Source organism: Pleurodeles waltl, chromosome 3_1, assembly GCF_031143425.1.
Source record: "Pleurodeles waltl isolate 20211129_DDA chromosome 3_1, aPleWal1.hap1.20221129, whole genome shotgun sequence".
Lineage (NCBI taxonomy): Eukaryota > Metazoa > Chordata > Amphibia > Caudata > Salamandridae > Pleurodeles > Pleurodeles waltl.
This window is the reverse complement of record NC_090440.1, coordinates 869,182,928-869,255,016: the sequence shown is the minus strand read 5'-3', so window position 1 is coordinate 869,255,016 and position 72,089 is coordinate 869,182,928.

The following is a 72,089-nucleotide window of genomic DNA, read 5'->3' as shown; positions in this document are numbered from 1 at the left end:
ACTGCATTAGAACATTCTGCCCCTGAGTAGCAGAATGTTCTAATAGCCTTAGAACCCGCCGTAGCGGGCTCTACCAGCCATTAAAGTCCCTCTCCCTTGTTAAAGGCCCTCGCCTTCAGCTTTCAGGCTATATTCTTTTCTCAAGACTGACTCCGAACCCTTGGGCAAAATTAAAACAAACTGTTGACGTACAATTTGGTGGCTACATTACATGAAGGGCCACCATCCTCAGGACCCACTGATAATAAAAAGATTTCTTCTAGCTCTGCATGGAGGGCTTGTGTTATCATTCCATTTCCCACTTGCATACATAAATCAAGGCAGGATGCTGATAAGTAGCTTACATTTCATTACTGTGTTCTCATTCACGGATTTGTAAATTGACCTTTCAAAGATCAAAGGGTGTTCATACCTCCGTGCAATGATGGACTCCGGAAGGCATCCTTGCAGTAACCGGCGTGCGGTCCTTCCCGCTCAGTATCTTTTCAGGACTTGCCACACCCTGGCCCTTGGTGATAATCCCTTTGCCTTTCATAAGGAAACTCCGAATATCTACTAGAATCCCCCCACAAGATAAACAGCGGTTGAGTGTCAATATGAAATAGCCCTTGATCATTAGGAGGTCCACTTATCACAGCAGAGAAACACAAGTCCTTCCAAAATGAGTCCTCTAACAGAAAGCAGGTTCTGGAATATGGATGTGGCCTTAAATAGCAGTCACGCCCAAGATGGCTGCATGTTCTCACAAGAGATGTAAATCTGGAGAGAGTTTGAGTGTGATTTTAAATTCCATGATAATCATTATCATTCTCGAGCCTCAAAGTAATGCTCGTTAATTCTGGTTGGCTGGATATTCTTGTGGGCATTTTGTCAGTATATTGTGCATAGTTTGTTTTGTCTTCCTGTTGGGCTGTGGGGGCACCTTGGCACTGCCTTGGAGGAATTCATGCAGGAACGCATACTGGGCTTGAAGGCTTGACAAGAATAGCATCTGCATTTCCGAAACCGGAGAGAAAACTGTTTGGCAGGGGTCAAACACCCACAGAAATGCCATGTCCTTAATCTTCCTAAAATGTTCCTTTTTTGCTAAACGGCATATTCATCAGGGAGGTCTGCGCATCACCAGAAAAATCCAGTGGAGTGCATCTACGAATGGCGTTGGAGCACCCCACTAGGGCCAACCACCCTTCCCAGTCAATCAGTAGTATTAAGGCAAGCACAAATTGGGTATTGGGCTGCATCGTGACCGTCCTGAATGGTCTGAACCAGTGATGCCCTAAGGTCTTCTGAGACCACAAGCAAGATCTTGCTGGCCATGTCCCAGAGGCCATTAGTATATTAGCCCAACAAACTGATCTCAATGCTAGCAAGGCTAGCCAAAGAGAACATTATTTTCTGAATGTCTCAATCCTCTTAGACTCACTACCCGGGGGAGTCATGGGGAATGAGCTGGGGGTTCACTTTGGTAGTTGAAGCGTGCACCACTAGACTTTCAGGAGTAGGGTGTTCAGTGGGGGAATCAGAGGAGCTACTTGCCTATTCACAGGTGGGAAAAAGCAGGGCTTTGGCCAAGTTCCTATTAAAGTGTCAGTGAGGGCTTCATCGAATTGGAGCAAAGACGCAGGTCTGGCTGGCCCAGGATGTAAGATTTCCATATGGATTTTTGTCTTAATCTCAATAGAGAGTAGCTGTAGGTCCAGGACCCAAGCTGCATGTCGAATTACCATTATAAATGGAGTGCTCTCTTCTGTTGGATGTCCAGCCCTTTATCAGGGGAAGTATTAAGCCCTCTTTCCTCTTGTAAGTCCATGTGAAAATTACCATTATCTTAATGAGGAGGTATTTTGTACAAATAAGGGTGGATTTATGTACATTCTGGTGTTTATGTGCTGGGCGTGGGAGGCGTGCCAGGTACCTAGGCGTATGGTTTACTGGTTGATAAATGTTTTGCTATCTTGTTGCTACACATTTCCTGTTTAGAAAACATGAAACTGTTATTCCAGTTATATTGTCACCTCTCAGACAAGCCAATGTGCAGACCTCTTACCGTTCCTTGCAGAGTGATGCTGAGACATGTGGGACAATCAGGGACTGATACCTAGGAGTATTACTTTTCTTATATGCCCTTTACACTTATTTTGTCCCACTCTGTGGTCTATGTCTTTCGTTCATAACTGGACCCGCTGTCGATTATGTGATACCATGCCTGTAACTGTAAATTAGCCTTCTGTTACCTGCGCTATTGCTGTACTGTAAAATGAAAATCAATAAACAGATTCCAACAAACAAAATTATAATGAGGGGGTAAATCATCCCCATCCCCACTGTCATCATCACTGGAGTTTAATCAGAATAAGAGCTGCATTATGATGGAGCCTCTGACGGCACGCTCACTCTAGTAGTGGTGTATGTTTCGAATTAGGCTGTATGGTGACCGGTTGTGCTTTAATAGTTTTGTAGAGCAACATCAGTCAGGATTGTGCTGAAGTCGGTTCCAGTACTGGATCCTCCACCACCATCAGTGGCATTGGGAGCGGCATCAATTAGGGTGGGACCGACGCAGGTCATGAATCCATGATGGAAGTCTGTGCCTAAGCTGGCACAGAGCCCATGGCCGATCCATTGGTGTAGGAAAGCGCTGAGGAGCAATCCACTGACAGTAACCTGACTGACCGCCCATGCAGATTCTTGGGGCCTGAAGGTCCACCACGGGGAGCCGGAGGAGTGCCAAATTTCCACAACATGGCCTCTTTTTACTTTGTTGAAATTTTTTGTATTGATTTTTTATAATAAAACAACACAATAAGAACAACAATCAGTGCATATTGGCATTTCAAAAGGAGGAACCTTTCAAGTTTGAACTCATGGCAGTAGATATATCTGGGTCGAGGTGTCAACCGAGCATGACTCCCAGAGGTCCAGGGCACCTGAGGCCAAGTCTACTAGTTGGGCACACGATAGGCATCATAAAGTTACACAGTTGGCCGTCATAATCTCATTGTCGGTATATAGAGGGTTCCACATCACCACTCATCACTAGATCCCTCCTTTTAATCATTTTCATCCTCATCTGTAAAACTATTAAGGAGAGACCCTCACAACATGATCACATCCGAGGCACCCCTACGAGTAGTAGGCATATGTACCTCTTCCGCCACCCCCTACTCAAGTAGGTCCTGCTGTCATGAAGACATTAGGGCTGCTCGGGTACTCATCCAGCAAATGGCCACTTTTCTCTTGGCCAGCAACAGAGCCAGCTGGCCCATCTTGTAATACATCATTTGTCCTCTGGGCTGCACCATTACTCCCAAGAGGCAGCCTAACAGGGTCAAAGGAATCTCAGTGCCTGTTGCCTCTGTTATTTTTGGCACCACTGCCCCCCAGAATCCCTGAACCCCTACACATGTCCAGTCCAGATGCAAAAAGCTGGCACCCACTCCTGGGAGTTATTCTCTTTAAGTGTTTGGGAGTCACAAAGGCAGGATGTAAAAAATGAAATGGAGCAACTTGAATCTATGATTGCAGGACACTTTCCTCACTAATGTGCATGCACATGCCCAATCGACATCTGTGACAGGCTCCCCCAGCTCCCTCACTCAGGCATCCCTCGAAGCGCACGGGGACAATACCATATAATTTCTAATCACCTTCTAGAATAATGAGATGAGGTGCCTCCTCTACCCGCACCGGAGCACGTCGTCCAACACCTGGGAGGGCTGCAGGGCAGCAGGAAACCCAGCACAGACCTCCCGCGTAATGCTTTCCAGTTTAGCATAATATAGGAATTGACCCAGTCCCACCTCAAAGGTTTCCCAAGCCTCCTGGAACATGATAAATACCTCCCCTGGGGACAGGTCCCCCACGTCTGGAAGCCCCCTGCCCTCCAACGTTCCATGGACATGTCAGCATCGATTGCCCTGAATGGGGCGAAGTCCCAAATGCATAGCTCTCTATCGAATGGTGCCCTGCGTATCATCTTTCCCTCAGTTGCCTCACAGATTGCCGCGGTCTGTTTCACCAGATATGGGACCTCCTCCCCAGATTGACCTCCCCGCATCAGTAAATGCACCAGCGTGTCATTCCACAGCATGCCTAGGAACAGCCTTTTCTCCCAGTTGTCCGTTTCTGTCAGCCACCTCGCAGCATGTTGTAAATTGGCTGTGTAATAGTAATGTTGTATGTCAGGTATAGCAAGACCGCCATCTTTCAAATTACGTTTGAGAACTGATAAGGCCACTCTACTTCAACGTCCTGCCCAGACAATAGAGATAAACAAACTATCCAGCTTGCAAAAAAATGGGGAATGGAGCGGAAACATGGTGTTCTGAACCAGGTAAGGGCAATGTGAAAGGAAGATCATCTTGGCACTGCTACCCTACCTATCACAGGCAGGCAGAAGGGGGAGTCACAGGCAGGCAGAAGGGGGAGTCTACTCCAAAATGCCAGGGAGCTCTCAAGATTTGTCATGACTCTATCCTCATTTAAGTGGAGATTCTTGTCCTCGTTGTGAGCCACCCATATACCCAAGCGTCTAAAGCCCTTTGTTTCCCAACAGACGCCAAGTTAAGGCAATCAGTCAGCAGACATTCCCACCAGGCTGCCAAGCGGGAACAGGACTGATTTCCCAAGGTTGACCCAAAGGCCAGAGACCCTGCCCAAGGCATCAAGGAGCTCCATCAAGATCATCACCACCCAGCCCGGGATTTGAACATATACCAGTGCGTCATCCGCATAGACAGAAACAACAAATATGGAGTTCCCGACTCAAATCCCCCATGGCCCAATTCCCTACGCAGGAGAATCGCCAAGGGCTCAATGATGAGGGAAAAAAGTAGTGGTGAGAGGGGACAGCCCTGCCTCGTACCCCTCTCTGCTTCCCATTCCTCAGAGAGGTCACCCCCAATCCTAGCACCAACTGTGGGGCTAGTGTACAGGAGTCGCACCCAACCACAAAAGATGGGACTGAACCCCATTCCCCGCAACACAGCCATAAGGAATGGCCACTCCACCGTATTGTATTCCTTTTCCAGGTTGAGTGAGACCAAGGCCAACTCATGGTCACTATCCATTGTTTCATGCAATACCTGTGAGTCTCCAGGGATTGACTACGTTGGTCATCATGTACCAGTTTGCAGATCACTGTCGCCAAACGCGATGCCAACAGTTTACATAGTATTGTGATATCCGTATTGAGCATTGTGAGAGGCCTGTTCTAAAAGGGGTCAGTAGTATCCCTCCCAGGTTTTGGCAGAAGCCAAATGATACCCTCCCTTATAGTGCATGGTAGTATCCCACTGTCCAGGGCCTCCCGAAGGACCTCCAACAATTTTTCCCTCAGTGTAACTGAGTAAGCCTGATAAAATTCTGCAGGGAATCCATCCCCGCCTGGAGCTTTAGATCTACTGAGGGCCTGAATAACTGCTCCCAATTCCTTCGTGTCAATCTCACTCTCCAACTCCTGCATAAGTACTGGGTCCAGCGTAGGCAAACCCACACCCTCCAGATATGCCCCAATCCACCCCGGAGGACCAGCATCTCCGGCATGGTGTACTCCCTGGAGATGCTCCACAAATGCCCCCAAGATATCCTGGAGAATGGTCGCCAGTGCCCCACGAGGCGTACAAACACGCAGTATGCAAGGAAGTTCCTGCTCCCGTCGTAATATCCATGCTAGGAGTCTCCCCGATTTGTCCCCCTCCCTATGAAGTCACTGGCAATACGCCTTAAGTGTTCACTTATCTTGGGAGTCCCAAGTCGACAGTACCTCCCTTTGAATTTGAAGCAACTCCTGCCACACCCCCTGTGATGTCACCTCAGAACCCTGTAGAACAGCCAATCTGCGTTCCTTCGCCCCCAGAGTGTCCTATAACTGACGTCGCACTCCATATGTTGTACCCATACAGGCTCCATGCATGACTGCCTTAAGGGCCTCCCAATCTAGTGCCCTAGTAGTAGCAGGCCCCCAATTGACAGCCAGATGGTCCGTAAGAGTTGTCACCAATGTATCACAACACCCAGAATCCATTAATAGATCAAGAGGCATGCGCCAGCTGCGCATACCTTCCACAATCGGATGACATTTTAGTCTAAGTAACACTGGCACATGATCAGAGAGGAACCGCCCCAAATGTGTCACCCAAACCAGATGCTGCACGTCCATGCTACTCACTAGTATGTGATCCAGGCGACTATGCGTGTTGTGAGTCAGCGAATGGCATGTGTATTTGCGACCATCTAGATGTAGACCCTGCCAGCTATCACGGAACCCCAGATTACGCATGACCACCGCAAGAGAGGACAAAATCAGCAGTTTAGTACCCCGCCAGGGCGGATGGCAGTCCATCTCTCCATCTAGGATACAATTGTAATCCCCCGCCCAGATCACCGGTGTTCCAAGACTGTCCTCCAAAAGATCCTAGATCCCTGAACAAGTATATATCATCCTTCTATAGCTGCCTCGCTATATATGTCTGAAGGGTACCCCAGGTGCGATCCAATTGGCAACCCTCTGCACATATGAAGAGTAAGTGGCTGAAAACAATTGTCCCTTCTTTTTCTTCCACAGCCACTGAGCCTCAACCCCCAGGAGGTTGGTTTTTTGCAGATAGGTTATCTGTATCCTATGGTGGCAAAGGAATTAATGAACCCTATACCATTTGGAGTAACCCTTTAAACACTGGGCATTCCAGGTCAAGTTATTTGTATGTTCAGCCATGACAAGTTACAATACTTCTCCAACCATAACAAGCCGTGCCTCCCCTCCGACCATCTGCCCACATAGGCCCTCCCATCCATCAGAGAGGTGTAGTGGAACATCACCTATGCACTGCACTTATCTAACCGCCCTCCAAAACAAGGAGTGGTGATGAACAGTTCAAAGACCCCAACTCCCCTCACCCCAGACAGGCAGTATAACAACAGTAACAACACACTTTGCAATCTTGTGTTTATATTTGGACTTTGACTTTTTAGAGTACTTTGACTGCAAAGTTGGCCCTCGTAGGAGTGACGTTGGTAGTGATTTCGAGTCCTTGATTTGGAACAGAAGCAGGACTTAAGAGAGGCCCACAATTTCGTCTTGTGCTTGGTGGCACAGAGCTTCGCTTCCTTGTCCATGACTTTAAGTTGTACCACAGCCCAAACACCAGAGACACACCTTGTGCTGGTCTATGATCAACATCTGTTTCCTACAGTTGTGGCATAGTTTGAAACCTGTAGCTTTAGGAGACAACATTGTCCCTAGAAGACTGGAGCCCCAGATCCGTGCTGGAAGGTCCAGAAAGAAAGAAACTGAGGTCAGTGTGGAAGGATGGTGCTTATATGCAGATCTGCTCTGTCATTTGTGGGTGGTACCAAGCCAATGCTGAGCCACATGGTGCCAGCTAATGGTGCTTATAAGCATTGTCGAAAAGTTTCCGGATCCAGTCTAATGCCTGAGGAGTAATATAAAAGTGAGGAATGGGGCATGGCTTAGCCAGCAATCAAGATGGCTGCTCGGCTCTGAAGCTCCAGCACCAGCAGCTCGATCTGCTGCTGCTCAGGCCGCCCAACCCCATCGGAGACCTTGGGGCTAACACCCTGCACTAATTGAACCCCCTGGAGGGGCAAAGGAGTCCCAAACCCCACACCCCAACTACTCTCAGATACCGGCTGCCCTTGTGGCCCCCGGAGGCCTTGTGGCAATAGGGGGCACAGGTGAGCCTGGGGACCGGGCCGTGGTGCTGCATTGAGAAGGAGACACTCCCAGAGACTCACCTGCCTATGACTTGCGGGACCACGCTGGGGAACCTGCCTGCGGCCGGCGTCACCATTGGCACCCCACCGCCCAGAGCCATCTTTGCCCTGAATTGAGCAGTGGCCGCATGGTCTGTCCCAGTGCCTTGCTGCCTTGGGCCGAGCAGGGGGGCCGTGCTGCAGACACCACAGCCTTACTGAATCTGCCAGTGAGCTTGCAGCTGCATACTGCTCTGGGACCACCTGCTGCACCTCCTGGGCATGTATCACTGTGCCTCACTGATCAAACAGTGCATTTGCACTTCTGCAGCTTTCACTGCCTCCTCTGCAGTTCCATTCCTGGGCTTGCATGCCGTGAGGGACCCTTCCCTGCACTAGGCCACCTAACCCATTCAACCTGCTGTTTGCTTCCTCTGTCCTGGCAACTCAGGCATCATGGCCACACTGATCCTAAACAAAAGAGGCTCACGTTTGACCCCTCTACTGGGCCCAGGAAATCTTTTTCCCAGCCTGAGGCATCCAGCCTCACACCCACAGAGGTCAGAGACACATCCTTGGAGGGAACCGCAGCCACTAGCAGACGTGCGTACTAGCTTTAGGTCCATAGATGCTTGACTGGACATCTTGGACACGCGCTTGGAGTGCATGCACAAGAGCCTGGACCGTCAACATGCCCGAACTGAGGCGGCCGAGGGTAGAATCTCCAGCATTGAAGACGAATCTGCAGATACAAAGGGATGTCTCTAAAAAGTGGATCATATGCCCAAATCCGCCATCACTAAGAATGGAGATTTGGAGGCGTGATCACGTTGAAATAATGTATGGATTGTGGGAGTGGCTGAAACCATGATTTGGGCCAATATGACAAATTTGTGGAATGATTACTTACCAACTTGTTTGGCATCCATGTCCCCCCAGAGCACTATCTCGGCCCATCATTGCGTGCCTCCTGAACTTCAGGGACACAGCGACTGTAGTCACCTCCAGTACCAAGGATCAGCACTCTCCCTTTACCCAGATTTTACCCTAGTGGTTCAAGAGGCCTGTCGCCAATATGCGAACATCAAGAACATTTTGCGGAAACTGGGCCCCAAATACAACAAGCTCTCCTCCGGGTGGAAGTGAAAGGTAAACTCTTTGTCTTCAATACACCTGCTGATGCGGCCAAGTTCTGCAAGCGACAGAGGGGTGAGCGTGGTACCCCTCCTCTGGCCTCCCAGAATGCTTCTTCCACTCCCACAGCATCTCCTCATCAGGAAAGCCAGCTCACTTGATGCCGTGCAGACTTGGAGCTGCACTCATGCTCATTCTGCAGACACTTGCATTACATCGAACCATCTCGCCTCACAACTTCCCCATGTTCTGCCACATGTGGTGCAGATCGCTGACTCGCACACTTTGTATTGCATACCCTGCGATCATAATGGGCACTGACCCCAATGGCGTTGCCTCTCCCCCGAGGTGTACACCACCTGTTTTTATGTTTTATTTGTGTTTAAGGGATTCACCGACCACCTATGGCACCGGTGTGAGGGGAGGGATTTGTTTTGAAATGTTAATGTTTTATTAGTTTTATTAGTTTCTTTCACTATGACTACGCACCGTTGCCTTCCAGATGTGACACATGCACCATGCCACTGATTGTTCTATCACAGCACGTGCCTACTGCACAGATGAAGAGGGGTAGTGTAGATATCTCTGACATCACTTGGAATATCCATGAGTGGAACAACCCCGGGTAGGTAAAGCAAGTTCTCTCTTACCTCATTAGGCACAACATTAAATTTGCCTTTCTTCAAGAACAGCACCTATCCCCCGAGACAATTGTACCTATGCCTCAACATGGGGACCGAACCGTTTTTTTGCTCACTATAGCTCCTACTCATGTGGGGTATGCATCCTGACCCACAAAAGTGTCCCCTTTCAATGTCATAGCCAAATCACAGAAACTGAGGGGCACAATCGGCCCTTTTAGCCAATCTATACGCATCCAACATAGATGCCCCTGATTTTTACCGTGACTTGCACGCCCTCCTGGGTCGCACTCAGGCAGACATCATACTCCTAAGGGGAGATTTCAACATAGCATGCTACCAGCAGGTAGACTCCACTGGCACGCCTGTGATTTTCAATCCATGTGAGTGTGGGATTGAGGCAAATTCTGGACAGGCCTGTAAAAAATTCAGGACAAAGGGTCAAAATTCAGGACAAAAATTCAGGACAAAGGGTCAAAATTCAGGACAAAAATTCAAGAACAAACGTCAGTTTTACAGACACACGCAAGAGAGGCCATGCCTCACTATTTTGTCAGTGCATTTATTTACTCTTTTTTAACATAGCACTTTTTATTCACTGTGGTCTTTTTGTGATTGCCTCCTGGTATGCTACATTCAGGTGTCACATTACGTCCTTGTTCAGTAGTAAATTAATGCCCTTCTGTACTGTGGAAAGCCCATCCGCCCCTACCCAAATCTACCCGATCTTTCTTGAAGAGAAAGTAACAGCAACATTTTGATTATGTTTCTGAACATTTTAAAACCCCTGGCAAACAGTATGGGAAACATTAAGGTAAATAACCTTAAGCTAATTTAAACAAATTAAACAAAAACATCTGGCTTACCCCAACCGCCCATGGACTTTAAACCTACATTTTTTTTAAAGAGGCTGGGCAGATGGTGTGGACGACAGTCTCACACCTAATGTCAGGATGTGAGGCACCCATAATTTGTCTGTAGTCTCACTGCACTAGAGTGTATGTCTGGGACTCTACATTTATCTCAGAAATGGGAGCCTGGACTACCAATCAAAGATAATAAAAGAGGAGGATGAAATTGAGATCAAATGGGAGATCCTCAGCAAGTAATTCAAAGCGTTGTTGATAAAAACTGGATAAATAAAGAAGAGAAGAACAAGGTGGGACAATTCCTAAAATCAGACAAGGTGGGTCCACCAAGACTATTCGAAGGTATTGGGTACCTGGGGAGTTGTCTCTGCACACAGGAGCGAAACAGAAGAGGCACTGTCAAGTGGTCGAACAAGCAACACCCATCCACCTTGGCAAACTCTTCTGGTGCAATGGTTCGCTGTTAGTGCTTGTGAAGGGTGAGCAGGGGGCAGACCCCTTGCAAGGTTGTGCAAGGCAATTGCCTGCTTTGTCCATGTTTTTAAATGGTTTTGAAATTGAGCAAAAGCCAAACTAGAGATCTGGGTTATCCTTAAGTGTCAAGTACACATAGAATCTTCTAAATATTTGGGATGTAAATTTTACAAACAAAATGTACAAATTTTAAAATGTAATTAGTGTTTCTTAAACATATGGCACTGTTTTCCCCTTTATATACAATTAGATCTCAGATTGAACTAGGAACCAGTTACCTTTTGATATCTAGTGATTAAGATCTACCATTCTTACACTAATTTCCAGGATGAAAATCTCGGCAGAGCGAATGGTCCCTCCAAGCCCAGTTTGCTTTTTGGTCTTCTCTTCTGCTTTCTTTAGTGGGCCGTGTGGCACTAGCGAAGATGGTGTGCTACCCCAATGATAGTATTATTTAGCAAACCATCCCCTGCTCGTCCTTCATTTCTTCTTCAGACAGGCCACACATCTGATTTGGTTGTTGCAGTGCCATCGGGTAGCTCTTTCCACTCTAAAGTTACCTGTTACTGCGGGTGGATTAGGTCTTCTGGGCTTAGAATGCTATTATTCAGCTGCAAAGGTCCAATGGGTGGCTCGCTGCCCACCTCCCTGCATTAGATGGGGTTTACCAGTAAATACTTTTAAGGAAGGCTTAATACACTGCTCATTGTTTCCTACTGACCATTCCATGGATCACCATCTGGGGTTATCATGCACAGCTTTCTCTTGCCCTGCCAGAACCTGTAAACTCACTGACCCGAAGAAACCCCATGCTCCTGCACTACCTTTGCTAAGCCTTCCCCCCCCGCACACTGCACTGGTCGCCACTATACTCTACACCACTCTGCTCTGTACTAGTGCATTCTGCACCAATACACTCTATTCTACTGCACTCTATGCCACTCTACCCTGCCCAATGCCACTCTATGCAACTGCACTCTACACCAGTGCACTCTAAACAACTGCACTGTGTGCCACTGCCCTTTACTCTGAACCACTGTACTCTATGCCACTGTTCTCTGTACCACTCTACACCACTGCACTGACACTCTACTCTGCAGCTCTGCACTCTACACCACTCTACTCTATGCCACTGAACTCTAGGCACTATACTCTACTCTGCACCACTCTACAATACTCCTCTGTGCACCACTCTACACCACTGCACTCTATGCCACATGAGTCTACTCTGCACTCTGACACTGCACCACTCTACACCACTGCACTCTATGCCACATGAGTCTACTCTGCACTCTGACACTGCACCACTCTGCATTGCTGCAGTCTCTGCTACTCCACTGCACTCTATGTAACTCTACCCCATGCCACTCTATGCCACTGCACTCTGTGCCAATGCACTCTAAACAACTGCACTGTACTCCACTGCCCTCTACTCTGTACCACTGTACTCTACGCCACTGCTCTCTGTGCCACTCTACATCACTGCATTGACACTCTACTCCACAGCGTTGCACTATCCACCACTGTACTATACACCAATCTGCTATGTACTACTGCATTCTATGCCACTGCATTCTATGCCACTCTACTCTGCATCACTCCACTCTACAGCACTATACTCTACTCTGCACCACTCTACACTACGCCACTGCACTCCCGGCAACGCAAGTCTACTCTGCAATCTATGCCACTGTACCACTCTACACTACTGCTCTCTCTGCCACTCTATTGTATGTCACTCTACTCCACTGCACTCTATGCCACTCTACTCTGTCCCACGCTACTCCATGCCACTGCACTCTAAACCACTGCACTCTACGCTAACGCACTCTAAACAACTGCACTGTACCCCACTGCACTGTACTTTGCACCACTGGGCTCTACGCCACTGCTCCTATGCTACTCTACTCCACTCCACACCACTATGCCACTAACTTTAAACCATGCTGAACAGCAGGTACTCTGGTGTATAAAATGGCTAATGGCTAAAACACATTAGCAAAGACAATAACTCTTTCGTAGGCGAGACCTGTTGGCTTTGCCAATGTTTGTTAGTACTATGAGGTACCGAGGTCGCTGAAAGAACTGTGAAAAATACAATTACATCATAATAAAAGGTGCTACAAAATGCGCAAATACATTTCGGTTAAATAAAAAAAAGCGCTTCTCAAATGCAGATTTGAATAATATACAGTTTATACCTAGTACTAAAAAATGGTATAACAATTCATTAAAACCACACACTCCACAGCTCACCTTGGAACACCATTACAACACCTCTCTAAAAGAAATATCTTTGCCACCAGAAAACTTCAAGTGACTCCCTTTAGCAAAGTCAATGCAGGTTTTCAAGCCCCTTTGCATTTGCAGATTTACCAGTTGCCCACATTTGCATGTCTTTAGGTAAGGAGACCCCCTGGCAAGAGGGTCTGATTCTTATCTGTCTGCCCCTCCCTCCCTCAGAGCACAGGAGACTCCCTGCCTTTGAAAGCTGCTGGGGAAACTAATCGCCCGTAATTTCGCACTACCTTCCCTTGTCCATTTGGTGAAAGGCTAAAATTACGGACAAATGCCGTCCGTTAAGCCTTTCATCACGGACAACGGACGGCAGGGCGAAATTACGAACAGTCCGTGAAATTTACGGACGGGTGGTCACCCTACACACTGAGCTATTGTCAATCTGACCGTGACATATCATTTGACTGATGCTTAGAAGACGAACCATCCCTTGCCAGGGACTTCACTTTTTACTCAACTCTGCATAATGTCTGGACACGCATAGACTACTTGTTCCTGTCCCGCATCCTCCTTTTATGGCAGATGGACATTGCTCACTTTTTCTGTGCCCTCTCAGACTATGTTCCCGTTAAGCTGACCCTGCATGTCCCCTTTCCTGACTATTCCGCTCGCAGTGGCGTTTCCCCGAAAAAGCTCTCTGTGATACAGCTTTTATATCTGAATTCCAAGATGTTAATAACAAGTACTTTGTGATCAATACCTGTCTGGTGGATAGCCATGCTAACCTCTGGGAGTCCTTCAAAGCCTACATCCGATGCATCTGTATCTCTAAACATGCTGGGGTCTTAGGCAGTATCTGCATTGACCTCTCCAGGGTCGAGATGGAGTTGAGGGGACCTGATCCTAATGCGACTGTTGACTCCCTTGCTGCCCACCTTCACCGGCGCTCTGTGCTGCTCGAGGAATTTTGCGGCTTAGCTGGGCACGAGGTAGTATTCCTGAGCAAATGTGCCCAAGTGCAACAGTATGGGAAGGGCACGCGCTCTAGATACATGCTTGCCCACCTACTGCGACCCCACTAGAACTCTGGTTATGTGACAGACTTTCTCTCTGAGGATGGTACAATGGTTAAAAAAAGTGCCGGCATCACCAGCACTTTCCTTTCCTACTATCAATTACTTTACTGCTCGCACACCACTGATGCTGCGGAGGCCACTGCTGAGTATATGGGGGAGGTGGCCATGGTGTGGCTTACAGGGGTGCACCAACAATTTCTGTCAGCCCCCATTGCATGCGAGGAAATAGCCCAGGCGATTGACACACTTAGTGGTTCCAAGGCGCCTGTCCTAGATGGCCTTCCGGTTCACTTTAAAAAAAGCTACAAACATATCGTGGTCCCCTCCTAGAGCTCTATGCTGAGGCCCTACAAAAAGGGATTCTCCCTCCAACTTTACGTGAGGGCGTCATTACACTCTTAGTCAAACCTGGCAAGCCTGCCAATCTTTGTGCATCCTACCGGCCTCTGTTCTTATTAAATTATGACAATAAAATATTGGCCAAAGTCATTGCTACTCGCCTCGCTCTTCTAATGGAGCCAATAATCTCCCCGATGCAATTCAGTTTCCTCCCACACCGATCTACAGCGCTTAATCTGCCCACCCTCTTTGCTGTGCTGTACTAGCTGTCCCCAGATCTCCCTGCAGCAGTTTCCCTGCTCAATACCGAGGAGGCATTCGATTAGTTTGAATGGCAGTTTTTGCAGGTGACTCTGGTTAAATTAGGCATGCCTCGCGGCTTTCACAACCTTATCATGCTCTTATACATACACCCACTTGCCCGACTGCAGATTAATGGCATCCCTACTGAGGCCTTTCCTATCTCTAGGGGGACAAGACAGGTCCGTCCTCTTTCCCCCCTCCTTTTTGTTATTGCACTTGATCCATTGGTCCAGCATCTGCAGAAGCAGCATCTACGCAAGAACCTCTGCTTCCACCAAGGCCAACTTTTGGCTTCATTATATGCTGACGATATACTACTGTACATTCAAGACCCACCCACCCACCTCGCACCCCTCTTCAACAAATTTAGACGCTTTGGACTTATCTGGTCTCTCCATCAATTGAAGAGTCTGAATTGTTTTCCTTGACAAATGCCACCATTCCCTGCACGCTTGCCTACCCCCTGCAATGGTGTCCAGACTGTACCCGCTATTTGGGAATTGCGATCCACAGGCAGCGGACTGAGGTAGTTCACCTGAACTACGGTCCCACCATTGATAAACTCACCACTCAAGTGGCAACATGGATTAAGCTTCCACTTTCCATGGTAGGTAGAATAGCGACACTCAAAATGATTGTCCTCCCACACTTCTTATACCTCTTCATCAATATCCCTATTGCACTGACTAAACATTTCTTCACTACCAGTCACAGCCTCTTGATAAGGCTTGTGTGGGGTGGACTCCGACCCAGAATTTGATGGGAGATGCTTACTCTTCCATTTGAACATGATGGCTTCCGTGTTCCTGATTTTCAACTTGTGGGAAGCTGGCCTGGTTTGTGGTGGGTACCTAAAGTACTTACGCCTTATATTAGTGTAGTGTAGGCAATGTTTAGAAGCCACGCTCTCTAGAGGCAGCTGTGGATGAGCAGCCCAGGCTTGTCTAGGAGACATGCAAAGCTCATGCAATACCACTATAGTCACACAGCACTTACACACATGAAAGAAAACACTCAGGCCCATATTTATGCTTTTTTAGCTCTGCATTTGCACCGCTTTTCGACACAAAAGCGGAGCAAACTTACAAAATACAATTGTATTTTGTAAGTTTGGGCCGCTTTTGCGTCAAAAAATGACAAATGCAGCGCTAAGAAAGTATAAATATGGGCCTGAGTGTTACAAAAGTAAAGTTACTTTATTTTAGTGACACAATTACCAAAAAGTACTAGAGAGGCAACACTCCAATAGGAGATAACACACTAGATATGTACACTAGTAATCAGAAATAGGCATAAATAGCAATAGAAAACAGTGCAAATAGCAATAGACAATAGTGACCCTAGGGGGAGCCCAAACCATATACTTAAAAAATTAAATGCAAGTGTAGGACCCCCACCTAGGTAAGTGGGATGTGTAGAGGGGAGCTGAGGAACTAAGGAACCCCAAAGGTAAGTATCACAGTGCCCCCCAGCGACAAGGAAGAAAGGAGTAAGTTACTGGATTTTCCCCAAACCACGCAAAAGGACTAAAAAGAAGAAAATGCAACACCCAGACAAGACTGCAAGAAACCAGCGGTGTCTTCCTGAAGAGGAAGACCTGTGGAAGAAGGGGACCAAGACAAGAAGTCACAGGAGTGTGCGGTGGTGGCAGGAGTCACTACCCACCCGCCTGTGGTTGCAGGAATTGGTCAACGGTAGCACAAAGATGGTCAGCAATGCAGCCCTGGAGCCAGAGAAGAGTTCCTGGAGGATGCAGTCGACACCCCATGCCGGATAGAACTTTGCAGTGGTCAGTGGCGTGAAAAGGCCAGCAACAAGCCTTGGTAAAGGCAGAAGTCGTGGAGAAGCAAAACTGGAGCTGCCAGGGACCAGCAAGGCCCAGGAGGACTCAACCCACAATGAGAGTCCTGGGGGGGCCCTCGGCAAGGCAGAGAGTCCACAGAAGAAAAGGCAGCCCCCACAGGAGACCCACTGGAAGAGGAACCGGGAGTCTCAGAAGAGCCCACGCAGCACAACTGGAGAAGGGTTCCATGAAGGGTCCCATGCCGCAGGAGAAGCACACAGAGGGCTGTGCATCACAGGAAGGAGTGCTGGGGACTGGAGCTACGCGGAGCCTGGAGATCCCTTGGAGGAGATTTCAACAAGCCTTGGTAGCTGCAAGAGTCGCAGACACCATTGCCCTCAAGCTCTGCCTCACCATCAACCGCTCCCTAGCTGCCACCTCCTTCCCCGACGACTGGAAACACGCCGAGATCAACCCCCTCCTCAAGAAACCCTCAGCAGCCCCACCGACCTCAAAAACGTCAGCCCCATCTCCATACTCCCATTTCCTGCGAAAGTCATCGAAAAAGCTGCCAACAGCCAACTCGACACTTTTATCGAAGACCACAATATCCTCAACATCTCCCAATCCGGATTCAGGAAAAACCACAGCACCAAAACGGCCCCCCTGACTGCAACAGACGACATCCGCTCCCTGGTAGACAAGGGAGAGACAGTGGTACTGATCCTGCTAGACCTCTTGGAACCTTCGACACAGTCTCCCACCACACCCTGATACGCAGACTTCACGAAGCCGGCATCAGAGACAAGGCCCTCGACTAGAGCCAATCCTTCCTCTCTGGCAGAACTCAACGAGTGAGGCTCGCACCCTTCCTCGTGAGCCCCACACCTGCCACCTGCGGAGTTCCCCAGGGATCCTCCCTCAGCCCCACGCTGTTCAACATCTACATGGCCCCGCTGGCCGCCATCGTCAGAAGCTACGGAATCAATATTGTCTCCTACGCCAATGACACCCAACTCATCCTCTCCCTATCTAACGAACCCAACACAGCCAAACACAATTTCCGCGAAGGCATGGAGGCAATTGCCAATGCAATGAGGAACAGCTGCCTTCAACTTAACGCGAACAAGACAGAAGTACTCATCATGGGCCCTCAATCCAATGCGTGGAACGACTCCTGGTGGCCAGCCACCCTCGGAAAACCGCCCACCCCTACAAACCAAGCCTGCAACCTCGGAATCATCCTGGACTCCAAACTCAACATGAACCACTAAATCAACTCAGTCACTTCCACCTGCTTCCCCCTACGTAAGACTTTCAAATGGAGCCCCCTCGAACACAGAAAGACCGTCACACATGCCCTTGTCACCAGCAGACTGGACTACGGCAATGCACTCTACGCCGGAATCAACAAGAATCTCACCCGCAAACTACAGAACATCCAGAACGTCGCCGCCAGACTGGTCCTCGACCTGCCTCGACACTGCCACATCTCACAACACCTTCGCACACTACACTGGCTTCCCAGAGAGAAAAGAATCACCTTCAAGATCCTCACCCATGCACACAAAGCCCTCCACAACAACCAACCAGCCTAACTGAACAAGCGACTCAACTTCCACGCACCTCAGAGGGCCCTACGCTCAGCCCAGCTCTCTCTCGCTGAAGTACCCTGCATCAGGAAAACCAGAACAGGAGGACGCTCCTTTTCTTACTTCGCAGCCACCACCTTGAACACCCTTCCACTCCACATCAGACAAACCACCCCACTCCTCAACTTCAAGAAGGAACTGAAGACTAGGCTCTTTTTAAGTCCCACCTCACTGGTGGACGCTACACATCCCCTCTCCCCCCAGCGCCTTAAGACCCTTGCAGGTGAGTAGCTGCGCTTTACAAACACTAATTGATTGATTGATTGAAGAGACGCAGTGCACAGGGGTACTGTCCTGTGTGGGAAGGCAAGGGCTTACCTCCACCAAAGTTGGACAGCTGGCAGAGAGGCCCCTGAGTACTACTCCAGACCACCTCCCATGATGCACGATCCATGCAGCTCAGGAAGAGAGGAGATCCATGCAGCCGGTCATCATTGCAGTTGGTGCCTGCGGATGCAAGGGAGTGACTCCTTCACCCCAAGGGAGATTCCTTTGTCCTTCTCATGCAGACTGAAGACTTGCCACCCTCGGAGGATGCACAGCTGGGGAAATGTTGCAGAGGCAGATTCTTCGTCGTGGATGCAGACTGTCGGTTCCTGGAGGGTCCAGTCACAGTTCCAGTGGCTAGAAGTCAAAGTAGAGGTTGCAGAGGAGTTCTGCTGGAATCTTGCTAGCCAAATCTGAGGACCCACCCTAGAGGAAGTCCCTAAATGGTCCTGAAAGGGGATTGGTCACTTTGCCAGGTGACCACCTATCAGGAGGGGGCTCTGACGTCACCTGCCTGAGCTAACCACTCAGATGCTCCCAGAGGCCTCTGTACACCTTGGATTCAAGATGGCAGAATCAAGGGACCCTTTGGAGGAGCTCTGGGTACCACCCCTGGATTAGTGATGGACAGGGGAGTGGTCACTCCCCTATCCACTGTCCAGTTTTGCACCACAGCAGGGACTGGGAGTCCCTGAACAGGTGTAGACTGGTTAATGCATGGAGGGCACCAAATGTGCCCTTCAAAGCATACCAGTGGCTTGAGGAGGCTACCCCTCCCAAGCCATGTAACACCTATAGACAAAGGGAGAGGGTGTTATCCCCCTCTCCCAAAGGAAATCCTTTGTTCTGCCTTCCTGGGCTTGACCTGATCAAGTAGCAGGAGGGTAGAAACCTGTCTGAGGGGTGGCGGCAGCTTGGGCTGCCCGGAAAACTTAAGAAGACTGGCAGGAGCAATGCTGGGGGTCCTCTAAGGAGCCCCCAGAGTGCATGGAATCATGCTTCCAATACTGGGAACGGTATTGGGGTATGATTCTGACATGTTTGATACCAAACATGCCTAGGTTAGGTGTTACCATTATGTAGCTGAACATAGGTAGTGACCTATGTCCAGTACACGCGTAAAATGGTGTCCCTGCAGTCACGAAGTCCATGAAAATGGAGCTGGAGTTTGTGGGGGCACCTCTGCTCATGCAGGGGTGCCCACACACATTACCTGCCCTCTGGGCTAGGAGGGCCTGCCATAGGGGTTACTTACAGTGACCTGATGCAGTGACCTGTAGAGAAAAGGGTGCATTCACCCTTTCACGCAGGCTGCAATGGCAGGCCTGCAGATTCACTTTGCATGGGCTCCCTATGGGTGGCATAGTACATGCTGCAATGCCATGGGTACCTGGGTACCATATACTGGGACTTACATGGGGGTACCACTATGCCAAATATGGGGCATATGTGGTTCAAGAAACCAAGTTTCAAGGGAAGGAGCATAATCAGTGGGGTCATGGTTAGCAGGATCCCAATTAACACAGTCAAACACACTGACAACTGGCAGAAAATGGGGGTTACCATGCCAAGAAAGAGGGTACTTTCCTACACAACTGTGTTATCTGGTGGTGCAATACCACTATGCGGATTACTGGTACCATCCCGACGCCATACTTCCATATCTCAATCCTTAGCACCATCAAGCACATGGCACCCCATTGTCGTCATTGCTTACTCGGGCCTGATGCGGGATCCAAGGATATTCAAACCTTTGCTACAACCTGCTGGACATGGTCACGACTTGCATGCTACATGCAGAGTGGACCCCTGTACTCTCCCAACATATCCCTCTCCAATAACGACTAGGTCAAAGGACATTGTCAACCAATTGCCGACGCACCATTGGCGATCTCTTTGTGAATAGTAAGGCCATCCGGAACCGGACATTACCCCTTGATTGTAGATGCACTGCTATGGACCAGTTTATAGTCCATTGCTTGCAAAGTACTTTATGCCAAGTAATATCTACATACCCTGAGGAACCCACTGACTTGCCCCCATTGTATACCAGAAATGCATTAAAATCTCCACAAATTATCAATATAGGCAATTCATTTGAAGGCAAGGACACTTGGAGGTACTCCAGATGCTCTATTTGTGCTCAACATAAGTCTTGTACCTCAAGAGCTAGCTTAGAGGTAAATAAACCTTCAGAATATCACTCCTTTTACTCCCTCTGTTAGCCTTACATGCAAGTTGTTAGATTCTGTAAATGTAATGTGCAGCTGCCCAATTTTGTATTCCAGATTAGCTTGTCCTCTTTATTTTTTTTCCGGAGTTCAGAATCAGTATATACGCCCATGCAGGTTTCTACTTCATCAGTTCTTTCGATAACGTACGACATGGAAGGACACAGACGAGGCCAGCCCTGTGTTGCCTCTTGTTCCCTCGATCCCAACAGTTGGGATCATATGATTTAGGTTTTTGCCTTTGCCAGTGTCTCGTGAAAACAGCAAACGTCAAAATGCGTGATAAATCCATGTCATTCATTATCACATTTTTCTGAGTTGACACTAGCAATATTCCAGGACAAGATTCTTTTTTAGCCTGATTGCACCTTCACTTCATCCCCTATCTTCGGGCTCCATTCCACTGCTGTTCTGGTTTGGCTGATACAAATCCTTCCATGGTTTCTTCCTATACTCCTTTATTGTCTTATCAGTGGCCAAGTCTGCCGGTTCCCAGGCCCATTTTGATCCTTGATCTACGTCTTCCTCCTTGCAAGGGCTGTTCTTGCTATCAAACAAGCTGACTTGTCTAATATTATCGTTTTTTTTAATGATGACAATGCCAAATTCTCTTTGCCTTGTCTTTGAGCTGATTCAGCTATCTATAGTCACTCCATATGGCCCTGGTATTGGCAGAATATTGAGGCTGGGGTGGAGATCCACATCTATGCCCATGACTCTCAAAATATCCAAAGTCCACAGAATCAATTTGCTTATGTTGGGCAAAGTGAACTCTGCTTCTTCGGGTTTAAACTTTCCTCCTGTTCCCTGTTTGTTCCAAATGTATGTTTCTAATGTCTTATGATGTTAATAATCTCCACTGGGTAACAGCATAAATCATGCTGAGATGTGATCTATTCAGATGTTTGGTCATGTGAATGTCCGGGAGCAAGTCAATAACCTCATAACTGCATATCCCAGTATTACTCTTCTCGTCATATCCATGATGGACTACTCTGAGTTGTCTCCAAATCTTTAACCTTGGTCTGAAGGACTTAGGCTACTGGATTCAGAGGATGATTGTTGGCCTTCCTAGTCCCGAGAACGGTGGCTATTGCACCATAGCTGTCCTCGGTCATGCTAAGGCCATTTCCGCCTCTGGTGTGACTGAGGAATTAGCGAATAATCTTCAGTTCTCAACTTGTTCCAAATATCTAAGCATTTGTAATATTTCAGTCAACATTTCTTGTTTACTCTTCCCTTTTTATTCGGTATTCTTAGTACCTACCTTTAGTAGTGATGCATTTGCTGTCAGTTTGGGATGCTCTTCTGCTCTTTATGAAGATTTGATAAACTTGGGTTATATCCAATTCCTCCTCTTCGTCCGTTGACCGCCTCTTACCATTAGGCGATCCCTTTGCACTGTGGGCTAAATATAAGTTGTGAGTCAGAGAATCATTTTTTAAGCAACACTTTGTTACGTTACCATTTTAATTTTTCCTCTTTGTACCATTCTGGCATTTGGGGCTAACGTTCATTGCATTAGTTACTTTTTATTTAATTATGCCATTAGTGGCCGTTATTCTTGTTTGTTTGCCACTTTCCTTTTGTTTGCTTGTGTTTTCAATTAGGATGACATTCTTGATTCAAGTAAGGGGTATAGTGCAATTGTATGAGCTGGTGTGCCACTATTATTTCCACAAATATTCTGTGCGTGAGGAACAGATGTTTGGTGGAATTAATATAACATTTGGTCGGGGTAATCGCAGTTTGCTTTCTCGCCTTGCTTATTTCATATTGTTCATCTTATTGTTTGTAATATAGTTCACAGTAGTGAAGAGATGTGTTTGGACTCTCCCAAGGACTTCTCAAGTAACCGTAGGACATTTAAGAAGATTGAGGCCCGTATTTATACTTTTTGACGCTAAACTGCGCTAACGCAGTTTAGCGTCCCAAAAAATTTTTTGCGCAGGCTAACGCCATTCTGAAGCGCCATGCAGGCGCCGTATTTATTGAATGGCGTTAGCCGGCGCAAGCAGACCGGCGCTGCCTGGTGTGCGTGGAAAAAAAACACGTACACCAGGCAGCGCCGGCGTAGGGAAAAATGGCGTTAGGGTGTCTTAAAAATGGTGCAAGTCAGGTTGACGCTAAAAAATCGCCTCCACCCGATTTGCGCCATTTTTAACGACGCCCAGACGCCATTTACATGACTCCTGTCTTAGTAAAGACAGGAGTCATGCCCCCTTGCCCAATGGCCATGCCTAGGGGACTTCTGTCCCCTGGGCATGGTCATTGGGCATTGTGGCATGTAGGGGGGCACAAATCAGGCCCCCCTATGCCACAAAAAAAATATAAAAATAAAAATATTTATACTTACCTGAACTTACCTGAATGTCCCTGGGGTGGGTCCCTCCATCCTTGGGTGTCCTCCTGGGGTGGGCAAGGGTGGCAGGGGGGGTCCCTGGGGGCATGGGAGGGCAGCTGTGGGCTCATTTTGAGCCCACAGGTCCCTCAACGCCTGCCCTGACCCAGGCGTTAAAAAGCGGCGCAAATGTGGGTTTTTTTGACCCGCCCACTCCCGGGCGTGATTTTTGCCCGGGAGTATAAATACGACGCATTTGCGTCACAGTCATTTTTTGGGACAGGAACGCCTACCTTGCATCTCATTAACGCAAGGAAGGCGTTCACGCAAAAAAATGACGCTCTTTACTCCTACTTTGGCGCTAGACGCGTCTAACGCCAAAGTATAAATATGGCGTTAATTTTGCGCCGAATTTGCGTCGAAAAAAACGACGCAAATTTGGCGCAAACGGAGTATAAATATGCCCCTGAATCTCCTGACTGTAAACATGAGCTATCATTTCCCAGTGATGTTATATTGAGTTTATGCAGGGGATATATTTGGGCTTCTACTGCTATGATGTTTTGCAGTATGCAAAAGGCCCCTGGGAGTCTATATTCTGCCACAAACAAAGACTTTGCTAGTAGCTGTGGCAAAGACAATGACCTAGGGCCCATATTTATACGTTTTTACCGCCACGTTTGCGTCATTTTTTTAAGCAAAAGCAGTGCAAACTTACATAATACAACTGTATTTTGTAAGTTTGCACCGCTTATCCGTCAAAAAGTGACAAAAAAACGGCGCCAAAAAAAGTGTAAATATGGGCGTGTCTCAATGAGTTCAAAATATAAGAAAAAACACATTTAGAGGAGATCCTACGTGCATGCCCAGATTGTCCCACCTATCTGATTTTGGAGTGCACTGAAAAGATTCCGAGAACTGTTACTTCGTAGCTCTTTTCTTCACCCCCATTAGTGGTAACGGGAATTAAAGTAACAGAAGTATTTTGGGCTCCACCGGAAGCCTTTGTATTGGACACCCTTCTTGGCTCAGGCCCAAGCTCTACCACTTCATTGAACTCTGTCAGTGGCAATGCACGTGTTTGATTGGAAGCACAAGCAGTTAGTAACATCTCTGCTGCTGCAGTGGTAGTTGATCAGCTGTTGAGCTAATTGGTCCACTTTTACATAGAGTAGCTTCCCATGTTGGCTTGTATTTTGGGGCATATATAATAATAGTCTATTGTATACTCTTAATGATCGCCTCTCACACAAAGCTTCCATACTGCCATAACAACGTTGTTAATGGAACTGATGATAAGATTGGTGGTGCGGATCAATGTGAAAAAGAAAGTGTCTGGCAAAGATGGTAAAATGTGTTTATTACTGTATCCTAGTACTGTATCAGAAAAAAAAATAAAAAAAATCACCATAGTGATCTCTTGATTACATCACTGATCTCGTTTCTATCCTACCATCAGAAGGTTGGGCTCAGGATTTTGAAAAACATGCCTTGATTGTGCTACTGTATGCATTATATGCAATGTTTATAGAGATTATAGTATTACATGTGTTGTAAATATCTGTGAGTAGCGGTGTCCCGCCTGATCAGGCTGAACCAAGTCAATGTTCTTTGGTAATGATGCTCTGCAACCTCCCCAGCTGCTCTCCATTGGTGTGCTTTAAAGCGACTGTTCATGCAGCTGGTATTTTATGCAGAAACAAGAGCACTGAAATGTTAAGGCAACATGGTGAACTGGACAGGAGGGTGCAGATTACTATCTATAAATGTATGAGTTTGTTGGTCAGAGGACCTTTAATCAGTGATCCTCAGTCAGTCTGAATCAAAACACAACCAGCGCCAGGCACCACCTCCAGAATTCACAAGATTGTTTTACCACTTCTCTGCTGCAGCTGGAGCTGGAGAGAAAAGACCGAAAAGCCTCAGATGCAAAAAAGAACCCAAAACCTCTGACTCTGCTCACCTCACACGCTCTGTATGAACTGTGCAAATTTGCTGCAACGCACCTAGTCCACTCCAATCTGATGGAGAAGACAGAAGCCTTTCCAGGTTCACGCAGCAGCAGCCCCAGTAACGCCATTTGAGGGCCAGTACTTAGGTAAAGCGAGTCCATGGGGGACGGCAACAAATGATCACCGCGGCAGCCGGCAGAGCAGAAAGCCAGAAGCTGGCAGCCCAGGAGACTTGGCAGATATGGTGTAGAGCAGCGCTTCCCAAACTGTGGTCCGGGGACCCATGGGGGTCCGCGAAGCCTCCTCAGGGGGTCAGTGACTGCTTAGAAAATGAAATAATATATATAGATTAATACTGTACATAAATATAGTGGTTAAGTGTACAATTGAATTTTTTAATATGTACTGTAAATGGCAAGGAATTTGAAATTGGAGGCTAAAACTTAAATTAGTATCCTCAGATTGATTTGTGGGAGCAGTGCAGGTGCATCAAACAGAATATAGGGGGTTATTACAACTTTGGAGGAGGTGTTAATCCGTCCCAAAAGTGACGGTAAAGTGACGGATATAACACCAGCCGTATTACGAGTCCATTATATCCTATGGAACTCGTAATACGGCTGGTGGTATATCCGTCACATTTCAGACGGATTAACACCTCCTCCAAAGTTGTAATAACCCCCATAGTATGGTCGATGTGTGGCGTCAATTGAATTTAGAAAGCTTCAACCTTTCTTTTTTTATATATATATTTTTTGCAAATTAAATAAAATGTTTTGTCATTTGTGTATGTGTTTATGAATGCTTATTTCTGTATTTTTTGTGTATTGTTTTGTGTTTCAAATCATTGACAATGTTTAGGCTGGGGGCCCCAGTTTCCAGTAAAGACTCAGTGGGGGGAAGGGTCCCTTGATTCCAATAATGATTTAGTGGGTGTCCCCTGGTTCCAGGAATTATAAAGTGGGGGTCCACAGAAGTCAAAAGAATGGGAACTGATGTAGAGAAAATAGCACATAAAATATGGCACGCAAAAGCAGAAAAAACAAAAAACAACACCAGAAGCAGAGTGGAGGCACGAGCACGCACAGCCACTTCCGTAACCAGTCAGATGGCGTTGGGTACTTAGCCAATAACTGACTTTTAATAGTCCATGAATTGTTTGGGGGAAATGGGAGGCCACCACACTCAACCCCCCTGCACTGTCGACTGACTCAACACAAGAGATAACCTAAACGAGCTCCCCTCTCCCCCTCTAATGGGTGGTAACATGCATGGGATACTTTACAGAGAGATGCATAATCTTCACACACAGTGTACTGTCTGAGACTAGGGATTGACCATTGTTTGGTGCCCGTTGGCACATAGTTACATGTATGTATTTTGCCTTATCTTTTGCAAAACCAATAAAAATGTCTTTATAAAAAAAAAATAGTCCATGAATTTATATCTAAAATCTAGAGAGGGTTAAAAAAAATTAGCAAGATATGTTATGTGATTGAGAATTGTCTACTTAAAATTCACACAGTTCTAAAGAGTGGCTTAACTCACCTCTCGCACATCCAGAGTCAATCAAAACACACAGTCACCAGTTGCCAGCACCAGGTCAGGCATCTGTCGCCTTCTCCCAGTCCTCCCAGACTTGTGGAACAAGAATTGCATCTACTGGGTCAATGACTTCAAAACAGCAGAGCTCACCTGCACCCTGCCACTTGCTCAAGTGTCATCCTCTGGAGGGCAAGCACAGTGACCCGAGTGGCTCAGGCAGCTCCCGCAACCACCATTCCCACTGTTGCTGCTAACCCAATAGATAGATTAGTGTAAGGATGGGCAAACATGGATCTGAAAGTCAGAAAGGACTTTAACCTCCTTACCTGCTGGGTGTTTGACCATCAGGGACAGACCAAAATCTGTCATTGTTTTACAAAGATAATTAATCTACACTAGGGTGCATGTTCTCAGAAGAAATACAGAGATTTGATTGAGAGTCAATGATACCCAGTCAAAATGGCAACAATGAAACGAGACAGAAGTAAATTTGATGTCCATAGCACAGTTAGATAGATTATTTTATAAGATTCTCAACACAGGCTATCATGCATTGACTAAGTTGCCAACTTTGGAGCCTGGGGACTTGGGTTCAAGCCCCAAACATTGTGGGCTTCTGGACAAATCACCTGATCTGTGAAATATAATTGTACATGTATGAAATGTAAGGTGTAAATCACCCTTTGAAGTACACAATATTCCCATAATGCACAGTGATCCATTACTCCCAAGTTAGATCTGCAGTTTAAAAATAGCAAATATATAAGACAAACATTCTTCAGGAATGGAATCTGTGATGCGTTGAAGGCTGAACTCTTTGGGACTGGCTGCGAAACAAAAGTCCCAAAAGATCCAAAGTCTACTCCGTGGTATCGGGCCAGTATTGTGATAACTTCCAAAGCTACTCACAGCAAAGTTGAAGAACTAGGTAGAGTGATATGTGAAATCAGGGAAAGACCAGGTTTCCCTTTCATAACACCTTTTTCTCAAACGGTACAATGATTAGCCATTCCCAAGTGGAGAAGACAGCAAGAAAAACCAAGGTGTCCACTTAGCTATCAGAACATGTTGCACCAGTGGCCATTGAGTTCTTCAGTGAACTTGCTTCCTATATTGCATTGTGGACCAATGCTTCAAGGTCACGGAGCAGGATGCTAGATGCTTCAAAGCATGACATCATAACCCTGATAATGAAAAAAAACAATGTGAACCTGGCAGATGCACCTTACTGCATGCAGATTTCTAAATTACTTACCCTGGCATCATACTGAGCAGGTTGTTATTAAGCAACTAAGGCCCATATTTATACTTTTGACGCAAAACTGCGCCGGCGCAGTTTTGCGTCAAATATATTACCGCCGGCTAACGCCATTTTGGTGCGCCGTGCGGGCATCATGTTTATACTTTGACGCACGGCGGCGCAAACAACAGGTGGGAGTCATTATTTTTTACGCACACCGCGGCGTCAAGTCGTAAAGGAAAACGACGTTAACGCGGCAGAAATTACTGTGGGTCGATTTACGACACCGCAAACCGGATATGCGCAGTTTTGTTTTTACGCAATAGCATCAAAAAAACCAGCAAACACAGCCATTTCACCAGAGGAGAGCCAAAATGGATCCCAGATGCCACTAGAGACCCCAGGAAGATGACAGCAGACCAGGAACCAGCCAGGATGTCCAACACAAGAACCAGGACACTTTTAAGAAGAAAAGAAAGTGTCGCTTTAGTGCAGAGGAGCAGGAAATTCTGGTGAAAGAGGTGACGGAACACCAGCACCAACTGTTTGTCTCATCAAAGTTGCCAATCAGTAGGAGAGAGGCTATATGGTAACAAATTGTCGACAAGATTAACAGTGTGGCTGAAGTACGCAGAACAGTCATCGAGTGCAAGAAACGCTGGCATGACTGCAAGCGCAGGACCAAGGAAAAGATGGTCAGGAATAGGAAGGCAGCACTGAAGACTGGAGGGGGGAGTCCAGCACACCAGAAGGCCCTGGACCACATGGAGGAGATGGTCGCAGCCGTCATCCCTGAAGAGATTGTCACAGGGATTCAAGGACAGGACAGCGCAGACTACCAGGAGACAACACACATGCAGGGTAAGTCGCATGGGGAATTAAAATGCAAAAATGTCAACTGTGAGCGGGGGGGATACCGACCACTAAATGCATGGAAGTCATCTAATACATGGAGTGGCATGGGTAAAGGGGCACAGCAGGGGGGCATGGCCCGTTCTGAGAAGACCTGGGGCACACCATTTAACAACACCAACAACAGTCCCAGGGGGGCATGCTGTCATGCCAACGATGGAGCAAAGGGAAAGCCATGCAAGGAGGGAATGCCACTACGTCAAACTGACATCCCGGCACACGTCAGCCGACATACCCCCTACATTAACTAGGGCCCTAATAACAACCTCTAGCCATACCGACAACTGGAATGTAACTGCGACAACAGTTGCCACTACCACCTCTGCTCTGTGTGCAGCTCAAGTAGCCAATGGCAGTAACCTCCCCATGGATCATACACACCTAAATTAGAGGGTGAGGATGACAACTGCAACAATCCCCAGAAACAAGACAAAGGCCCCAGTACTCTCAAATGTCAATGCCCATAGTTGTCGCAAACATCAGCCAATGTAAACAACAATAGGAGCTACACAGCACTAAGGACACACCCATGCTGCATATGTCAGGGTCCATCCTGTGCCTGGGTAACAATGCAACATCCCAAATGTCATACTGCTCAGACAACAGCATTGAGGAGGGGACACATGTAACTGGTCACTGAAATACACCTGCACAGTCAGAGGAGGAAATAGGACACTGATACGATTATCAGGGCAATCCAATGTAACACACATTCCCCAACATCAGCAGGACACATTACCAATGTCAACATCCATATCGGATAATAACATTGCCATCCATAGGATATGCCACATGTCAATTACATTTAAGTGGATGTGAAAGATCAGAGATTGGGGCAGGTCCAGATTGTTAAGTGTGCTGCCAGGGCCATCAGAACACCCACAGCCAGTGAAAGGTCTCACCATGAGAATGGATGTACACGGAGGGTCGAGTAGGAAAAGAAGGTGGCAATTCTCTATTTGGCATAAACCAACACCTAGAGGCAATGAGGCTGACAAGTCTGATAACTCAATAACATACATGTGACACACAGGTGGGCCATAGGCCTGGAAGAATGCCCATCTGAAGGACTGGAGAAATTAACACAAAACAAGATCACAAAGTGAATTCATCAAAAGGCAGGCACGTCACATCAAAATTGCCACAACACAGACACACTAATTGTACCCTGTTTTATTGCAGAGGAAGATAGATCTCCTGCCGATATGCCTGTCCCAGATTTCCCTGATGACATGGATGACGAGCCAATAAACATTCCCCAGGAGACTATCCAAAAGGTCCTTGACACCCTCCAGACCCCACCTTCAGTCACAAGGAGGAGCACAGAACAAGCAGTCATCACAGAGGATCCACCCACCACCCCAATTGTAAGACCTGCCAGCTCCAATACAGCTGAGGACTCAGACAACACTGGCACCAGCTTTGAGAGAACTGTAGTTGGAGTACAGCAGGAACTGGCCAAGGAGGTGCGGGTGGGGATACAAACTATGGCAGCCATCCTTGAGGGGATGCGTTCGTGCATGATGTCATCTGCAGATCAGGCAGCAGCTATGCAAGCCCTAACATCCATACTGCAAGGACTACAAGAAACTGTCAAGGAATTCACCACTGCAGTAAGGGAGTTGCCACAACACCTCGCACCCCAAACCTTCCACTGCATGCACGAATGCAATCATGACTCCCTCAGGGCCGACCTGGCTGCCTACCATCATGATGTGGCTGCTATTCTCAAGAACCAGCAGGCCCCTTAAGACCTTCACAGGGAGCAGCGACCGGGATGTCTGACTCCACGTCTTCTAACACTGAGGTGTGTGTTGCCCCTTCACAACCAACAACAACAAGGACAGAGGAGGCAACACACACATCAGAAGAAGAAGACATGGAACAGATCACATTCACAAGGAAAATGACCCGGAAGCACTAGTCCCTGCCACATGGCCCACTATTACCAAGGCCCTGCGCTTTGTAACTTGCGAGTCTTGCAACAACTGTACTCGAGCACTGTTCTGCAAACCACTGTATATCTTGTCACCCAGCCCAGTGATTGTCTCTCTCCTACTCATTGCCAAATCCTGTCCCTCTGCACTGTCTGAAACATCAACCCCAGCATGTCAAAAGCATTTCCGTAACCCCTTGTGTTGTATCCCAATTTAAGATGTCACTATAATGGACTCACAATCATGGACAATGTACAGATAGCACTACAGCACGTTTCAATAAATAGCACTTACACAACAAATCTGTCTCTGGGTAATGTGACATATCAACTGTGAAGTAGATAACTGAAATGTGCCTACTGTCAAATTACGTAGCTTGTCAATACAACTATCCTGATAATATGTAGTCAGAGAATTCTGCACAGTGCCCATGATTGCATCATACTCTGCCCTTCCTGAGGGACAAATCGGATGAAGTGAGAAACCATACACCACCATGCTGTGTTGGACAGAAGAATGCTTCCTCAGGGGATAACTAAGTCATCAAATAGTGGCTGCAAAATGTTGTAAACATGCAAAAATAACACAATAAACATGCCACACTAATCTAAGTAAACACTAAACAAACTGCACAAATGAAGGTGTCTGAGTTAACATACAAATAGGTAATCATGCCGTACTGTGTCACAAATGATGTATGAGGGTCATGAAGACAAGAATACAAGATTTCCAATGAGAACTCATCTTATAAGGGTGTGCATGATCATCACACTGCAGTCAGACCTAAAACTGTTTCCCCAATACCAAGTCTGGAAGCACTGTTAGTGACTTTGAAAACACACTTATCAACAGAAACACATTGGGATCCATATTAACTGTGATTGGTGGTTGCAACAAAGGGTCGACACTTTGCAAGGTAGCTCTGGGCTAGCTGCCAATCGTACAGCTCAGTTGGGATTTGTTTGTAGCATAGGACACTGATGTTATAGTACCAAATTGATGTACACTGAATTCAAACCCACGATCAAGTACCATTCAACACATACAATTAAGGGGTAACCAAATATTTATTAAATGCTAATCACAGATGAGGAAACTGAGGGAAAAATCTTACCTACCCTAATCTATCCTGACTACTCATTACCCAAAACTGTCCCCAACTAACCTAAGCTACACTTACTTATCACATGTAACGAAACGTTCTAAACATCTACCCCCACCCCCCTTATGAGACGGGACACATGGAGGACAACACATACTAACCTAAACACATACTATACTATCCTATACAAATATATATTTTTTTGTATATTTTTTTTAAAAGATATATATTTTTTTTTAACACACAAGAACCCCAACATAGCCCCCACCCACCCACCCACACATGTAATAAGTAAAAATAGAAACAAGCAGGCCCCCCCACCCCACACCCACTAACACTAACTAAACTAACAGCCTATACTAACCTAACACTAAGCCCCCTAAGCCCACTAACTATAAGAACAAGGAAAGAGGAGGGAGGGGAGGGAATCATGTCCATCAAAAAAGTGTCTAGAGGTTGGCCCTCCGTAGGGTCCTCTTAATGGACTTAACCCGCCGGTTAATGTGCCGCACGTCCCGGCTCAGGTGGCTCAACTTGCGCAGCACTTTGTCCATCTTATGTTCCATTCGGTTGAAGGCTGCAGGGTCAACAGATGGAGTAGTGGCAGTCTGGGTACCGGTGGAGGAGGTCTGTGTGGGTGTGGTGCCAGGCCTAGTGGGCTGTCCTGCAGCGGTGGCAATGCTGGGGCCTGGAAGTCCAGCAGATGTTGGACCAACAGTGGCAGCTGTGGGTGGGGCCACCTGGCTCGTATTGGTGGTTGTGCTGGTGGTGGCTGTGGTGGGCAAAGTAGGCCCACCCTGTGGGAAGGCTCTCCATGCCCCGTAGGCCCGTTCATGGCGAAATCGCCGGGCCATCCTCCGGAACCCCGACTCCACCAGCAGGATGTGCTGAAATCGCATGGCCCGGCGGTGAAATTCACGGACCTGGTCTGGAGTCATGTTAGCAGCTGTGAAGACAAATGCAGATATTCTACATTAGTAACTGCATTGTGTGAAATGGCACAGCAAGTTTATCAGACATTACATCTACTGTACTTTTAACAGCTCATATCACAATACAGATCATTGAATGTCCCTGAGGAAGTACATGGCAGGCCAGACTACAAAGGTCACATCACACAAAGCACATCCATAACCTACAAGATGGGTAATAACTGGCTTTGACTTGCAATCTGAGTTCTGTCAGTTATCATCTAAGAATCATGCTGCATATCCTCCGCCAAGACCTGGGCTACAAATGTCAGTGTACGGAAAGCAAAACTAAAGCCACATGGTCTGTAAGTTGTAACTGGACTTGCCAGTATAGTACCAAGTGCCAAACCTGAGTGTGTGTATACTAGTATGCAACCAAACCGTCACTTATTCACATGTATGTGTAACATACTGGTAGAATCAGTACCTGGTACCCCATTAACAAACCCATTGCAGTGTTTGAGGGGGGGCGGTGGATACACAACTATAATTTGCCAACAACATGTACACCGAGGAGTGTATAGGAAACTCCACACGTTTGTCTCTACAGACACACCACAGGTAAGGTCTATCTACAATTAGGAGTCAGCAAACCCTAGAGCACTCATAGGGTCAGACATGTCAGGAAATGCAGAACTTGGTACACAACATATACTTCCAGTGAGGCCTGACTTACATCAGACACAGAGTTGCTAGAACACCCATGATCATGAATTGCATGCACACCTATGCCATTGCACTCAGGTTCCACAGACTTGTTGCACTACATGTGGAAGTACATGCTGCTAGGAGGTTCTACCTACTGTTTCAAAATAACGTAGGTAAATATGGAAGCAGATGTCTATTGGAAAGCTATTTGCTGTACCAATCTTAGAGAATGTGGGTCTGACAGGCTGACTAAATTGGGGCGGACTTCCATTGCGACTCTTGGTGATACAAGTGTCATACACATGACTAACCCCTGTACTCAGAGTGGGGCCTACAGGGATGTCCTACAATCCCTACATGATACCATTGGATACGCATTGGCAAACTCAAAACATGTGAGAACTGCATTCCCACTCATGGAACAAGAGAAAAGCTTGCCCAACGCATCACACCTTGCTATGCGTCCAACTCACACGAGTCCATAACCAGCAAACACAACACATAACAGACATATCAACACTTACTGGAGTGGTCGGGGTACTCAATGCCCCAACTAACTAGTGGTTGTGGTGGACCAGCATACAAGACAGCACATGTCCACTTATTTCCAGTGATCAATTGCACATAGGTGTCTTGTTCATGTGTGTGGTCCAATGATGATCCTGTATATTTTTGGGGGTGTAATTTGTCACAGTTCGGTCCAGGACTCATCATGACCCATGGCAGCTATTCCTGTATCTACTGAGTATCCTTGGTTGATCAATGTGAGTAAAGTGGATGTGGACATGTGAACCAACATGTGGATGGTTCCACCCTGTCACTAAAGACGTGTAATGAGACAGTCAACAGGGCAACCTTGGTGTGCTGAGTGAGATAATGTCTCAGGTGTCATGTTCTGGCAGGTGTCATTACATTTGTACACAGGTTGGCCTCTGCACTTCCCACTGCATCTGGGAACATCATAACCTCTGTGCTGATTATTCTCGCAGCTATTCACCACACACGGCCCATCACTATGTTGTGCGCACTGTGATTCTGTGTGTGAACTGTCATGGTCCTGACATTTGTGTATTATTCATGGACATTATCAGAGGTTGCTGGTTGTGCTGAAAGCCCCGTACCCAATCCCTGCCTACGGCCCTGGGACACTGTCACACTTTGTCATTCATGCATATATGCAACCCAGACAAGGGATGGGCCACGAATTTTGCTTTTCCAAGAGGATGTAACTCAAATGGTACAGTTAAAAGGCAGATGATGCTATACAATGTATTTGGGTATGCATGGAAGAAGCCCATGCCCAATGCCCCCTGATGAATGAGAGGTTTGCTAACGCAAGTGTGGTACATATGTAGACACAGGGATACTTTAGTGTGACGCACAGACAGTTGCCAGTCAGGCTGACAGAATGCAAGGTGATTCAGGATCCAGTTACTTGACAAGTTGCGTAATCAGTGGTCTGACTGAGACTGTTTGGAGGACAAACTAGACAGTTGACATGTAAAACTGTGTATGTCCTGTGTTTTTGAAGGTGACAAATGAACCCAAGGGCTGTGTTACACGGCTTAATTAGTATCAATGCTTGACGGTGTATTTGACATAATGGCAACTCCTATGCTGTTCCAGGCATTATCAGGGGCAGTGCTTTTTGAAATGGGTGGTGTGCATGGAGGTGATCACAGGTGTGGGCTGCATCTGTTTCTCACCAGTCCTGTATGTGAGACTTGCATTCTAAGGGCCAACAGACATTTTCACAGGGGAAGCAATCGACATGTGCTAACAGGGCTTTAAAACTAGAAGACAGTGTATAAATTGACCTGACGTCCTTGCAGTCAGATGTTCTATGACAATGGCATACCATAGGAAAGGGTGTAGCAAACTGGTTCGCTAATGTTGGTCTGTGTGTGTAGAGGAGGTAATATCAGGGTACACCTCTTAGTATTCCAGGGACCTCTTCCGACAGGTGGGTTGTGACCAGGTGCATGGGTGTGTCAGGAGTTAGGAAATGGGCTGACATGTACATGGAATGTCATGTGCGCAATGCTTGTCATATGTGTGGCACTTGTGCTGTCTATGTTCTGCTTCTAGGGAACTCTAGTCACAGATAGTCCTTGCAAAGATTGGATGCAGTTGGACTTACTGCTGTCAAGGGTCTGGTCAGGCATTCCTGTTACTGATGCCAAAGCACATTGACTGCCTCATGTATGAGGCTTGTTTTCCCCTTATTGAGTGATGGTGTCTTAGTTGTGTGCCATATGCTGCGTTGGACCTTGATTTCAACATGTATGTGTGAAATAGTTGTGGTCCTCTGCTATTGGCCTTCAAAGGAGATATGTACATGATATATGTCATTAAGAGTGTGTGTGTATGTGACCATTGTATGTTAGGCATCACATTAGCTCTGGGATGTTCCGTGTCCTACTCAGTATCTCAGCAATGCTCCATGAGGCAACACTCTTATTCTGATAAGTAGAGATGAAGGTGTGCAAAAAGGAATAGCCAGACCATGATATGTTGATTAGAATAGGTGTTTATTTAAATTCGTTAACTAAAGTGGTGAAGGTGATCATAATCAAAAGAAATTATTTACGATCTGTTGCCACCTGCGTATACCAGAGGCCGTGTTCTGTAGTTCCCCCTCCTGTTGCAGGCCAGCATCCTCCTCTTCCTCCTCTTCAGGCATGTGTGGCTCTGGTTCCAGGAGGGGAATGTTTCTTTTGATACAAATGTTGTGCAATATTGCACATGTGAGGATTATGCTACAGACCATCTCCGGGGAATATAGGAGGCTACCACCAGTGATGTTGAGGCACCGGAACCTTGACTTGAGGATGCCGAAGGTCCGCTCAACAATGCTGCGTGTCCCCCTATGGGCGTTGTTGTAGGCACGCTCTGCAGCAGTACTTGGGTTGCCAAATGGTGTCATGATCCATGGCTGGATGCCATACCCCTGATCAGCTGCAAGAGAAAATGATTGGGATCATGTTGATGTAGCTGGCACTATTGAAATGACCTTTCATGGCAGTAGTTGTCTTGTGTTGTCTGTGACTCTTTTGTGTAATAATGTGGCATCCTATGCTTGTAGGATGTACCATCTGCATTGTGTTGTTTCCTTGGCTGAACAAGTATTTGTCTGCTAACCGTTTGCCAGCAGTATGTTTTGGGATTTGCAGTACAGTGTGCCCTTCTTAGCATTGTGACTTGTCATACAGGTGTCCGTGTGTCTTCACTGGGGGTGAGATGATAGTTCCATGCACAGTTAAAATTGACAGTGTTGTTAACACGTTCATATCAATGTACCCTGGACATCCCATACCTTTAGACTTATGCAATGGATTAATGTAAAGGTCATTGGGACACTTACAATTTGAAAGGTGACATTTAGGCAACCACACTCATTGACGTCTTAACATTAGGCTGTACAGTAATTTCCGATGTGTGACAGGTTCAATGGTGAGCTAAGAAACATGGCTAGCGATTTCACGACCTCAGTGTGTTCCTGTTGACATGTTGCTGTTGTGGTGTTTGTGTTGTGTGTCCTAGAGGGTTGCTGTGCAGTGTGTATATAAGTAGGTTTTTGTACTTACCAACAAGTAGTCCATTGCCATACCGTCCATCCTGGAAGTGTTCATTGATGGTGCAGTGACGGAAGATGTATGAGTCATGTACACTCCCAGGATATTTAGCCACAATGTTGGTGATCAATCCCTGGTGATCGACTATGGCCTGCACGTTGATGGAATGTGTGTGCTTCCTGTTGCGGTAGAGGTGTTCAGTTGCAGCAGGTGGCACAAGGCGTACATGTGTGCAGTCGATTGCACCAAGGACGTGTGGGAAGCCACTGATGAGGTAGAACCCCTGTTTTGTTTCCTGCTGCTTCTGCAGTGTGTTAGGGAAGCAGATGTGACGGGGTGTAAGTCGAATGAAGGCATCCAGTACTTTGGCCAAAAAGGCGGAGAATGATGGTTGTGATATTCCGCCAACTAGGGCACCAGTTGTTTGGAAAGAGACACTTGCCAGCATATGAAGTACGGCAAGCAGCTTTGTTTCTGTTGGGATGGTGCGGGGTGTCACCAAAGTGGGGGTCAACTGCTGTTCAATGTTGCGCAGCAGCTGCTGAATGGCCTGCCAGTTCAACCGGTACCTCTGGATGATGTCGTGTTCCCTGAGGCCCTGAAGGGTGGTTCTTGGGCGGAATATCCTCTCCTGCCTTCTGCGCTGCCTTTGGGGTCCCTGCTGGTGTTGTGGTAGCTGCTGTTGTTGCTGCTGGGCTCTGCGTCTGCGTGCACGCTGGATTAGTATCACCTCCATGGATCCCTGTTGCTGCTCTGCTGTTTGTTCTGTGTGTTCTGATTAAATACAGGTGTGTTTGCCCCATTTTAACGCCTGCCCTGACCCAGGCGTTATTTTTTTACGCAAATCGGGCTGTGCGTCATTTTCTGGCTCCGCCTCCCGGCCGTGCGTCATTTTTGCCCGAAAGCATAAATACGACGCACGGCCCTTTAAGCCATTTTTTTGAATGGGAACGCCTACCTTGCATATAATTAACGCAAGGCGGGTTGCCGCATCCCAAAAATGCTGCACACAGCTGAATTTTGTCGTCCGCGGGCTCGGGTGTCAAAGTTTAAATATGGGGCAACGTTTGCGCTGATTGTGCGTCAAACGTTTTGACGCACAATCGACGCAGACGGAGTATAAATATGCCCCTAAGTGTCTGCAAAGACCTGCAACATACTCCACAACCACCAATCAGGCTTCACAGAGTCAACATCGGTACTGATGGACATCCAAGAAATCCTTATGACAGCTGTGGACAAAGTCCATTGATTGATCTTGTACCTTCAACATGGCAGACCACCAAATCCTAATAGAGTACGTCCACCACTGGGCACTGGAATGGATGTAATCCTTTTTCATGGTGCACAGAAGACACCGGTGAGGGCTGCAAAGGGGGGCTGTACCAGCTCTTCACTCACATGTGGAATTCACAAATGCATCCCAGTTGCTGGCGTCAATGAACTCTGTTTTCGATGCCTTGAGGGAGTGCAATGGCAGTGTCAGACTTGGCCTGTGTTCTGCTAGCATTGTTTGTGGTGAGCCAGACACCTCGTGTTGCTTTTGTGTGTTGCCAGGTTTGGGAGTACTGATGCAAACGAGGGCAATACTGTCTGACGAGGTCCAGTCACTTAGGTACAAACTGTGTCATCATAAGAGGCGGCTCTAATCCGTTCCTGAATTATTGGTGCTTCACTTGGTTCAGAAGGAGACAGCAGCATGTTCCAGAGGGACAATCCAAGCACACTGGCCGCGCCCTGAAAGCGCGAAGGGCTTGGGTGGGTGTAGCAGGCAATGTTCACCAGTTCCATAAGAGTATCACTGTAAACACCGAACCATTCACAGAAGAAAAAAACTTTAATTAAAAGACATTATGGCAGTGTACTGACATCAGTAATTACTAAACTAATTAAAAAGTCTCTTAAAATATTCAGTTGAAGAGGCATTATGGTTGTAGTCCAAAATCCAAAAATATGGAAATTCAAACGTTACTATATTACTATGGGCGTATGAAATCTCACAATTTCTTTCTGTCGAAATGTTATTAAATTCCATCAGAATTTCTCAAAATTACACTTTCATAGCGAAATGTGGTTTGCTGGTATCTTGTGTAACTTTTATACACCCTAGCATGCACCTCATTTGAAAAACAGTCTTGTCAGATCTCAGCAGGAGAGTGGTTGGAACAACTGTCTTGAAGTGTGATCTCTCGCAATGCTTTTTCATGCGACATGTGTGCATGGGTATATAAAATGCGTGTAAAATCATGTCATGCGAAATTTGGAGAAATTTCACAAATTTCATATAACGCAAAATTCAGACATTTCACAAATTTCACAGCGTAATTAAAACTTTACCAAGGCCTAGTTTTGAACCCAATGTTCTGCTCATGATCTCAAACATAACATCACAGACAACATTATAAGTGACATCATCGATGTCAAATGTGACTTCACATATGAATTCGCCAATGGTATTATCTGTAGGATCAAAAAGTCAACAATGATTGCACTTTTTCAAATAGGTATGCTGAGAACAGCCTTTATTATCAATATAGCTTGTGGAGACATCTATTAGCTACTGCTTGTGAGTGTAACTGCAGCTGTTGTTATTACCAATACAATATTTGCAGGATATCTAGATGTTTACAGCCATTCTGTAGAGTTAAAACTGTATCTCATGGCTCTGAAAATAAAATGTCTAGAATTTGAAAGTGTAATTACAGCTGTTTTTTTCCATCACATATCTGATCTATAAGGAAATTTAGAGTTACATTAATAAGCCTTCTATAAGGAGCCGGTTTTAGGGCCAGATGTATCATGAAATGACATTGCGAATCGCAAATCGCAAATAGCGATTTTTAAGAAATCGCTATTTCCAAGTCGCAATAGGCCATGTATCATAATTGCGAATCGGAATCAGCGATTTCTTAAAATTCGCTATTTGTGGTTTGCGTGGCCCAAATACCAAATTGCAATTTGCATTTTCGCAATTTGCGATTCGGTAATTGAAAATCGCAAATTGCGAGAACGCACACCTGGAGGAGCCTGATGACATCACAAGCAGGAAGTGAGTCATCCCAGGCAGTTTGCAGGTGACACCCCCAAACCAGCACTCAGAGAGAGTCAGCCCAGCCACACTGAGCAAGTCTCTGAAGAAGGCAGCACAGCAGAACCAACATGGACACCTCTGCCCAGGGAGAGGAGAAGGGAGAAAGGAATCGCAAGCTGAAGTTTAGTGAGCAAGAGCTGGAGGTGCTCACAGATGAGGTGGTCAGGAGCCATGACCGGTTGTTCGGCAAAAGCTCACTCCAGGGGCCTGAGAGTGAATAACGCAGACTCTGGGCAGATATCCAGACAAAAATATGCGCTGTTGGAGTGGCGCAGATCTCTGTTGAAGAAATTAAGAAGAGGTGGTACGACCTGCGGTCCTGTGCCAAGGAGAGGGTGGCAAGACGACTGCAGGAGGCCAGGAGCATAGGAGGCGGACCACCCACAGAGACACACTCCACCCCGATAGAAGACGTAGTGGAGTCCACACTCCTCCCAGAAGCAGTCAGTGGGGTCACTGACATTGACACATCCGGCACACCAAGTACAAGTAAAGGTAAGTGCAATATTGAAATGTTACCCCATATGTGTATGCACAAAAGCCCCTTAGGAATTAGCAAGTAATTCAAAACATTGTGAGAAGTAGTCCATTCCACATCTTAGAAGCAGCACAACAATGCCTTATGGGAGTGGTAGTCCACAACCCAGAGCTGAAAGTAGCACATACAATGTAATAGGCAGAGCGACACACAGAAGAACACAACAACCACAACATAGTGATGAGAAGTAACTGTACCTTTATTACCATTGTGTGACCTTTATTGTAACATACATAACTGACATGCTGCATATTGTCGTTGCAGGTGGCCCAGGCCCAGCAGCTACAGCATGTGCCATTGCAGGGAGACAGACACCCATCCTGCTTCAGACTCCAATACCAGTGAGTCACAGAACATTGCGCCACTCCGACGTAAGGCCTAGGGCACTGCCAGAACTGAGTCAGGACTCAGATGAGCAGCAGGAAGACTTACAAACACCATCCCCAACTGGCAGATGCACTCGGATGCAGGAGCCTCGTTCACAGCAGAGCACAGCATCCCGCAGGATGCCTACATATGCAGGCGCACAGGCTTTTGAGGCAGGTGAGGGAACATCATTATTTGGTGGCCTGGAATCGGCTATGTTAAAGCAGCAGCGCCTGCAAAATAAAAAAATCACGGCATTACAAAGGCAGATGCAGCAATATAATGCAAACATGGGGGGCCTGCATCGCCAGCTGGAGTGTCTCAATGCCAACATCGAACAGCTGCATGAAGGACAGGTCCAAGCATCGCAGGATACGAGGGAGCTGACTACCGCTGTGAGGGAACTGTGTCAGGAGCTGCGCCACGACAGGGTAAGCCACCGCAGGCAGGAGCGACGCTTCATGGGCATGTTTGGAGGTTTCTGTTGCTCTGTGACTAGGCTGGCAAATTCTACAGCCCTAATATCACGTTGTGCTGTGGCTGCACAGGTTGAGGCAGCACACAGCAGCAGGGATGTGGCCCAAGGACTGGTACAGATCACAAATGTGATTGGCAATATTATGGGTAACCGGTCAGCCACACCTAGTGAACTTGGACTGGGGGACACGGAGGACACATTGAGCCTCAGCAGCCTAGCTGTGCCAACAATAGACACCGGACGTCGCAGTGCCAGGCACAGCCCTGTCACAGAGGCAGACACTCGAGGTGCCAGTGAGGCAACTGCGCACTCGAGTGGCGTGCGTGGCCGAAAGAAGTGAGTGTAGTGGCCACAGGGGACTGTATATATTTCTGGCATGGGATACTATGAAAGAATAGTGCTTTACTGTTAACTTCTTTTGTGTTTTGTCACAATTACTTTTGTTGGTACTCGTGGAACTTATATTACCTGAAATTAAGGTAATAAATTTACTCACTACAGGTACATTTGTCAGTGGATTTGTGTTGTTCATACTTACATCTAAAATGGTTGTGTGTGATGTCAGCACGCCTTTGTCTGCCCTCTGCTGCACTGGTCCTGTCTGCTGGCTGTAGGGGTGGTATGGGATCATCATCCTAATCTGATTCAGAATCAGATATTTCCACAGTTATGCCCCTGGTGGTAGCTATATTGTGCAAGATTGCACAAGTAGCCACTATTCTAAATGTTGTCTCTGGGCTGTACTGTAGTGCCCCTCCACTTTTGTGGAGGCACCGGAAGCGACTCTTCAGCAGGCCAAAGGTGCGCTCCACCACATTGCGGGTCGCCCTGTGTGCTGCATTGTATCTCCGTTCAGCAGGTGTAGTTGGATTTAGGTAGGGCGTCATCATGTAGGCGCACACTGCATAGGCACTGTCTCCTGGAAGGAACAGAGGGTAGAATGAGTAACTGAGCCATCTGACGTCACACTGCCATCAATTCACCAGTGTACAGAGGGACAGTACCTAGTAGATATCCTTCACCAAACTCCCCAGCTAGCAGTCTTGTGTGAATGACGCTGTGGCGAAAGATGTATGAATCATGGGTGCTCCCTGGGTACCTGGCCAAGAGATCAGTTATGATATAGGAGGCATTGCAGATCACCTGTATATTCATGGAATGTTGGTATTTACGGTTGCGGTACACATACTCTGTGGCTGATGGTGGACAGATTGCAACATGTGTCCCATCTATGGCACCTAGGACATGGGGGAACTGTGCTATCTGGTAGAAATCTATTTTTGTCTGCTGTATTTCCTGTGGGGTGTGGGGGAATCTGATGTACTGGTGTATTCTGCTCAGCATGGCGTTGATAAATGCATTGAAAAATCTAGAGAGGGTACTCTGTGAGACCCCTCCAGCTGCTGCTATGACCCCTTGATAGCTCCCTGAGGCAAGTAGGAGGAGGGAGCATAATACCTGCACATGGGTGGGGATGCTATGAGTCCTATGTGTTGTGTGCTGCAGTATGGGTTGTAGCTCAGCTATCAGGTCGAGTATCATGGCAGAGCTCAACCTATACCTCTCAAATATTTCCTCCTCTGTCTGGTCAAAAAGTGTAATGCGCACTCTGAAAATGCGCTCCTGTCTCCTCCTCCCTCTCCTCAAACCTGCCAAGATCCTCATCCTCCTCGCCATGACGTAGAGTGCAGCCATTGTGGAAAAGAGTCTGAGGCATTTTGGGCCTCTTTATATAGGTTGCACCTGGTTACCACCTGCTTTCACTTAGTGGTATTTTGCAAGTGCAAAATGCCATTCTGCGAAAAATCGCAATTTGCGATTTTTTGATGCATCGAATTGCAACTTGGTTTTGCGAGTCGCATTTTGTGCCTCGCAATTTCCTACTCGGAATACCGAATCGCAAAATGTGACTCGCAAAACCAGGTCGCAATGCAAAAAATCTAAATTTTTGCGATTTCTTATTTTCGGTCTGCGAATGCCTTTCATGCATCGCAGACCACGTTTTTGCATTCGCAAACGGACAAATTTTGCGATACGCATCGTTTGCGAATGCAAAAACTTTTGATACATCTGGCCCTTAATCTCCAAAAAATTTTAATTGTAGAGTTATCTCTTAAAGTCACCTTTAATGCCAAGTGTAAGGTCATGAGCAGTGTATCAGGGTGTTATGATTGTGTGGAAGGCCTCAACTAAAGCATTTAAGTAGTTTTCCTTTCCAGTTTTGGACTGTAACCATAAAGTCCCTTTCAAATGACGTTTTTAAAGAAAATGCACATATATGTTGCAGCAAAATCACACTCCAGGTACAAATGCAACCTAAATTCCTTACGAATAGGGGACGTTTGATGCCCATACCTTTGGTGTCTGCATAATATTAAGAGCTATACTTTGCCAAAATGAATTGGGCCCACTAGAGTACTTTTGCAAGTGCCATGAAAATTAGCACCCTCATTACGAGTTTGGCGGTCCCACTACGAGACCACCAAACTCGCATGGAGGACGCTACCACCATGGCGATGGCATCTACCCCCAGAGTGTACTGCAATGTTCCTGCCGGGCTGACCAGCAGGAACATTGCAATACGCGTTCCCACTGGTCAATCTGGAGAGAACAGTGCTATGAGATAGCAATCGGCTCCCTTCAAGGAGCCTAGTGCTATCTCGCAGCACAGAGGGGGCTGACCAGCACCCTCAGAATGCACACTTTCTGCAAAGCAGACAGTGCGCATCCCGAGGATGCTGGACAGGGGGGCCCCTGCTCTGCCCATGCCATGGACATGGGCAGTGCAGAGGCCCTCTTGTGGCCCCCCCCTGCACTTGTTCTCCACCAGCCTTTTCATGGTGGGGAAACTGCTATGAAAAGGCTGTTAGAGAGCAAGGTTGTAATCAGCCAGGCAGCACTGAGTTCAGCGCAGCCCTGGCTGACTACACCCAAGACCACCGTCAGCCCGTCGGGAACAATGTTCCTAGCAGGGACGGCGGTCTCCTGGCGGGTCCGACTGCCAAGGTAATAACTGGGCAGCTGAGCCACCCGTGGTGCAGCGGTCTCGCTGGCAACACGAGTGTGGCGGTCCTCGGACTGCCACACTTGTAATGAGGCCCTAGGTCTGGCCTGGGAGATGGCAGAGGAGTCTGGGACAGATTGATGGGCAACAAAAGTGAGATGTCATAATAATTAATCTTTCGTTGGAGTGTCCAACGCAGATTCAGGAGAGCCTGTCCCATGCTAGATTTGCAGTACATAAAACAAAAAATCATAAAATACATTTGCATAACACCCAAGCCAAGTTCAGACCAGCACAAAACCATGAACAATATCTCTCTCTGTTTAGAAGTAATCGTATTCAGACAATGCTGACAACACTTCTACTTAAGAATGGTCTCACATGCAAGCAGTGGCCTTTTAGTTTCTAGTTTAGCTGAAACTATTGAATCTTTCAGGTGAGCAACAAGTGTCACTGTAGACCTTTGCTGTAGGTGACCACTTTGCCTTCTAGGCCTGATCCCATTTGCAGGGTCACTTGGCGTAGACATTTCCAATCTTACTTTTCTTATCTAGGTTTCACAATGGGCCATTTCTTCCGAACCTTCTTACTACCACAGCCAATAGTGTTATTCTACATTTTCTCCTCAAGAGAAGACTTTCTATCCCCGTCTTGTTTTATACCTTTTCCATCTGTTGTACTGACATTTAAAGGAGTGTATCCTACAAACCTTCAGCAACAGAGTACAGGGCCCACCGGCCAGTTGTATGTCACAAAAGTTAATCAGCAAACATATTGTATGTCAGAACTGTCCTAAACTAAATATGTTTCCAAAAATAGCTTTTAATTTGGTGTAGATTTTCTATTATTAACTCCAACGATGCAATATTTTTATTAAGCCTATTTATTAAACAATGTAGTACGTACCTCACTTGGCAAAAGGAAAACACATATTTCCCTTCATTCTCAGTTACCTCACTCATCCAGTACTAGGTGGCATCTAGGGCTCTGTAGGCTTCTCCTCCCTTGATACACATAATTTTCATTCAGTTTCTGTTGCATCATACAAGCAACATGATTATTTCTCCTGTATGTAGGAGAGCTCTTCTTCTTGGCCTGTAATAGTGCAAACATATCATCCAAATATACTAGGCCTTGCTTATTATTGTCACTTGTAGTGTGCTTGTCTGTCTGATTGCATTTGCTCAACTGTACATTTAACGCTCTGAAGAAGTGTTCGGTGCGTCGTCTACTCAGTAAAAAAAAGTTTAAATAGTTAAATAAGGCATGTCGTATTTAGCTTCATTCACGACCTTTTGCATCGAGAGGGAAATTCGGGTTTATTGATTTCTTAAAGTGTTTGGCCCTAGTATTCAAAAGAAAAACTATCAAACCACGTACATAATAATTATATCCAGTAGATGGCAGTGTCGCTCCATGAAAGAAAAATAAAGGCATGTTGGGACGGCTTTAAGGCACTACGCTGCTCGGAACAGCTAATCAAAGTTGACAAGACCACTAAAGCTTAAAAGCCTAAACTTCGACAGAAGTACCACTTTATGAATGTAGGCACGCATCTCTTTGAGGTATTTTTAGAGCAGGCACCTAGATATGAAACAGTGGAGCTCTGTAAATGACGAGTGTACACATTCTTCCCAAGGACCGGGGTAACCCTTCGCACAGTGCTAGATGACGTGAACACCTGAAGTATTTAAAATCTAGCCGTAATAATATATTTATTTCTTTTTTGATTTCCACGAGTCTAGTAGCGCTATATCAAAGCGGGGCGCTTTTCAGAAGAGTTACTAAAGAAGATAAAAATGTGCACAGCACCAGCAGTGGAAGAAATGTGTCCATAATATGTACAACAGGTGGGAGTAAACACGGTTGTAGTCCGCATCAGTGACTGAAAACCCATACTAAGCCGTAGTACAGCAGAAAGGCACATGCGCTATATGCACTTTAAGTCAGAGGCAGAAATGGGAAGCAGGGTGAGGATGCAAGTATCGGGAGATATGGGGCTTGGCCTGACCCCTGCACGAGGACAGGGATTTGACACACGGGTACAGTAGTAGTGCAGCTCACAGGTTTTTATATACATTTGAGATCTACAGCGACACAATGGCGGTGCGAGAGTGAATCTCCAGCAGAAGAAGGGCGTTGGGATAACCGAATAAGCGATGCTAGGCAGCGCTCAGCCAATGGCCCTTCACTTAGCTTTGAAGATCTGCAGTCAAGGGAGCAAGTATTGTTTGGGTGGGAAAAGCATTCCAGCCCCTTAATCCTGGCGCTCCAGGGGTTCACGGCTCCCATCCAGCACAATCAAATGGCTTTTAGATGGAGTCAGTACCGAAAGAGGACTTAATATTACACAGCTACCTTGATCTGTGAATTTGGCGAACCCTTAAAATTTGCTGTGAGGCACTTGAAAACACGATGCACACATAATAAAGTTAATGTAAACAGTAGTTAAAATGCAAAGTTACATTTAGGAAGTCAAATCAACTTAAAAGAAGACCATAGGTTTTTTGCATAAGAATTGCAAATCTTGAGTGGTTCAAGATAACCAGAGACAAACAAGCAAAATAAACAGAAACAAATCCAATTACAATGGATGATAAAGGACTGCATAGATCCCTCTGAAGCAGCGTGGTGTCCTCAATTTACAAACATGGCTCGAATACTCTAGAGCAGAAAAGAATAGAATGTTACTTTCTCAGCTGTTAAGGTTGAACTTGGGCATTGCCTTATAGATCCTGCGGACTATGCATTAAAATGGCCCTGTATATGGTCTCCCCAACCTGCCTCAAAAATGGACAGAATACAAGAAACGCATGACCATCTCCACACCCCGATTCTCACAAACGCCCTTACACTCTAGAGTGTGCTTTACCCCCCTTGGCCACGCTAGGACTGTGTGGAAGTGGGCCCAATTGAAATGTATTATGGAGTCGTCTTAGGTTGTACAAACATTTTAAGGCATGGCTCAAAATTCCATCCTCACTTGTAACCTAAAAAGGACAGCGCCATAAAGCTCAAGATGCCTTCTGAGCTATGATATGCAAGTTATATTCTAAGTGCTCCATGACCTTACCTGGTACCCTGAGACCCTCACGAATATCAGACATTACAAGATATGCAATGAAATGTGTTGCCCTTTACAACGTGTTAATATGTACATTCATGTGTGTGTGTGTATATCCTGCTACCTCTACCCACCCCTAAACCTAAAATAACCCGTACATCCCTTTACCTCTACCCATCCCTAAACCTTAAATTTACCCTTACCCCCTTTACCTCTAATCACCCCTAAATATTAAATGTACCATTAGCTCCTGTAACCTTTACCCACCCCTTAACCATAAAATTACCCTTACTTCCCTTTTCCTCAACCCATCCCTAAACCCTAAAATTAGCCATACCCCATTTACCTCTAACTGCACGTAAACCTAAAATTACACTTACTACCCTTGTTTTCTACCCACCCTAACACCCTAAAATGACCCATACCTACCTTACCTCTACCATCCCTAAACCCTGAAATCACTCGGACTTCCTTTTAGCTCTTCCTGCACCTTTGTTCCCTTTTTTAAAATAAAAAAGTTATTTAAAAAAAAAAAAAGACTTACCTGTGTGATAAAGTAGTGGGTGGTAAAGGCAAAAACCTATACCCTGTACTTACCTGCTGCGTGGTGAAAACTGCATATCACCAATCCAGGACAGACACAGCGGGCCACGCATTGCCTACAGTCGCATTCCCTACCCATCTTCCTACCCTTGCACTGATGTACCTGCTCGACTGGTGGCGTTTTCTGGTTTTCCTTGTTCAATGGCGGGAGGGCTGGCAAGGACCAGTGGGCGTACTGATTACTTCTTACTGCGCTTCTGTAGCATGTCACCCAGTGATCTTCAGTGTTGCAGTTCCAAGTGGTTGGCTGATGGTGGTGACCTGAGCACACTTTCTCCGGAGGCATTCACAGACCATGCTGTCCAAGGTAAAATATATCAGAAAGGTTCACTGAAGTTTCATTCTTATATCAGAAACCTCTATACTTCTAGAGGACAGTATTATTCACCTATAGATACACAACCAATATGTAGTCAATTAATGCTTTCCAATAACAAGAACATACTTAAAAAAACAGCCATCATTACACAACAGTTTATTTACCGAAATTGTGACAGATTGTTTCATAAGATCCAGTGCTCACAAACGCGAAATAAAGTGCAACATTAAGTGACAAGTGAGGCATAGTGCATCATGCATAAAAAGACGTATGAGTCCTGACTCCTTCCATTTTTTCGGGTCTTTAGGGTCAAAAGTTGGAGTCTAAATATGGCTATTGTTGAAGACGTTTCAACCTCAGGTCACTAAGAGGTCATCGTCAGGGCAGTGAGCACCAAGTATCTAAAATATTGGAGCATGAGGCCCGTTGCCCCTGTGGAGTACCACCTGTTGCTGCTGCTGCCCTTCGTCCTCTGAGCTTGCTTGGCTCTGAGGTGTTCAAGGCCCTCCTTCACCCGCAGACACCCATCTGCGCCTCAGCCCTGATGGCCAGCCGTGGCCTTCTGTCTGTCTGCTGCCTTCTGCCTTTTTGCCTCTATCTGTTTTCACTTGTGCTTTTTTTGCCTTTCTTTTTACTTTACTTTTCTTTTTGTGCCTCTTTCCAATCTCTTTCCATAGTTTCTCCCTTTTCTCGCCGCCCTCGCTGACACCCTGAGCTCCCCTGCTGCCCCTGCTGCCCCCGCGGCCCAGCCCCCCTCCCAGTGCCATGCTTCCTGCCCTCCTACCTCCCAGCTGAGGGACCCCTCCCACCTTCTTCCCCTTCTTAATGGCAGCGGTGCAGCTGGCACATGCCACTGGCGCGCCAAAGGCAAGCTCGTCCTCTCCCGGACCGCACCCAGTGCCACAGACACTGGTTCCTGCACTATCCATCGGTACGACGCAAGTACCCTGCACGCCCTCAACTCCGGAGGCTCTGCCACCTGCTTTCATGCCTCAGCCCGTTCTCCTGCCGCAACTGCACCTTCACCTGTCCACGCACACTAAACTTCCCACTCTGCTGGACCACCCTGACACCTCAGATGCATACTATTCAACACCCGCTCCCTCATCAAGCACAACATCAGACCTGCGTACCTCAACCATCTTCTCTCCTTCTACACACCCTCCAGGCAACTCCACTCAACTGGCCCTCGCCACCATCCCCAGGATCAGGAAGAACACATTCTGGAGGAAGATCCTTCTCCTACCTCAACGCACAGGCCTGGAACACGATGATGCTCCACTTCAGGCAGTTCCCCTCACTGGCTCAGTTCAGGAAGGACGTCAAGCCCTGGCTCTTGACCTGGCACTGACCCACATCCCCCAGCTAGCAGCTTGAGAACCCCCTAAGGTGATAAGCCACGCTTTATAAATGCTGAATGATTGAAATGTAGATGGCTGGACTGAACCCTGTTACCTAGACCCCACCTTTTGACCCTAAAGTCAAGTCTAGTGAAACCTAATTATTGAAAACCATTAGTTGGCTAGATATTGGTTATGTATATCCATAGGTGAATAATACTGTCCTCTAGAAGTAGTATATAGGTTTTTGATATAAGAATTAAACTTCAGTAAACCATTGTCTTTCTGATATATTGTGCTGCCCCAGGATCCTGATATACTTGGGCTTACCCCTTGTTTCTGGTATGTCCAAGATAAAATAGCACCTTGTTCTTGTCTGCAGGGAGGCTTCCCATCCTGTGCTTTTACCTAGTCCTTCAATACCTTGTCAGCTGCTTCCTGCGTCGGGTATAAAGTGGTTGTCAGCAACATAAACTTTATAACACAACTAATCTAGTTCCTTTTTCAGTTTAACTTTTAGTCCCATTCTTTTCCATTGTGATTCATGTATTTCTGCTGCTGCTAATCATTAGGTGCTTTGAATTTTTACCTTGGATGTTAAACATCTTGATCGGCACCTTATCTTGTCCTTCACAAGCATGGTCTAGCTTTTGCTCACTGGTTAGTCTGATTTGTGCACCTGAGGTTATGTTTTCAAGAACTTTCACAATCTTTTATGTTATATGGGCTTCTTTAATCAAGATATTGAGGCATCTTTTTGTGCACAATCATCAGCCTCTGTTTCTGTGCCGTTTCCAACCAGTGGCCTGGTTACCAAAAACAGTTGCCATTCAATTGGTCTTCAAAGAAGGTAGAAAAAGAAGGACTGTTGGCCCAATCTATGATACTTAACCATAACTTTAATTAATTATAATTCTGAATACATACTTAACCCCAATTCTAAAACTGAAACCTAACCTCTAAATGGTTTTTAAATTAAAATTGTGACTTCCACAACCTTTCTTGAACTTCCATTTTTTTAAAACGAATACTTCCAAAATGTAACCTTTCAAACTTTGTGAATTTTACAACAAATACCTTAAAGGAGAACAAAGTTTCAACGTCACTTAATTTTGGACCAGTTAAGATATCAGAACATTCAAAGAAACAACTGCAGTCATTCTGAACACCAGTACAAACAATTTCTTAATAGAGATGTTTACCAAAAAAGATGTTTGTTTATTGTTAATATCAATTTCGAATGCCCATCCATTTTACAAGGCAAAAAAGAAGGCATATTGAGAAGTCTCTTCAAGAGAGCTACTCCTATCCGAAGAAAGAGACTTGAACTTGTCTTGCTAAATCCAAGGACTGAAGCATTTTTAAGGATGTGAGGGCTTTTGGGACTATTGCACCAAACAGCTCCAATTACACTCTAGACCCTGTTGAATTGGAAAGGCTGTTGCCAAACCACGGTACTCAATATTGCAATCCTTTGACTCGGTCAAGGGAAATGCTGTTTTCAAGGCTCACTAATATGATACCCAATAGTTGCCAAAATGGGATGTGTAATAAAGAAAAGGACAGAGAAAAAAGAAAAAAAGACTTAGGCCCTCATTACAACATTGGCGGTAAATGCCGCTTACCGCCATGCAGAAGACCGCCAACACACGGCAGCGGAATTCCGCTACAGCTATTACGACCCACAGCTCGGAATCCGCCAAAATTCAGACACCCACACAAGTCCGCCACACCAAAGGTCAGTGAAAATCTGGCGATAACAAAACCTCCACTGTCACGCCAACAGGAATAAGCCCACACTATCATGACCCACGAATCCACGCAGCAGTCTTTCAACCGCGGTAATCCATTGGCGGTACACACCGCCGCTCTCAAAATACACACACATTTACAAAACACAACCACATTGGACAATTCGAAATACACACACCTGACATACATACACACACCACTCCCAAACACTCAATACAATATAAAACACACATCCACATCACCCACAAACCCTTACGACCAGAATATCAACAGAAGGCCAGAGAAAGACACCACCATCAACAAACTAGCATCCACAGGCACTCAATACCATCACTAACACAACATCCACGCACCTCACACAACACACACAAACACATCCCCTCACACATCACAACACACACCAGGCTGAGACATCCCTGATGCTATGCCACTGTGGTTTGAAAAGACCCACTTGCCAGGAAATGGAGTACTGACAGGACCTGCACTAGAGGGGGAATTCCTGTGGGATGGCAGATAGCTGACATCAGGTCTGGCTCCAACTGGGCACACAGTTCCTGGATTGTGGCACGATCAAGTCTGTAGGTGACTATTACATGTCTCTCTTCCAAAGTCGACAGGTCCACCAGCGGTCTGTACACCGGAGGATGCCGCCATCTCCTCACCTGCCCCAGCAGACGTGTCCGATGGACAAGAACAGCGAGCACAGAGTCAGCCAACACTGAGGTAGTAAAAATACAATTTTATTGCACACATTTGTCAATCCGCTATGTGCCTGTCTCTGTGTGTATGCAAGGCCTAGATATGTGTGACTCATTTAAAATGAATGCCATGTGGCCCCCTGAAATGGCGGCTGCCTGACCTGTAATGTGGGACAAGGGGATATGAGGTAACTGCGCTGGGGTTGTACACCGTCACGGTAGGCGGTCGAAGACCGCGGCGCAATCCTGCATTGGTTAACATTGGACCCTATGGGTTCCAGGAGCCAATGACGATGTACGCCGGCAGTGATGGTACGCACCGCAGTGGACCTGACCGCCATTTTCTGTCTGTTCATTCACTTGATACCTGATCTTCGACAGGAGAGGACCTACACTGCAAGTGCTGCTGTGACCTCAGTCTGGAAGCGACAATGGCTCATGTGTCTGGGGAAAGGGCCCCTGCCTTCACATCGGAGGAGTTGGACAAACTAGTGGATGGGGTCCTCCCCCAGTACACGCTACTCTATGGTCCCCCAGACAAACAGGTGAGTACACTGTGAGCATGTTTGGAGTGGTGTGGATGGAAGATACAGGGGGAGGGATGAGGCCTGCATGATCGGACGGTGAGTGTATGTGCGTCTGGGCAAGGGTGGGAACGTGGGCCAATGACTGTGACGGTCCAGACGGTTAAAGTTTTTTCTTTTTCCCTGTACTATTCCTCTAGGTCAGCGCCCACCAGAAGAAGGATATTTGGCGTGCCATCGCAAAAGGACGTCCGGACCCTGGGGGTCCACCACAGATGGAGCACCCACTGCCGTAAAAGATGGGAGGACATTCGCCGCTGGAGCAAGAAGACAGCGGAGGCCCAGCTGGGGATGGCCTCCCAACGTGGGAGGGGTGCCCGTCGCACCATGACCCCCCTGATGTTCCGGATCCTGGCGGTGGCGTATTCGGAGTTGGATGGGCGCTTGAGGGCATCACAGCAGTCACAAGGGGGTGAGTACCGTCACATCCATCTGACTCTGCGCGCATTGGAGGTGTCTGGGTGGGGGAGCTGGGCAGTGGGTTCCCCTAGACTAGGGCGAGCTTTGTAGGCAAGGACCCTTTGTGAGGCAGGCTAAGTGGCACCCCAACCCCACCAGTGGTAAGAGCCATCAACACCTAGTCAGGTTCCTGTGACTTCAAGGTGTGCAGCAATCAGGCATAGGCCATGTACCCCATGTCCCTGTGATTAATTAGGGAACTCTAAGTGCATGACGTAGTGCAGAGGGCTGCTGTGTCTGTAGTGTCCGCCAACGGTAGCGGTATTGCATGCACTGAACATGTCTTTCTTCTCCCCCCCCCTTTTTGTGGTCTCCGTGTTCTTGTGTGTATTAGCATCATCAGGCGGAGGAGCTGTGCCACCGGAGCAGGAGGGAGCTGCATCCCAAATGGCCCTGGAGGGTGAGACAACAGAGTCAGAAGTCACCAGTGGGACAGAGGGCGAGGGGAGCTCCACGGCGGGGACAGGAGCATAGACCAGCGACACCGCCTCCTCCTCTGATGGGAGCTCCCTGGCGGTGGCAGGCCCCTCTGTGCCCCTCCGCATCTACAGGTACAGCCGCCACCCCCCCTACCAGCACCGCCCTCCCAGCAGCCCCTCAGCCTGTGTCCCATGGCCGCTCACCCAGGAGGGTGGGCATCTCCTTCGCCCCAGGCACCTCAGGCCCTGCCGCAGTCAGCCCTGCTGCCCTAAGTGAGGAGGCTATTGACCTCCTGTGATCTCTCGCTGTTGGGCAGTCTACCATTCTGAATGCCATCCAGGGTGTAGAGAGGCAGTTGCAACAGACAAATGCATACCTGGAGGGCATTCATTTTGGCCAAACAGCCCAACAGCGAGCATTTCAGGCTCTGGCCTCAGCACTGATGGCAGCCATTGTCCCTGTGTCCAGCCTCCCCCCTCCAACTTCCTACACCCAGACCCAATCCCCAGTACCTCAGCCTATCCCAAGCACACCATCACACCAGCAGATACACACCTCAACACACAAGGGTGGCTCTGGCAAACATAAGCACCACACATCCCACAAGCACTCACACAAGCATCATACCCATGCACACATACCAACATCCACTGCCTCCACTCTGTCCCCCTCTTTCACGTCTCCCTCCTCCCTCCTTGTCACGTCTCCACTCACCTGCATGCACTACATCTTCAGCCACTACCTCCATCACCAGCACGCCCATCACCACACGCTGCTCACGTGCACTCACCACCCCACTACCATTCACACATCCCCAGTGTCCTCTACCAGTGTGTCTGTGAGCCCTCCTCCCAAAGTACACAAACGCAGCCACACACCCACCCAACAGCGATGCACCTCACGACAGCCTCCAGCCCATGCACCTTCACCCAAAGTCAGCAAACGAACACCTCCTACAACCACTACCTCTTCCTCCACTCCCAAACCCCCTCCATCTACCCGTCCCAGTGTGTCTAAAAACTTTTCCTCTTAAATGTTGACCTCTTCCCTACACCTCCCCCCCCATCCGTCCCCTAGGGCCCGCCTTTCCAGGTCCCAACCCAGCACCTCAGCCACCACATCACCGGGCACAGTGGTGCCAGCAATACCCGGATTTTGAAGTGCGCCAAGCAACAGAGCTGCCAGTGTCCCAAGGAGCGAGGCCAAGGACATTCCCCCACCTCCAAAACAGAAAAAAGTGCCCACATCACGGAGGGAGAAGGCCAAAACACCTGCCACCAAGGGCTCAGGCAAGATAATTGTGGGGAGTGTCAAGACACCTGCAGCTGTCTTGACACTCCCCACAGGCCCATCCAAGGTGGGGAAGGGCCTGAAGAAGAAAGGCAGGTCAACGTCGCCGCCAACCTGCACGGCGGACAAGACAGCCACTGGCACCGCCACATGCACCGCCGCCACGGACACAGCCGCCAGCACCCCAGAGACTGAGCCCTTCACCAGCACCGCAGACACTGTGCCCTTCAGCAGCACCGCAGTCAGTGAGCCCGATACCAGCACCGCCGCTACTGACACCACCTCCAGCACCGCAGTCAGTGAGCCCGCCACCAGCACCACCGCTACTGACACCGCCACCAGCACAGCCGCTACTGACACCGCCGCCAGCACCGCCGTCAGTGATCCAGCCACCAGCACGGCAGTCAGTGAGACAGCCACCAGCACGGCAGTCAGTGAGCCAGCAACCAGCACCGCAGTCAGTGAGGAGGCCACCAGCACCGCCACCACAATGACCGCCGCAAGCACCGCCGCTAATGACACTCCCGCCAACCTGAGCCAGTGGCACCATCCCCAGTGGTCATCCGTACGTGGCTGGTGGTTAGTTCCAGGGGCCTCGGCAGCCTGCATGTTGCCCCACCATCAGTGGACTGTCACATCCACTACCTCAGTCCTTGGCAGGATGAAGCACTCTGGGCACAAAGCCTCCTCCAGAACCAGTGGAGACTGTTATCCACTACCTCAGTCCTTGGCAGGATGAAGCACTCTGGTCACAAAGCCCCCTCCAGAACCAGTGGAGACTGTTAGCCACCTGAGAGACTGTGGCTTTGCACTCCCCAGGATGCAGCAGTGGGCAACCCACCCACTGGAGAGACTTGAGAGACTGTGGCTTTGCACTCCCCAGGATGCAGCAGTGGGCAACCCACCCACTGGAGAGACTTGAGAGACTGTGGCTTTGCACTCCCCAGGATAAAGCAGTAGGCAAACCACCCACTGGAGAGACTTGAGAGACTGTGGCTTTGCACTCCCCAGGATACATCAATGGGCATGGAGCCCCCTCGTAGAGCTGGCGTCGTGCACTCATCCAGCTGAGGTGCCCCCCCTTCCCTTCCCCCTGAGGTGCCTGTTTTATTTCGATCTGATGCCCCTGCAGTGTTCTCTCCGTTTCGATCGGGTATCTTGTGTGGGCCTCGCCCATGCATTTTGGGCCCAGTGGTCCACGGACTATTTAGGTGCAGTACCTGGACTTGAATTCTTGGTGTACATATTTGTTTATAGTGTATATAAAATTTTGACTAATGGGTTTTACATGATTACAATGGTTACAATCATTTCCTTTTGTCATTGCGTTCTTCCAGGGGGGCTTGGGGGGGGGGTGTAAATGTAATGTTTCAGCATGTTTTGGTGTGTGTGTTGTTGTGGGTGAGGGTGGGGGTGTTGCGTGTTGCGTGTGTCACTCTCTTTTCCCTCCCCCCTCTCCTGTGTTGTAGGTGCAGTACTCACCGTGGTCGACACTGCCGTCGGTCGTGCTTCTGGTAGAGGAGCAGAAAGACAATCGCAGGGAGTATTTGGAGTTCAGGCTCCATGGCGTCCTGGTTCCTCGTGGGTTGTGTAGAGGTGAGTGTTTCCCCTTCCAATGTCCTGTTTCCGCCGTGTTTTTGTTCGCTTTGAATCCGCCCCGGAAAAGGTGGCGGATTGGCCTGTCATAATAGTGTGGGCGGTACATTGTCTTCCGCCTGTCTGTTGGCGGTGACCGCCAAGCTGTTTGTTTGAACCGCCATGGCAGTCGGAGTGTTAAAGTGGCTGTCTATGTTTGCGGTTTCCGCCATGGTCATAATTCAATTTTTTTTACCGCCAGCCTGTTGGCGGTTTTACCGTCGCTTTACCACCGACCGCCAAGGTTGTAATGAGGGCCTAAATCTGATTGCCACTCTGTAGTTATCGTTAGTATTCCCAAAGGCAAGAATTCTTCGGATATTAGCTCCCTAATAACTTTCCACACATTTGACGAATCACCACAAAACTTTACGGACTTATAGGATTTTCCACATTTTGAGATGATGTGTAAATCTTTGAGGTGAATCCTTAAGAGAGTGCAAAGATAAAAGTGGTTCCCAAAATGTGTTTTTCCAGGATTGCATTTTATGTAGACTATTGTATTTGACATAGTGCGAAAACGTCTGAATGGTTTGGCAGACTTATACGTTATAGTGCAGAGATTATGCTTTTTGAGGTACTGCAGTTAATTAGGGTAAGTAAGTTATAAGGCATTTAAACTTAGTGATATCTGCCAGCAAAGTACTTTAGCAGAATTTCACAAAACTTTGTGAAATTAATGCACTACATGGCTGTAAATGTATTTTAAAATTTATCAAAAATATCAATAAAGTCACCTACATATTACCTTTTAAATACAGTGGTACTAGGTAGAGACCTACTACTTACCTATATCTAAGGCCGTAACACTGAACACTGCCAAAGTGTAGTAAAAACAATATGGCTTCCTTTTCATTCTCTAAAAACAGCCATTACCCAATTATATACTGGTTTGTTATCGCCATGTATCTCAGTATACTGCAAAGTTATCACGGTATACTATAACCTAAAATATAACTAAGGCCTAGCTGTATTTTTGGATTCTGGTACCCTTATGTCACTCATGATGTCACATGGGCAATGCAGTTCTTAATTCAGATTTATAAAGGAGCACAAGGCCACCATGCATAGCCTTGCATTCAGTGGTAAATCTGAAGCAACGCAAGGAAACACAATTCTCAGTTTTGCGTTATTCTGCACACCATAAACTACATGCTAAATTTCACATACATCTGTATGTCATGCTACTGTAGCCACTCCACTATATGCTATTTCACTCCACTGTAGAAGACTCCACACTATACTATTACACTGTATGCAACACCACTGTGCACCACTCCAGTCTACGCCACTCCACTATACACTATTCCACTCTACGCCATTCACTCTACTCTATTCCACTGTAGGCCATTCCAATCTACGCCACTCCAGTTTATGGCACTCCACTCTACGCCACTTCATTTTATGCTATTCAATTGGACCCCACTCCAATATATGCCACTCTGCTGTATGCTACTACACTCTACCTCACGCCACTGTTCGCCATTCCAGTCTACACCATTCCATTATACACCACTCCACTGTACGCTACCCCACTACACACTGTTACACTCCACTATACAACACTCTGCTCTACGTCAATCCACGCTTTTACAGTGTACATAACTCCACTCTATGCCAGTCCACTCTATGCTATTACAATGTATGCAACTCCACTCAACGCCTCTTCAGTGTACGCCAGTGCATTGTCTGCCACTTCGCTATATGCTACTCCAGTATATGCTATTCGACTCTACCAACTTCCACTGTATGCCACTACGCTGTACGCTATTGCACTGTATGCCATTCACAGTTTGCTACTCCATTCTACGCCACTTCAGTATATTCCACTCTACCCCACTCCATTCTACATTATTCCATTGGATACTATTTCACGGTATGTTATTACACTGTTCCCATTCTAGTATAAGCCACTCCAGCCTACAACACTTCAATGTATGCCACTACACTGTACGTTGCTCCATTATATGCTATTCCAGTCTACTCCTCTCTACTGTACACCACTCCACTCTGCACTACTTCACTGTATGCCACTCCACTATATGCTACTGGACGCTATGCAACTCCAGTGTACACCACTCCATACCACACCACTATATGGTACTTTATTGTGCGCCACTCCTCTTTACATTACTCCAGCCTACACTACTCACCAGTATGCCACTCCACTCTATGCTATTCCATTGTAAGCCACTCTTCTGTACTCCACTCTGCGCTATTCCACTGTACACCACTCCACGCTATTACACTGTATGCAGATTCAATCTTTGCCGCTCTACTGTGTATATTCCACTCTACCCCACTCCATTCTATGCAATTACATTTCAACCCACAATACGCTACTCCATTCTAAATCACTTCACTGAACCCAACTCCACTGTATGCTACCACACTATAGGTATTACACTTAATGGCACTCCACTGTACGCTACTAAATTGTATGCTATTACACTCTACGCCACTCCAAACTACGCTACTTCACTCTATGCTATTCCATGTTATGCCACTCCACTGCGGTGTACTCTCCTCCACTCTATAAAACTCTACTACAATCTATTCCACTCTATCCCTGTACCCTCCACTGTCCAAATTTGCACTTACCCCAATGCTTGCACACTCCATTATACAACACTCTACTCCACTCTGACAGTTTCCAACACTACGAAACAGCACTCCACTCTACTGTATGAGACTTCACTCCAATTTGTAACAGTTTCCTCAACTCTACACAATGGCACTTCAATGTATGCCCCCCACTCTACTCTACGCCACTCCACTGCACACCACTCCACCCTACGTTATTCCATTCTATGCTACTCCACTCTTCTGCACTCTACTCTACAGTATTCCAATGTATGCTACTCCGCTTTACAGTAATTCACTCTATGCCACAACAGTGTACGCCACTCCACTCTACGCTACTCCATTTTATGACACTCTCATCCACTCTATATAACTCCACTCTATAAAAGTCTACATTGCACTCTACATTTTACTCTACTCTGTCCCAGTACACTCCACTGCCCAACTCTATACTTCACTCTATGCCCATACTCTCCAATGTACAACACTCTATTCCACTATACAACACTTTTTTCTATACTACACAGCACTCCAGTCTTCGAGAACCCACTCCAATTTATAACAGTTTGTTAGACCTGGCGTCTTTTGGTGTTTTCCCCTGTCTTTTTGTCTTCTGACCTCCTGTTTTTATGGTACACTTGACTCTGTTTTTGCTGGTTTATTGTCTCTGTGCACTTTACCACTGCTGATCAGTGCTAAAGCTAAAGTACAAGTGCTCCCTATGTAAATTGCATTGGTGATTGGTTTATCCACGATTGGCATATTTGATTTACTGATAAGCACCTAGTAAAGTGCACCAGAGGTGCCCAAGGCCTGTAAATCAAATGCTACTAGTGGGCCTGCAGCACTGATTGTGCCACCCACATGAGTAGCACTGTGAACATGTCTCAGACCTGGCACTGCAGCATCAATGTGTGCAGTTTTAAACTGCCAATTCTACCTGGCAAGTGTACCCACTTGCCAGGCTCAAACCATTCCTTTTACTATATGTAAGGCACCCCTATTATAGGCCCTAGGAAGCCCCAGGGCAGGGTGCAGTGTATTTAGAAGGTAGGACATGTACTGGTGTGTTTTAGATGTCCTGATAGTGAAATACTGCCAAATTTGGTTTTCACTATTGCAAGGCCTGTCCCTGTCATAGGTTAACATGGGGACTGCCTTTAACCCTTAGGGTGCTGAGGACGAGCTGGTCTCACCCTCGGCAACGGTTGCCCGGTGCCGAGGACGAGACCAGCTTGTCCTGCTATGGGTCCTCGGGGGGGAGTGCTAGTGCCTCCCCCAAGGGACAAGCACCCCCCTTCCCTGGGCAGGGATGGAAGGGGAAATGCTTCCCCTTCCACCACTGCCCCCCTTACACCCTGTGGCATCTGATGACGTCAGATGCAAAAGCATTTCTCCTCCGATCATGTGGAGGGGCCGAGAGAGGTATCAAAGGAAAGGAAAGGCCTTTCCTTTCCTTCGATGTTTTTCTCAGCATTTCTGCTGCCCGATCGCGATGCGATCGGGCAGCAGAAATGCCACTAGACAAAACAGGGATTTTTTTTTATAGTTATGTAATAAGAGGAGCGGCCCCTTGGGCAAGGGCTGCACCCCAAGGGGGCAAAATATTTTTAGACCTTTTCTGCCCCACCTGGGGGCAGATCGGCCAATTATAATTAGGCCGATCTGCCCCCGGGAGGGGCTAAAACCCCTAAACACCAGGGATATATATTTTTTTGTGTGTGTGTTTTTATTATTTTTTTATATGTGGGGGGCGACCCCTTAGACAAGGGTCGCTCCCCTGGGCGGGAAATTGTCTTTAGGCCATTTCTGCCCCCCTTTTGGGGCAGAGTGGCCTATTTTTATTAGGCCAATCTGCCCCCAAGAAGGGCAGAAACCACTAGACACCAGGGTTTTTGATCTTTTTTGTGTCAATTTTACGCAAGGGGAGCGACCCCTTAGGCAAGGGTCTTCCCCTGGGGGGCAAATTTATTTTGGGCCATTTCTGCCCCTCTTGGGGCCCCTCTAGGGGGCAGATTGGCCTATTTTTATTAGGTCGATCTGCCCCCAAGGGGGGCAGAAACCACTAGGCCCCAGGATGTTCTTTGCACCAATTTCACGCAAGGGGAGAGACCCCTTAGGCAAGGGTAGCTCCCCTGGGGGGGCTAATTTATTTTAGGCCATTTCTGCTCCCCTTGGGGCAGACCTGCCTATTTCTATTAGGCCAATCTGCCCCCGGAGGGGGGCAGAAACCACTTAGGCACCAGGGATTGGTTTGTGTGTATGTGTGTGTTTTGTTTGGAGGGACAGCCCCTTGGGCAAGGGTCGCTCCCCATGGGGGCACATTACTCTTGGCCATATCTGCCCCGTTTGGGGGCAGATCAGCCTATTTTTGGAAGGCCCATCCCACCAGAGACCAGGGAAGGTTTTTATTTTCTTCAAAATAAAAGGGTGGGGGTATGGCCATACTCCACCCCAAATAAATGGGGCCAAATTTGTTCTGCCCACCAGTAAGCAGATGAGTCAATTACCCCCGATCCACACCCCGGGAGGACAGAAAGTCTACTAGATGCCAGGCAATTAAAAAAAATAGTGGGGTGGTGGCTACCAACCAGTATGGGCCTGGTTTTGCCCTCACACCAACAGCAAGCAAGAGGACATTTGATTATTTTGGGTTTTGGTTTTACATTTGGGCCATGAGAGCTTGGCTAACTCTCAAAATCATCTCACTTGGGATGGTGAGGGCTGCACTTTTTGGAATCCACAAGACCTAGACACATCTGAAAACTAAACATCTGGATGATTCCAGGGTGGTGTGCTTCAAATGCACCCGCACCATTTTCTTACCCCCCAATGCCCTGCAAACCTCCAACATTTTTGGGATGGAACCTTACGGAATCTGCAGGAATCCACAAAATTCCTACCACTCACCATTGTCTCATCTATACCGATGAAGGTTCTGCCCCAATTGTAAGGCTAAAAATGTTTTTTTTCAAACTGCCCTTTTGAACCTGCTTTGGTTCCCCCTCAATTTCGACATGTTTTTGGCTCTTCCCTGTCACAGGCACTTGGCCCACCTACACAAGTGAAGTATCATTTTTACCAGGAGACTGAGGGGAATGTTGGGTGGTAGGAAATTTGTCCCGGTGCAATGATCCCACACAGAAATGTGGGAAAATTATGTTTTTTTTAGCTAAAATTGAGGTTTGCTGAGGATTCTGGGTAAGGAAACATTGGGGGATTGACGCAAGTCACACCTTCCTAGATTCCCTCGGGTGTCTAGTTTTCAGAAATGTTTGGGTTTGGTAGGTTTCTCTATATGGCTACTGAGCCCAGGACCAAAACGCAGGTCCCCCGCAAAAACAGGTAGCTTAGTATTTGATAACCTTGATGTGTCCACATAGTGTTTTGTGGCATTTTCTTTCGAGGGCACTAGGCCTACCAACACAAGTGAGGTACCATTTTTATCGGGAGACTTGGGGGAATGCTGGGTGGAAGGAAATCTGTGGCTCCTCTCAGATTGCAGAAGTTTCTGTCACCGAAATGTGAGGAAAAAGTGTTTTTTAGGGCACCTTTTGAGGTTTGCAAAGGATTCTGGGTAACAGGACCTGGTGAGAGCCCCACAAGTCACTCCATCCTGTATTCCCCTAAGTGTCTTGTTTTAAAAAATGCACAGGTTTGGTAGTTTTCCCCAGGTGCCAACTGAGCTAGAGGCCAAAATCCACAGCTTGGCACTTTGCAAAAAACAGCTCTGTTTTCTTTGGGGAAAATGTAATGTGTCCATGTTGAGTTTTGGGGCATTTCCTGTCGCGAGCAGTAGGCCTACCCACACAAGCGAGGTACTATTTTCATCGGGAGACTTGGGGGAACGTTGGGTGGAAGGAAATTTGTGGCTCCTCTCACATTCCAGAACTTTCTGTCACTGAAATGTGAGGAAAAAGTGTTTTTGGGCCACATTGTGAGGTTTGCAAAGGATTCTGGGTAACAGAACCTGGTGAGAGGCCCACAAGTCACCCCATCTTGGATTACCCTAGGTGTCTAGTTTTAAAAAATGCGAAGGTTTGGTAGATTTCCCTAGGTGACGGCTGAGCTAGAGGCCAAAATCCACAGCTAGGCACTTTGCAAAAAACAGCTTTGTTTTCTTTGGGAAAATGGGATGTGTCCACGTTGTGTTTTGGGGCATTTCCTGTCACAGGCACTAGGCCTACCCACACAAGTAAGGTACAGATTTTAGCAGGAGACTTGGGGGAACGCTGGGTGGAAGGAAATTTGTGGGTCCTCTCAGATTCCAGAACTTTCTGTCACCAATATGTGAGGAAAGAGTGTTATTTTGGCCAAATTTTGAGGTTTGCAAAGGTTTCTGGGTAACAGAACCTAGTGAGAGCCCCACAAGTCACCCCATGTTGGATTCCCCTAGGTGTCTAGTCTTAACAAATGTGCAGGTTTGGTAGGTTTCCCTAGGCGCCGGCTGAGCGAGAAGCCAAAATCCACAGCTAGGCACTTTGCAGAAAACAGTTCTGTTTTCTTTCTTTGTGTCAACATCAGGGCAGTGCGCGCTCTACAGGCGACTAGAATGCAAAAACCTAGCAATTTCAAGCTAACATAATTTATGCATTGTGCTGATATGATGTTGTTTAACCTTTTGCATTGCAGAGTTTAATCCTGAAGCCTTATGTTCAGCGTGCATATAAATACTGTTCATATGCAATGTACTGCTGCAGGCTTTCAGACTGTGTCAGGGTGTGGTCCCTTTCCAGGGCCTTCTAGAAGCTTTCCCTGAAGCATGCCTGGGTGTGGTTTGTGGGCTGGGCTAAGACTCTATAAAAGGGAGCCAGCCCAACTCCCCGTGCTCACTATTCAGAGGTCCCGGTGCAGAGCAGCAGCAACTTCCTGAGCTCCTGTTCCGGAGGCTTATTTTGATCTTCCAGGCCTTCGCCCTTCATAACTTTGGTGATCCTTGATCAGGGCGGTAAAATGGAGGTCAGACTGGGCCCCCGATACCATTTTCAAAGGCATTCAAGTTCTTGGGCCTAATCTTTCATGTTGAGAGATTTTACCTTGTGCGTTTGAATATGCTCTTGGTTTTTCTGGCATTTACATGTTGATATTCGAATCGGCAAGATGCGCGATTCATTTCTCGTGTTTAACTTTGATATTCATTGTGCGCTACCATTTCTTGGCAGTTATATGGTGGCATTCGAATCGGCAAGACGCGCAATTCATTCCTCGTGTTTAAAACTTTGAAATTAATTGCGCTCTACCATTTCTTGGCAGTTATATGGTGGCATTCGAATCGGCAAGACGCGCAAATCATTCCTCATGTTTAACTTTGACATTCATTGTGCGCTACCATTTCTTGGCAGTTACATGGTGGCATTCGAATCGGCAAGACGTGCAATTCATTCCTTGTGTTTAACTTTGACATTCATTGTGCGCTACCAAATCTTGGCAGTTACATGGTGGCATTTGAATCGGCAAGACGTGCGATTCATTTCTTGTGTGTAATTCATGTTATTCATTGTACGCTACCATTTCCTGACATTCATACGTTGGCATTCGAATCGGCCAGAGGCGCGATTCTTTCTCGGTGCTTAGATTCATGTTATTCCTTGTATGCTACCATTTCCTGGCATTCATATGGTAGCCTTAGTATCGGCAAGCTGTGCAATTCTTTTGCTTGTGTTTAATTCATGATATTCTGTGCGCGCCACCATTCCTTGGCATTCACGTGGTGGCCTTCGAATCGGTAAGACACGCATTTCATTTCTTGTGTCAAATTCATGGTATTCATTGTGTGTTACCATTTCATGGCATTTACTTGGGAGTGCTCGAATCGGCAATACGCGCAATTCGTTTCTTGTGTTTAAAATCACGATGTTCATTGTGAGCTACCACTTCATGGCATTTACTTGATGGCCTTCGAATCGGCAAGACGCGCAATTCATTTCTCGAGTCTAACTTATGTTATTCATTGTGCACAATCATTTCATGGTATTTACAACCTTTGTTATAAATCTGCAATGTGCGCAATTCATGTTCCTGCAATTTAAGAAAACTAAAAGTGCTAGAGTTCATGATGTGATATTGTATGTGCATAATAATCCCTCTAGCACGATTCATATGGTGGTTTTAGAAATTCATTTAGATTATTTCCTGATTCTCATGTAAAGGACTATGGGGGTCATTCTGACCCCCGCGGGCGGCGGGAGCCGCCCGCCTGGAGGGAGCCGCCATATGGCCGCTCCGCGGTCGAAAGACCGCGGAGGCCATTCTGGCTTTCCCGCTGGGCTGGCGGGCGACCGCCAGAAGGCCGCCCGCCAGCCCAGCGGGAAACCCCTCCCCACGAGGAAGCCGGCTCCGAATGGAGCCGGCGGAGTGGGTATGTGCGACGGGTGCAGTGGCACCCGTCGCGTATTTCAGTGTCTGCAAAGCAGACACTGAAATACAAAGTGGGGCCCTCTTACAGGGGCCCCTGCAGTGCCCATGCCATTGGCATGGGCACTGCAGGGGCCCCCAGGGTCCCCACGACACCCCTCACCGCCATCCTGTTCCTGGCGGTCGGAGCCACCAGGAATAGGATGGCGTGAGGGGGTCAGAATCCCCCATGGCGGCGCAGCAAGCTGCACCGCCATGGGGGATTCCCAGGGCAGCAGAAAACCGGCGGGCGACCGCCGGTTTTCCTGGTCTGACCGCGGCCAAACCGCCGCGGTCAGAATGCCCTGCGGGGCACCGCCAGCCTGTTGGCGGTGCTCCCACATCCCCGGCCCCGGCGGTCAAGAATGACCCCCTATATTTGAATTTGAAAGTTGCATTTAACCTTTTCTTGATTCCCTCACAGGTATCCAGTTATCTTGAAGCTTAGTTATTTAATTCCATGCTTAAGTTGTCCATGTTTTCAGTATGATAATGCTTAGAGTCATAGCCTAGTACTGCTTAATATGATATAATCTTGATATTGTGTGTTTTAATCTTTTGCTTCCCACAGGTCTCCTTCCCAGCTGTTCCCTACCTAATCCCCTTTTCCCCACTTGGACTCTCTTAGACTCTGTGACATTCTAGTCAGAGTATTGGAGCTGTCTTGTGGTGGAAGTGTTGGGAGCGTGCACAGACCCCGAGGATCTGGTGACTCTGACAGAATAGTGAGCCCACAAATTAAATATCTTCCTGGTTTGTGTATGCTCTCACCATGGCCACACTGGATGAGCTAGTTAAGGCTATCACTCAGCTCCAACCATAGGTGGTATCATCAAAAGATGTGGCACTAGCCTAGCTGAGAGAATGCGTCAATTACAGGATAAGGTAGAGAAGAAGGAACAAAATCCCACAGGTGTGTCTTGGCCAGGTCCTTCTTCTCAGACTTCTGGAGGTAATCCTACAAAAATTTCCCTCAATGTTCCCTCAGCCATTCCTTTAGCTTCCCCAGAACGTTTCTCAGGCGACCCCTTGAAAGCGCAATCTTTCCTGCTTCAAGTGGAATTACACTTCACCTGCCGATCACATACTTTCCCTGATGCCCAGTCCAAAGTAGCTTTCTTGTTATCATATCTGACTGGAGATGCAGCTACCTGGGCTATTCCTCTTGTGCGTAAAGACAGTCCCCTGCTTTACAACTGGAGAAATTTTGTTCGGGAGTTTGAACGAGTTTTTGATCGTAGTACTGTAACATTGTCAGCAGATCGTGAATTATTAGACTTACGACAAGGGAATCAGGACTTAGGCGGGCATTACAACATTGGCGGTAAAAGCCGCTTACCGCCATGCAGAAGACCGCCAACACACCGCCGCGGCCGCAGAATTCCGCCACAGCTATTATCACCCACATTTCGGAATCTGCCAAAATTCAGACACCCACACAAGTCCGCCACACCAAAGGTCAGTGATAAACTGGCGAAAACAAAACCTTCACTGTCACGGCAACAGAAATACGCCCACACTATCACGACACACGAATCCATGCGGCGGTCTTTCAACTGCGGTATTCTATTGGCGGTACACACCGCCGCGCTCAAAATACACACACATATACAAAACTCTACCACATTGGACAATTCAAAATACACACACCTGATACACATACACACAATACTCCCACACACCCAATACAATATAAAACACACACCCACAACATCCACAAACCCCCATGACAAAAAATTCCGAAAGAAGGCCAGAGAGAGAGCACCAGCAAGAACAACAGCATCAACAGGCACACAACACCATCACCCACAGAACTTCCACGCACCTCACATAACACACCACTACATATCAGCACACATATCACCACATACTCCACCCCACAAATCACCTACACCACCCCATGGCACTTCAAAGACACCCCAGGTTCTCGGAGGAGGAGCTCAGGGTCATGGTGGAGGAAATCGTCCTGGTAGAGCTACAGCTATTCGGAGCACAGGTGCAGCACACATCCATTGCAAGGAAGATGGAGCTATGGCGAAGAATAGTGGACAGGGTCAATGCAGTGGGACACCACCCAATAAATCGTGAGGACATCAGGAAGCGGTGGAACGACCTACGGGGGAAGGTGCGTTCCGTGGTCTCAAGACACCACCTGGCGGTTCAGCGGACTGGCGGCCGACCCCCACCTCCTCCCCCACAACTAACAACATGGGAGGAGCAGGTCTTGGAGATTCTGCATCCTGAGGGCCTCGCAGGAGTAGGTGGAGGAATGGACTCTGGTAAGTCAAATCTTAACTATTAAAACCCCCACCCTACCTGCATGCTATCACATTCCCCCACCCTCACCCCCAGCACCCCAACTCCTCACATATGTCCCAACATCACAAACCACCCATCCCAACACCAAGCCCTGCATGCAATAACAAAGCATGGACACCCATCACTAAAGCATGCCCACTGCACATACCCATACAACCCCCTAAAACATCCTCACACAAGGTCTCACACAGGAATGCAAGCACTGGGGTACACGGTCACCCTCCCATTGCACACCATGACACACACAGATGTAATAACCATCCTTTTATACCCCTGCAGGACCCCTACCCAACGTCACCGGACAGGAGGGTCCACACATGTCCACACCACCAATAGAAGAGGCCCACAGTGATGACAGCACCTCTGTCCAACTGGATCTAGATGACCAGCCCGGACCATCGGGGACCTCGGGACAGTCGGTTCCCATCACCCAGTCACAGGCCACTACAGACCTTCCACCCTCTGGAAACACCAGCACAGCACCCACCCAGCGGGCCCATACCTCCGTCCCCAGGACACGTCAATCAGCAGTGTGTCCACCACTGCAGGGAACCCAGGATAACCCACCACCCCAACAACAACAGGGACCTGGGGTCAGTGGTAGTGGGCACATGGTGCAGGGGACGGAGGCCCAGGAACACAGGGGAACTGGGAGGGCTGCTGTGCGACAGGGGGCGGACAGGCCAAGGGAACCCACTCTCCACGAGGCCCTCTCCTCCATCATGGGAGCCTACCACCACTCCCAGGAGACGATGGCAACGGTAATGGCCAAGTTTCAGGATACCCAGCGCCTGCAGGAGGAACAGTATATGGGCTTCAGGGAGGAACCATCAGCTCCACCCTGGGCACCATCGTAGGGGTGCTGAAGGAACTTGTGAACACCAGGAGGGACACTGTGGCACTACAATGGGCCCCTGACAGTAGCATGGACGATGAACTGCCCACCACCTCCGCCGGCGCTAGTGGACAGGACGGCCCGCCACAGGACCACCACACCAGCACCCCACCCCTAGCAGAGGGAGAACCACCCCGCAAACGGTCCCTGAGATCCAGGACAAAGACAGAGCACGATGTCAAGACCCCCGCCAAGAAATGAGACCACCCTAATTGTCATCCTACTGTCCCACTTTGTCACCCTGTCCATACTGAAACTGCCCCAGCTCCACTTCCTATGCCCATATGGGCAATGCACCTGTGAGACTAATAGACTGGACTCTGCCATGGACATTCCTCCGCCATCACCCCTCACCATTTCACTATCCCCTCCAATATTGAGCACTTAAATAAACACACTTAAAGCACAAAACAATCTGGAGTCTGTCTGTGATTTCGAAATAGTGTATTAGCAATTACAGTGACAAAATGCTCTTTCAAGTTTAATGTCAACATACCTATGTCACACAGCTCTAGTCCATGAGGAATCTAAGCAGATGTCACACAGTGGGACCCACATCTGTGAAATCGTAAGGGAAAGTGACAACTCAGTGACCATACACTGGGTGAAAACGACACACAGTAGAGAGGTAGTAGGGTTAAAGTACATGTAGTAGGCAGGTTTGTATTCTTACCTGTGTCTCACTGGAAATATTGCTGGATCACTGAGTCCCTGTTGTGCATGTCTTCTTCCCCTGCTTCCTCGTCTTCACTGTCCACAGGCTCCACAGCTGCAACAACACCGCCATCTGGACCATCCTCCTGCAGAAAAGGCACCTATAGTTGCAAAGCCAAGTTATGAAGCATACAGCAGGCCACGATGATCTGGCACACCTTCTTTGGTGAGTAGAATAGGGATCCACCTGTCATATGGAGGCACCTGAACCTGGCCTTCAGGAGGCCGAAGGTTCGCTCGATCACCCTCCTAGTTCGCCCATGGGCCTCATTGTAGCGTTCCTCTGCCCTTGTCCTGGGATTCCTCACTGGGGTCAGTAGCCATGACAGGTTGGGGTAACCAGAGTCACCTGCAAATGGTGAGGGACAACTGTTAGACATGCACTAACCTGGAGGGATATCCCCAGACAACCATTCCCACTGACTTGCTTCCAGGTGCTCACCTAATAGCCACACACGGTGCCTCTGGAGTTTATCCATCACATAAGGGATGCTGCTATTCCCCAGGATGTAGGCGTCATGCACTGAGCCAGGGAACTTGGCATTCACATGGGAGATGTACTGGTCTGCCAAACATACCATCTGTACATTCATCGAATGATAACTCTTCCGGTTTCTGTACACCTGTTCACTCCTGTGGGGGGGTACCAAAGCCACATGTGTCCCATCAATGGCACCTATGATGTTGGGGATGTGTCCCAGGGCATAGAAATACCCTTTCACTGTAGGCAAATCCTCCACCAGAGGGAAAACGATGTAGCTCTGCATGTGTTTCAGAAGGGCAGACAACACTCTGGACAATATGTTGGAAAACATAGGCTGGGACATCCCTGATGCCATGGCCACTGTTGTCTGAAAGGAACCACTTGCAAGGAAATGGAGCACTGACAGCACCTGCACTTGAGGGGGGATTCCTGTGGGATGGTGGATTGCTGACATCAGGTATGGCTCCAACTGGGTGCACAGTTCCTGGATTGTGGCACGGTCAAGCCTGTATGTGATAATCAAATGTCGCTCTTCCATTGTCGACAGGTCCACCAACGGTCGGTACACCGGAGGATGCCGCCATCTCCTCACATGTCCAAGCGGACGGTGCCTATGAAGGACAACAGCGAGCACAGAGTCAAACAACTCAGAGGTACGTACCCACAGTTTACACAGAACACCTATCATACACAAAAGGTGGCCTCTGTATGTGTGTTGAGTCTAGGCCTAGGTATGAGTGATGCAGTTGGAAATGAAGCCATGTGGGCCCCTGAAATGGCGGCTGCCTGACCTGTAAAGTGGGACAATGGGATGTGAGGTAACTGCACTGGCGTTGTACACCGTCACGGTAGGCGGTCGAAGACCGCGGCGCAATGCTGCATTGGTTAACATTGGACCCTGTGGGTCCCAGGAGCCAATGGCGATGTACGCCGGCGGTACGCACCGCCGCGTACGTGACCGCCATTTTCTATCACTTCAATCACTCGATACCTGATCTTCGACAGGAGAGGAACTACACTGCAAGTGCTGCTGTGACCTCGGTCTAGAAGAGACAATGGCTCGAGTGTCTGGGGAAAGGGCCCCTGCCTTCACATCGGAGTTGGAGAAACTCGTGGATGGGGTCCTCCCCCAGTACACTCTACTCTACGGTCCTCCAGACAAACAGGTAAGTACACAGGGAGCATGTTGTATGGGCTATGCCTGTGTGGAGAGGGCTGGATGTAAGAAGGAAGGGGGGAGAGTGCTGCGTGCATGAAAGACGGTGAATGCATGTGCCACATGGCAAGGGTAGGGATGGGGGCCAATCACTTTGACGGTGCAGTTAGTAATAACTTCTCTTTTTCCACTGTACATTTCATGTAGGTCAGCACCCACCAGAAGAAAGATATTTGGCGTGCCATCGGCAAGGACGTCCGGACCCTGGGGGTCTACCACAGATGGAGCACCCACTGCCGGAAAAGATGGGAGGACATTCACCGCTGGAGCAAGAAGACGGCGGAGGCTCAGCTGGGGATGGCCTCCCAACATGAGAGGGGTGCCCATCGCACCATGACCCCCCTGATGTTCAGGATCCTGGCGGTGGCCTACCCGGAGTTGGATGGGCGCTTGAGGGCATCACAGCAGCCACAAGGGAGTGAGTACACTCTCATTCTGCTGACTTTGCACGCAGTGGAGGTGTCTGGGTGGGGGAGGAGGGCTGTGGGTTTCCCTAGGCCAGGGCGAGTTCCGTAGGCAAGGCCCCTCCGTATGTCAGGCCATGTGGCACCCCAGCCCACCTCTGTAGAGTGCCAAGTACAGCTAGTCATGCCCCTGTGTCATCTATGTGTGCAGATGTCGTCCATAGCCTTGTAGGCCATTTCCCAGAAATTGAACAGTGGAGCCCAAGAGCGCGGCGTAGTGCAGGGGCTTCTGTGTCTGTCGTGTCCGCCAACGGTAGCGATAATGCATGCACTCAACATGTCTTTCTTCTGTCTTACCCCCCTTTTTGTGGTATCCCTGTTCTTGTGTGCATTAGCATCATCAGGCGGAGGAGCAGTGGCAACGGAGCACGAGGGAGCTGCATCCCACATGGCCCTGGAGGGCGACACTACGGAGTCTGAATTCACCAGTGAGATGG